Source organism: Leucopleurus acutus, assembly GCF_964270905.1.
Source record: "Leucopleurus acutus genome assembly, chromosome: 2".
NCBI classification, from domain to species: domain Eukaryota; kingdom Metazoa; phylum Chordata; class Mammalia; order Artiodactyla; family Delphinidae; genus Leucopleurus; species Leucopleurus acutus.
The window spans coordinates 26765345-26837433 of record NC_139143.1 but is presented as its reverse complement, the minus strand read 5'-3'; the positions used below and the strand labels follow the sequence as shown (position 1 = coordinate 26837433).

General features: G+C 40.1%; 3 protein-coding genes across 4 annotated transcripts; 2 read left to right on the top strand and 1 right to left on the bottom strand.

The window, feature by feature from the left end:
• Positions 1-26054: 26054 nt before the first annotated feature.
• On the top strand, positions 26055-41924 carry COX20 (cytochrome c oxidase assembly factor COX20). Its single transcript, XM_082833483.1, has 4 exons — positions 26055-26118; positions 31120-31234; positions 31345-31408; positions 31861-41924. Exons 1-4 carry the CDS (start codon positions 26077-26079, stop codon positions 32000-32002), a joined length of 363 nt encoding a protein of 120 aa, XP_082689609.1. The 5' UTR covers positions 26055-26076; the 3' UTR covers positions 32003-41924.
• Positions 41009-50836, bottom strand: HNRNPU (heterogeneous nuclear ribonucleoprotein U). 2 transcript variants are annotated; one of them, XM_082833484.1, is made up of 14 exons: positions 49931-50836; positions 48987-49098; positions 48825-48898; positions 46748-46887; positions 46076-46175; positions 45619-45731; positions 45010-45273; positions 44711-44830; positions 44244-44372; positions 43988-44156; positions 43475-43729; positions 42981-43165; positions 42549-42620; positions 41009-42089 (listed from the first exon to the last, which is right to left on the bottom strand). In XM_082833484.1, exons 1-14 carry the CDS (start codon positions 50619-50621, stop codon positions 42036-42038), a joined length of 2478 nt encoding a protein of 825 aa, XP_082689610.1. In that variant the 5' UTR covers positions 50622-50836; the 3' UTR covers positions 41009-42035. The 2 variants fall into 2 exon arrangements, with proteins under 2 accessions (XP_082689610.1, XP_082689611.1); XM_082833485.1 differs by having other exon boundaries at positions 41011-42089; positions 49988-50836.
• A 3946-nt stretch (positions 50837-54782) lies between these two features.
• Positions 54783-55082, top strand: LOC309973703 (keratin-associated protein 3-3-like; the record flags this gene model as incomplete). Its single annotated transcript, XM_082858083.1, is given in 2 exon segments — positions 54783-54905; positions 54909-55082. Coding segments are annotated over 2 exon segments (297 nt in total).
• Between the last annotated feature and the right edge of the window lie 17007 nt (positions 55083-72089).

The window sequence follows — 72089 nt, the reverse complement described above, 5'->3', positions numbered from 1 at the left end:
AACACAGGCACCAGTCTCCTCCACCAGGAAGCCTACACAACCCACTGAAACAACCTCACCCACTGGGGGCAGATACCAAAAACAACGAGAACTATGAAACTGCAGCCTGCGAAAGGAGACCCCAAACACAGTAAGTTAAGCAAAATCAGAAGACAGAGAAACACACAGCAGATGAAGGAGCAAGATAAAAACCCACCAGACCTAACAAATGAAGAGGAAATAGGCAGTCTACCTGAAAAAGAATTCAGAATAATGATAGTAAAGATGATCCAAAATCTTGGAAATAGAATGGAGAAAATTCAAGAAACATATAACAAGGACTTAATATACCTAAAGAGCAAACAAACAATGATGAACAACACAATAAATGAAATTTTAAATTCTCTAGAAGGAATCAATAGCAGAATAACTGAGGCATTAGAATGGATAAGTGACCTGGAAGATAAAATAGTGGAAATAACTACCGCAGAGCAGAATAAAGAAAAAAGAATGAAAAGAATTGATGACAGTCTCAGAGACCTCTGGGACAACATTAAACACACCACCATTCAAATTATAGGGGTCCCAGAAGAAGAAGAGAAAAAGAAAAGTACTGAGAAAATATTTGAAGAGATTATGGTTGAAAACTTCCCAAATATGGGAAAGGAAATAGTTAATCAAGTCCAGAAAGTGCAGAGAGTCCCATACAGGATAAATCCAAGGAGAAACAAGCAGAAACACATATTACTCAAGCAATCAAAAATTAAACACAAAGAAAAAATATTAAAAGCGGCAAGGGAAAAACAACAAATAACATACAAGGGAATCTCCATAAGGTTAACAGCTGATCTTTCAGCAGAAACTCTGCAAGCCAGAAGGGAGTGGCAGGACATATTTAAAGTGATGAAAGGCAGAAACCTACAACCAAGATTACTCTACCTAGCAAGGATCTCATTCAGATTCGATGGAAATATTAAAACCTTTACAGACAAGCAAAATCTAAGAGAATTCAGCACCACCAAACCAGCTTTACAACAAAAATGAAGGAATTTCTCTAGGCAGGAAACACAAGAGAAGGAAAAGACCTACAATAACAAACCTGAAACAATTAAGAAAATGGTAAAAGGAACATACATATTGATAATTACCTTAAATGTAAATGGATTAAATGCTCACACCAAAAGACACAGACTGGATGAATGGATACAAAAACAAGACCCGTATATATGCTGTCTGCAAGAGACCCACTTCAGACCTAGGGACACATACGGACTGAAAGTGAGGGGATGGAAAAAGATATTCCATGCCAATGAAAATCAAAAGAAAGCTGGAGTAGCAATTCTCATATCAGACAAAATAGACTTTAAAATAAAGACTATTATGACAGACAAAGGACAACACTAGATAATGATCAAGGGATCAATCCAAGAAGAATATATAACAATTGTAAATATTTATGCACCCAACATAGAAGCACCTGAATACATAAGGCAAATGTTAACAGCCATAAAAGGGGAAATCGACAGTAACATAGTCATAGTAGGGGACGTTAACACTCCACTTGCACCAATGGACAGATCATCCAAAATGAAAATAAATAAGGAAACACAAGCTTTAAATGATACATTAAACAAGATGGACTTGATATTTATAGGACAATCCATCCAAAAACAACAGAGTAAACTTTCTTCTCAAGTGCTCATGGAACAGTCTCCAGGATGGAAAAAATCTGTAAAAAATACAAACACATGGAGGTTAAAAAATACACTACTAAATAACCAAGATATCACTGAAGAAATCAAAGAGGAAATCAAAAAATACCAAGTAACAAATCACAATGAAAACACAATGACCCAAAACTTATGGGATGCAGCAAAAGCCATTCTAAGAGGGAAGTTTAGAGCAATACAATCCTACCTCAAGAAATAAGAAACATCTCAAATAAACAACCTAACCTTACACCTAAAGCAATTAGAGAAAGAAGAACAAAAAAAACCCCAAAGTTAGCAGAAGAAAAGAAATCATAAAGATCAGATCAGAAATAAATCAAAAAATGAAGGAAACAGTAGTAAATATCAATAAAACTAAAAGCTGGTTCTTTGAGGTGATAAACAAAATTGATAAACCATTAGCCAGACTCATCAAGAAAAAAAGGGGGAAGACTCAAATCTACAGAATTAGAAATGAAAAAGGAGAAGTAACAACTGACGCAGCAGAAATACAAAGGATCATGAGAGTTTACTACAAGCAACTCTATGCCAATAAAATGGACAACGTGGAAGAAACAGACACATTCTTAGAAAAGCACAAACTTGTGACACTGAACCAGGAAGACATAGAAAATATAAATAGACCAATCACAAGCACTGAAATTGAGACTGTGATTAATAATCTTGCAACAAACAATAGCCCAGGAGCAGACGGCTTCACAGGCGAATTCTATCAAACATTTAGAGAAGAGCTAACACCTATCATTCTCAAACTCCTCCAAAGTATAGCAGAGGGAGGAGCACTCCCAAACTCATTCTATGAGGCCACCATCACCCTGATACCAAAAACAGACAAACATGTCACAAAGAAAGAAAACTACAGGCCTATATCACTGGTGAACATAGATGCAAAAATCCTCAACAAAATACTAGCAAACAGAATCCAACAGCACATTAAAAGGATCATACACCATGATCAAGTGGGGTTTATCCTAGGAATGCAAGAATTCTTCAATATACACAAATCAATCAATGCGATACACCATACTAACAAATTGAAGGAGAAAAACCATATGATCATCTCAATAGATGCAGAAAAGCTTTTGACAATTTCAACACTGATTTATGATAAAAACCCTGCAGAAAGTAGGCATAGAGGGAACTTACCTCAACATAACAAAGGCCATATATGACAAACCCACAGCCAACTTTGTTCTCAATGGTGAAAACCTGAAACCATTTCCACTAAGATGAGGAACAAGACAAGGTTGCCCACTCTCACCACTATTATTCAACATAGTTTTGGAAGTTTTAGCCACAACAATCAGAGAAGAAAAAGTAATAAAAGGAATCCAAATCGTAAAAGAAGTAGTAAAGCTGTCACTGTTTGCAGATGACATGGTACTATACACAAAGAATCCTAAAGATGCTACCAGAAAACTACTAGAGCTAATCAATGAATTTGGTAAAGTTGCAGGATACAAAATTAATGCACAGAAATCTCTTGCATTCCTACACACTAATCATGGAAAATCTGAAAGAGAAATTAAGGAAACACTCCCATTTACCAGTGCAACAAAAAGAATTAAATACCTAGGCATAAACCTATCTAAGTAGACAAAAGACCTGTATGCAGAAAACTATAAGACACTGATGAAAGAAATTAAATATGATACAAACAGATGGAAAGATATACCATGTTCTTGGATTGGAACAATCAACATTGTGAAAATGACTATATCACCCAAAGCTATCTACAGATTCAATGTAATTCCTATCAACCTACCAATGGCATTTTTCACAGAACTAGAACAAAAAATTTCACAATTTGTATGGAAACACAAAAGACCCCAAAGAGCCAAAGCAATCTTGAGAAGGAAAAACGGAGCTGGAGGAATCAGGTTCCTGGACTTCAGACTATACTACAAAGCTACAGTAATCAAAAGAGTATAGTACTGGCACAAAAACAGAATTATAGATCAATGGAACAGGATAGAAAGCCCAGAGATAGACCCACACACATATGGTCACCTTATATTTGATAAAGGAGGCAAGAATATACAATAGAAAAAAGACAGCCTCTTCAATAAGTGGTGCTGGGTGGCTCAGAGGTTGAGAGTCCGCCTGCCAATGCAGGGGACACAGGTTCCTGCCCCAGTCCAGGAAGATCCCACATGCCGCGGAGCAGCTAGACCCGTGAACCATGGCTGCTGAGTCTGTGCGTCCGGAGCCTGTGCTCCACAACGGGAGAGGCCACAACAGTGAGAGGCCCGCATATCACAAAAAAATAAAATAAAATAAAATAAGTGGTGCTGGGAAAACTGGACAGCTCCATGTAAAAGAATGAAATTAGAACAGTTGTTAACACCATACACAAAAATAAACTCAAAATGGGTTAAAGACCTAAATGTAAGGCCAGACACTATCAAACTCTTAGAGGAAAACATAGGCAGGACACTCTATGACATAAATCACAGTAAGATCCTTTTTGACCCACCTCTTAGAGAAATGGAAATAAAACCAAAAATAAACAAATGGGACCTAATGAAACTTACAAGCTTTTGCACAGCAAAGGAAACCATAAACAAGATGAAAAGAAAACCCTCAGAATGGGAGAAAATATTTGCAAATGAAGCAACTGACAAAGATTAATCTCCAAAATTTACAAGCAGCTCATGCAGCTCAATATCAAAAAAACAAACAACCCAATCCAAAAATGGGCAGAAGACCTAAATAGACATTTCTCCAAAGAAGATATACAGATTGCCAACTAACACATGAACGAATGCTCAACATCACAACCATTAGAGAAATGCAAATCAAAACTACAATGAGGTATCACCTCACACCAGTCAGAATAGCCATCATCAGAAAATCTACAAACAATAAATGATGGAGAGGGTGTGGAGAAAAGGGAACCCTCTTACACTGTTGGTGGGAATGTAAATTGATACAGCCACTATGGAGAACAGTATGGAGGTTCCTTAAAAAACTAAAAATAGAACTACCATTTGACCCAGCAATCCCACTACTGGGCAAATACCCTGAGAACACCATAACTGAAAAAGAGTCATGTACCACAATGTTCATTGCAGCTCTATTTACAATAGCCAGGACTTGGAAGCAACCTAAGTGTCCATCAACAGATGAATGGATAAAGAAGATGTGGCATATATATACAATGGAATATTACTCAGCCATAAAAAGAAACAAAATTAATTTATTTGTAGTGAGGTGGATGGACCTAGAGTTTGTCATACAGAGTGAAGTAAGTCAGAAAGAGAAAAACAAATACTGTATGCTAACGCATATATATGGAATCTAAAAAAATAAAAATAAAGAAATGGTTATGAAGAACCTAGGGGCAGGGCAGCAGTAAAGACGCAGATGTACAGAATTGACTTGAGGACACAGGGAGGGGGAAGGGTAAGCTGGGACAAAATGAGAGATTGGCACGGACTTATATACACTACCAAATGTAAAATAGATAGCTAGTGGGAAGCAGCCGCATAGCACAGGGAGATCAGCTCGGTGCTTTGTGACCACCTAGAGGGATAGGGAGGGTGGGAGGGAGACGCAAGAGGGAGGAGATATGGGGATATATGTATATGTATAGCTGATTCACTCTGTTATAAAGCAGAAACTAACACACCATTGTAAAGCAATAATACTCCAATAAAGATGTTTAAAAAAAAAAAAAAAGAAATGAGCTGTACTTCCCCGATGGCAGAGCAAGGGAAAATGTTTCCAGGGACCATATGTGGACTCTGTGATGGGGTGGTGCCTGGAGTTATCTAAGGACTTCATCTAAGAGCACACCGTAGGTGGGACCACCTAGACAGGAGGTCAGAAGGTCACCTAAGAGCACAAGCTAGAGGTGGGGTCAGAAGGGCCCCCCTTGTGCACACCACCTCTCCACACCATGGCCCAGTTACAGCAGAGCCGACCACTGCTCTCTCCCCCATTCCACCCTCTCCTCGATCCAACCCAGAGGGGTCAGAAACTGCTGCTAGTTTTCCAGCCTGGAGTAAGCCCAAGCTCAGAAAGCGGGGGGGGGATCTTTAGAATTTAAATAAATTTCGAGTTTCAATATAACTCAATGGGATTTTAGGCTATTCAAATGACAGATGTAGAAACCAAAAAAGCTATGGGACATTCATAGTTTCGACAGAATGAGTCCACAGAGTAAGGTTAATTCAAATTACCTACTAAGTCCAGTTTTTTCAATAAACCACTTAAAATACTTCTAAATTCTTGGCAATAACTTTTAGAGTGAGGAGGGAAATGGCATGCATGAGACTGAAGAATTAGGGAAGCCAAGTACTAAGGATTTTGGTTCTTTATCCTAAAAACAATTAACAGCTACTGAAAGGTTTTAGGTGGTGGATTACAAGATAGGATTTTGTATGTTGTGGCCACAGTGGGCCAAGTGGTTTAGGATGGGGTGGGTGGGAGCTGGGCTGGAGTGGAAGCAGGAAAACCAGTTAGGAAACTGGTAATCCAGTTGAATGATAATGGTGACTCTGACGGAGACACGGAAGATGGGAAGATATGAGCGGATATTAGACTTCTTCAGATGATCATATCTACAGGGCTTGTTCACGATTAACTTCAGGGTCGGGGTAGGGGGCAGTTGTGGGGAGCAAAGAGATTATTCTTCGGTTTCTGGATTGAGCACCTGGGTGGGTGTGGTGCATTTTAACAAAGAAGAACAAAACAGGGGAGGTTTGGTGGAAAAGGTGATAAGCGTAGTTCTGGCAAGTTGAAGTACCTGTGAGAGATCCCAGGAAAGCTGTCAGGTAGGAGATGGAGAGCAGAGCTTGGAGTTCAGGAAACAGGGCGGGACCACAGGCTCCACCGGAAGTGGGTGGTGAGTGCAGCCTGGGAGGGCTGGACTTGCTGGGCAGGGTGAGAAGGGACAGCAGGGCCAGAGCCCCAGGTAAATGAGAGGATGGTAGAGGAGATAAAGCCAACAAGAAAATTTCAAAGTAGAGGCCAGAAAGCAACCAAGAGGAGTGAAAAAGAATGATGACTTCAAAGTTTAGGGAGAAATAAAACGCAATGTTAGATGTTGTTGAATAGCCAATCAAAATAAAGACTTAAAAACGGCCTTTAAGGGCTTCCCTGGTGGCGCAGTGGTTAAGAATCTGCCTGCTAATGCAGGGGACACGGGTTCGAGCCCTGGTCTGGGAGGATCCCACATGCCGCGGAGCAACTAGGCCCGTGAGCCACAAGTACTGAGCCTGCGCATCTGGAGCCTGTGCTCCGCAACAAGAGAGGCCGCGATAGTGAGAGGCTCGCGCACCGCAATGAAGAGTGGCCCCCGCTCGCCGCAACTAGAGAAAGCCCTCACACAGAAACGAAGACCCAACACAGCAAAAATAAATAAATTAATTAATAAACTCCTACCCCCAACATCTTCTTTAAAAAAAAATGGCCTTTAAGAATTCTTATATTTTTGAAATATATACTGAAATATTTTGGGATAAAGTATACGACACCTGGTATTTCCTTCAATATAATCCCAGGGTGGGTCAAGCGGGTGGGAAGTTGTTAGTTGTGGAAGCTTGGTGTTGAGCACATGGAAGTTCACTGCACTGTTCTTCCTACTTATGCATGTGTTTGAAATTTCCCATAACAAAAAAATTTATTTTCCCATAATAAAAAGTATCTTTTGGATTTATCGTCACGGAGATCAGTAACTTCTGCATAAATAGTTTTCATGAAGGCAGAAGCCAGACCGAATGTATTAAGCACTGGAGGCAGGAAAGAGATAGGGAGTAGACAGGGAAAGATGTGGGTTTGGAAGAGGATTTTTTCTTTTTCAGAGTTGAGAGACTAGAACTTGGTTATATCCTGATATAGCTGAGCCAGGGACAGGGAAAAGTTGTTGAATACAGAAAGAACCTGAGAGGGTAGGAGGAGATGGAATGGAAGATTCTAGATGAAGAAACTGACTTCAACTCTTCCTCTGATACAGAAGAAAAGGAGAGGTGGGCAAGGGTGCAGGAGGCCAGAGGTGAGTGGCAGCAGGCACAGGGCTTGTGTCTTCCTCTCATCTAGACAGTGCGGGCACCTACTGAGCTGGGGAGGGAAGGTGAAGGGCTCAGAGATTTAAAAATGGTAGAGAATGTTTAAGAAGGAGAGAATTCTCTAGGAAAATATTGTAGGGTGGTGTTGAGGGTCCAAATGACAGTGGTGAGCATGAAAACTGCTTTGTGGGTTTGTTTGTTTTTTTCAGCAACACTCTGTAGCCTGGGTCTGAGCTCACAGAAGAAGAATGTCCAGGTTCGTCAGGTTGTCGGAGGTTGGCCAAGGATGCCAATGGAAGAAAAATTGAACACAAGAGTTTAGGACTGTCGTAGATACCTAGCGTTGTAGAACAAATTACCCCAAAATTCAGCAGTTTAAAACCACAAGCATTTCTGGTCTCACACAATAGCACGCCAGCGTAAAACAGTGCCATTTCATAGACTCACCACAATTTCAAATTATTCTACTTGTTTTTGCCCATCTCCCCTCAATAAAAGGAAGCTTCCTGAGCAAGGGGCCAGGCCTGTCTTGTTCATTGCTGTATTCTCTTGGTGTAGAGGAGTACCAGGCACATAGCAGATGATAAAAAAATCTGTGAATAAATGAGTGAGTGAATGAGTGAAACCCACCAGGGAAAATTTTAGTTTCAATTTAGTGACAAATTTTTTTTTTCTTCAGGGAGGGATGGAGTTTCCAAGGGCTAATTTATTAGTTTGCACAGACTTTCAATGGCTCCCTAATTTTATGCTACTATTTTTTACCCTCTTCTTTTCATTTTTCAAATATAATTAGTTTATATATTGCTGCTAGTAAAACAGTTCTCGTTTTGTGCCATTGAAAAATCACCCTCAAATACAAACACAAATACCCTATTCTGAATGCAAAAGATAAGTTCCACAAAGGATTTCTAAAAAGAAAATATCCACTTAAGATCCTCCTTTCAATTCACTTTCAATATAAAATTAGAAATGAGTCTTGGCAACAATGACAACAATAAAAAATTGGTCCCTGAATGAATACAAGCATACTTAATGACTCCAACAAACTTTTTGAAAACCACATATCTTAAGGGAAAATCCCCTTCTGGAATATTAATATTCAAAATGTTAGCCCCAGTGAAAAAAAATAGTAATACCTTACACTTTATTAGCTCCGGGATTTATACCCTTATGCCACCACCCCATCCCCCAGGACTGTCTGAGACAGCAGGTGGTGAGGGCCACCGAGAGGCTGGGGCTGTGTGTGGTTAGGACCAGTATCTTGGGCTCACAGTCCCAGCTCTTCTCTCTCTAGCTGTGTGATCATGAACCAGTCACTGGACCTCTCTGGGCCTCAATTGCCTCCTCTGTGAACTGAGGTGTTACCAGGGTTGTGAAGGTCAAATGAGAAGCCCTTAGAACACCTGAGATGTGTGAGTTAGCTAAGATTGGCTGTTGTCTCTATTTTTACAGATTAGAAAACTGAGTCGGAAATGTTCAGAGATTTGCTTAAGGTTACATAACCAGGAGGCGTCAGAGTTTGACTCATCCCCAGAATTTGCCTCCAAATTGAGTGCTCTTTCTGCCTTACTACAATTATCTCCCATTTTAACAATGAGAGTATACGGCTGTGCTTAGAAAAAGTCAAAACTAAGAATACTAAAATTATAGCATACATACAGTCAGAAACTGACAGTGAGAATAACTGTTTTTACATTCTCGCTGTGTTCCCATCCTGGAGAGGGCAATCACTGAAGCTTTAGAGATTTAACTAAGGTTTTACCAGCAACAAAATACCATCATACTTTTAAATTACAGCTAAATACTCGTTTTTTTAGGGACTGGAGCTTGTTTCTTTTTTTTAACATCACTCCCTCTTACTTGCTTCTGGAACCAGATGCAGCTCTGCAATGTGGTCCCCAAACACAGGTGATTCTCATTCACCATAGTTGTGTTCTATCAAGTTGCCAAGGCTGAGTTAGCAAATTCCTAGGGGAGATACAGGGTTCGGTTCCTGTGAGCCTCCGGTGACAACATTTTTGTCAACCGATCAATACAGAAACTTGTTCTATGCGCCCTTCTGTTTAAAGACACCCCATTTAATAGATATTGTTGATTCATTCACACTGAACTCACGGCCAACTGCACTGTAACTCATGCCTGAACCAAGCTTGTCTAACACACATATTTTTCGCCATAAGGCACGTCACAGTCTTCTTGTGCTTAGGACACTAGACAGCACTGCAGCACTGCACTTGGGGGCCATTTTGAACAGTATAATCACCAACAAAAAGCACAAAAATGCAAAAAAATGATGCAGAAAAAAGCCATTAAAGAGACCACGAGGGGCTTCCCTGGTGGCGCAGTGGTTGAGAGTCCGCCTGCCGATGCAGGGGACACGGGTTCCTGGTCCAGGAAGATCCCACATGCCGCGGAGTGGCTGGGCCTGTGAGCCATGGCCGCTGAGCCTGCGCGTCCGGAGCCTGTACTCTGCAACGGGAGAGGCCACAACAGTGAGAGGCCCGCGTACCGCAAAAAAAAAAAAAAAAGAGACCAAGAGGACTTGCCTGGTAGCACAGTAGTTAAGAATCCACCTGCCGATGCAGGGGACACGGGTTTGATCCTTGGTCTGGGAAGATTCCACATGCCACGGAGCAACTAAGCCCATGCACCACAACTACTGAGCAGCGCTCTAGAGCCCGCCAGCCACAACTACTGAGCCCACGCGTCCTAGAGCCTGTGTGCTGCAACTACTGAGCCCACGTGCCGCAACTACAGAAGCCCTGTAAGCCTAGAGACTGTGCTCCACAACAAGAAGCCACTGCAATAAGAAGCCCGCGCAATGCAACGAAGAGTAGCCCCCGCTCGCCGCAACTAGAGAAAGCCCGCATGCAGCAATGAAGACTCAACGCAGCCCCCCCCAAAAAAGAGACTATGGAAAGGGACGCTTTTTACAGCATTAGAGCTAATACAGGACGGCTGAGTGCAGCCTTGTTCAGCCTCAGCTGGGAACGTGTGCAGTGGCAACTTGGAGTTTCCGCCACTCTGTGTATGGCTATAAACGACTGTAAAAGTGCCCCATGTACTAATTTGGGGGTTACAAATAAATTTTAGCAAGGAGGTGAATTCACAAATACGGAATCTGCAAATAACTATAGGAAAGACAGTACATGCTTGGAGCAGAAGGAGGCCGTGTGAAAGAGCCAGAAGCTCTGAGGCTGCTCTCCTGTTAAGAGGTGAGTGGACATGTGCCCTAGTCGACCTCAGTTCTCTTGCCTGTAATGTGAGAAGCCTGGATTAAAGGGGGGTCTACATTTCCTCCCGGCAATAACACTCAGTGATGCAGGTGATGATCGTCATACAGGCATGGAACATACAACTTTATGTTGACTATAAGATATATGGATTATGGAACCAACTCTGTGACTCTAGGCAAATACTTAACCTCTCTGAACTTCATTTGCTTTATGAAATGAAAATATCTATCTCACAGGGTTGCTGGGGAAAAAAGAAATAGAATAATAAGTAAGATCATAATGTATGCAAAGTACCTAGAACATAGTGAGCACTAAAATGTTAATTCTTCTTTCCCGAAGATGTGTAAAGCCTGCTTATTAATATAAAGTTGTTCAACTGTATGCTGGGAAAAAGGGCTATTTAATAACTTCATAATGCTGAAGAATGATCAACGAGCAATATGTTTTATCAAGAATTTATTGTCTTCTAAACTGGCAATAAAATATGCCAAGATTGTTCCTGAGTTATCGGGCAATTAGTAGCTTAAATGTGGCCACCCAGCCACAGCAAGTGGTCCAAATTCTTTGCCTTACTCATTCAGTGACTCACTCATCCATGATTCCACAAATGTTTATGGACTACCTACTATGTGCCGGGCACTGTACTAGGCCCTGGAGGTAAAGCAGAAAACAAAATAGTTAAGGCCCTTCTTTCCAAGAGCTTATAGTCAAGTATATGTGACAGCAGACAGTAATCCAATATCTCATGAAACATCTGGTGACAGTCAGGGTTAAGAAGAAAAAGTGGGCTAAAGGGATAGAGAGCGGTGGAAGGAGGAGTGCTCCCTGAGAGAGGGTGACCAGAGATGGCCTCTTTAAGGAGCTACCTCTGAGCAAAGACCTGACGGTGGGAGGAGAGAACCAAGAGAAGATTCAGGCAGGGAAGGGAATTCTGGGCCTTGAAATCAAGAGTGAGCTTGTGCGTTGGGTAAAGAACGTGGAGGCCATGGGGCCAGAGTGTGGGCTCAAGAGGGGAGAGCAGTGGATGAGACTAGCACAGTAACAGAGGCCAGCGCATAAAGGCCAAGGAGGCTGTACTAAGGACTTCGGACTCCATTCTGAATACTACAGTGAGCCAGCCGGTGGTGGTTGGGAGTAGGTGAATGACTTTTCTGATTTGTTTTGAAAGAATAACTCTGGGTGTTGTGTGGAGAAAAGACCATATGAGGGTTAAGACAGGAAGCAGAAAGACCAGCCAGGAGGCTGCCCAGTAACCTAGGCTGGAGACAGCTGGGGCCTGAATCAGGGTGGTCAGCTCACATATAATAGAGCTGGTCCTGGATAAACCATGCTCACTACAGCCATGGGGCGTGGATTATATTCACTCACAGCTGGTATGCAAGGGGAGTAGAAACCCTGCACCCAAGTTTAGCTCTAACTGTCCTTAAACAAATTTGAGGGAGGAAAAAAAAAGCACAAGTTCTCAAAACTACCCCTTTTTCCGCTTTCAGATTTCTTCTCCCCAGTTTAATGGAGTTCTTCGCCTCCAACCACTGTGCCCTCACCCTGCAAAACTTTGAAAAGTGCAGGACATATTTGAGACTTACTTCATGAATTTTTAAAATTTGGGTAACTTTATACTGGATGAATTTAAACTGCTTTCTAAATGTGATGTAAAAAATATTTCAAACTTTTAGAAAGCATAAAATACAATTACCTGGGACTTCCCTGGCAGTCCAGTGGTTAAGACTCCATGCATCCACTGCAGGGGGCACGGGTTTGATCCCTGCCGGGGAACTAAGATTCCACATGCCGTGCAGCGCGACCAAAAAAAAGAAAAAACTTACTTGTTTGTCACCCGATGAAGTAATAATAAACTATAAAGTAGAATAGAATCCTCTTAGTTGCATCTCCCCAGTCACATACCCCTCCCTCCCCACAAGAGGAAACCCTTGCCTGAATTTGATATCATCATTTCTAAGTGTAACTTCATGCTTTTACTAAATGTATATGCATCCCTACATAGATACTATTATTTTGCATAATTTTAAGCTTTATGTAAATTGTATCATACTTTATATATTTTTGTGCTACTTACAATTTGTTTAGCAACATCTTTGTAAAAATCATCCATGTTGCTATGTTATTATAGTTCATGTTCACTGATAATGTATATATATAATACACATTTTTTAACATCTTTATTGGAGTATAATTGCTTTACAGTTTTGTGTTAGTTTCTGCTGTATAACAAAGTGAATCAGCTATACGTATACATATATCCCCATATGTCCTCCCTCTTGCGTCTCCCTCCCACCCTCCCTATCCCACCCCTCTAGGTGGTCACAAAGCACCGAGCTGATCTCCCTGTGCTATGCAGCTGCTTCCCACTAGCTATCTATTTTATACTTGGTAGTGTATATATGTCAATGCCACTCTCTCACTTCGTCCCAGCTTACCCTTCCCCCTCCCTGTGTCCTCAAATCCATTCTCTATGTCTGCATCTTTATTCCTGTCCTGCCCCTAAGTTCATCAGAACCTTTTTTTTTTTTTTTTTAGATCCCACATATATGTGCTAGCGTACGGTATTTGTTTTTCTCTTTCTGACTTACTTCACTCTGTATGACAGACTCTAGGTCTATCCACCTCACTACAAATAGTTCAATTTCATTTCTTTTTATGGCTAATATTCCATTGTATATATGGGCCACATCTTCTTTATCCATTCATCTGTTGATGGACACTTAGGTTGCTTCCATGTCCTGGCTATTTTAAATAGAGCTGCAATGAACATTGTGGTAGATGACTCTTTTTGAATTATGGTTTTCTCAGGGTATATGCCCAGTAGTGGGATTGCTGGGTCACATGACTTAACCATAATTAATCTATCCATTCTTCTGTTCAAGAACATTTATGTTTTTCTCAGTATTTTTGCTATTACAGACATACAACTATGAATATTCTCACATATGCCCCCTTTTACGCATGAATCAAAGTTAAATCTAGAGTGATGCTGTTCAAAGTGTGGTTCCAAGATCAGCAGTATCAGCATTTCCTGGGAGCTAGAAACGCAGAGTCTTGGGCACCGCATCAGAACTACTGAATTTGAATCTGCATTTTAACTATACTCGCAGGAAATCTGTATACACAAAACAAGCCTAAGAAGTATTGGTCTAGAAGGAGTGGTACTTCTCAAACTATCCATGATGAATCAGTTCTGTTTTCATTTTTAAATTTTCAATCTGTTGTGATATTTTGTAAAACACAAAAATCGTATGCTTGGATATTTCAGCAATGTGAATGCTACACAGGTTTCTCAAATGGTACTCTCAGTTTCTGTTCTTACCTCCATTCACACCAGTAACAATCATCTTGTGGACTGGCGGGGGTCAGCAAACCTAGGCTCTGGACTTAGAAGTGGAATCACTGAGTCGTCTGGGGATCTCATCCTTAACCTTATCGGATAATCACAAGTTGTCTTCCAAAGTGATTGTATCAATGCACACTCCCACCAGCAGCATATGAGAATGATGGGTGTGAAACAGTATCTGATATTTTAGTTTACATTTCCCTTATTTTGGAAGGCTATTTGACAGTTTGCAATAATGTTTTTCTAATGCATAATCTTCTTGTAGGTTTATCTTCATTACTCTGATTTATAATTATGTCCGATTTATAATTACATTATTGTGTGACTAACCACAACAATAAGGTTCAACCATTGGAGTACGGATATTGCTAAAAATATATGTCCCTTCTGTTGCTTAAAGCAACTATCCCATTCCATTTTACTGGTTTTTCAAATATGCTTAATCCACCTATATTTTAAAATATGCACAATGTTCAGTCTTTTAGGTTGTATGGGAGTACTTAAAAGAGTTAGACTCTAAACAAAGCGTAAGCTTCTTTTTAAAAAATGAGATTCTTGCCTTATTTTACAATAAGATTGAAAATAGTAATATAAAGTAGCACTAAGCAGATACATTATTAAAGTCACGAGCTGTAATTTCCTTATATTACTTACTATAGAAGACACTATTGTATAAAATAAATTAATTATTATTATTTTTTTTTTGGCTGCGCCAGGCGGCGTACAGGATCTCAGTTCCCCAACCAGGGATTGTGAACCCGCGCCCCTACAGTGGATGAGTGGAGTCTCAACCACTGGACCACCAGGGAATTCCCTAAATTGAATAATTTTAGAGAGTTATGCTTTAATTTTTTGATAAGGAAATGAGAAAAGACTCCCAAACTGGTAAAATTCTGCAACATCTTAGAACTCATCCATGGGTTACTTTAGGAAGGACGTGCTTGAAAGCCATGGGCCGATGGCACGCACTCACAGAAAGCCATTCGAATAAGGTTCCATCTTGGAAGCATTTAAGAAGCTCTACCTATTTCTTTGCTGAAACGTAGGTATGCAGAAAACCTCCTCTCTCGTTTGTGGCATCCCTCAATCCCTGTTCCCACCCCGAAGAATCCAGAATAATCAGTTTTAGACATAAATCTCAAAGTGTCACCGAGCTCCTAAAATCTTTCTGTGGCTTTCTATCACACTTTGAACAAGATCCAGCCTCCCAGCTGTGGGCCCAGCACTGTGGTCCTGACCCCGTACCTCTCCAGCTACATTCCCTGCATACCCTGAAACCCACCTCACTTTAGCAACGCCAGCCCTTCAATTCCTCCACAGTGTATTCCCACACGGGGTCCCGGCACCAGGTTTTCCTCTTTCTGCTTTTTTTTCCCCAACCAATTTTCCCAGGCTGGCCCCCTGTTATCTGTACCTTTAGAGTGACCTTCTCTTACCACACAATCAGAAGTCACCATGAGGCACTGTAATTCACAAACACATTTTAATTCTTTGCAAGCCCTAATGTCTTAGTTATACTACCTTGCTTATCATCCATCTCCCCAGACCAGCAAACAAACCCCAGGAACACAAGAAGTTTGTTTGTGCTGCTCAGTACTGTATACTAATTTGCAAGCCACTGCTAGGCTCAAAGCTGGCACTCAGTACGTGGTGTTATATTGATAGGGAACCATTTTTTAAGTTTCTAGGTATACTCAATTACCTGAACGAAAGAGCACTGTATCAGATGAATGTGGAAGAAAAAAGGCAAAGACATGGTTTCTGCCCTCCAGACAATTGGGAGATGACAGATTCAGCGTGAGGAAACTAATAGTTCAAACTAGCAAATAATCTCCAAGTCAGCATTCAGTCAAGAGGTACTCTGGGAGTTGAGACAATAATTTATTGACCATTTAGTTATCACTATGCACTGCTGAACACTTTACATCATTTGATTCTCACAGTAATTATAGACAGGGAATTATTATTTTCCTCATTTTACAGCTTGAGAGATTAGAGAAGTTCAAAAGTCAAAGAGCTGGTAACTCATGGTTACCAGAATGCCCACTCTTTACCACCTCTCAGGAAGAGAAGGGATCACTTCAAGTGAAGGTGGTCTGGGAGGCTTCATGGAAGAGGGTTGGTTGAACTTGCCCTTGAGAGCGTGGCAGGATTGGGACGGTGCAACAGGAGGTGGGAATCTGCCCATTTCAGATAACCGTTTTTGATTACTGGAGGACAGACAGTGCAGAAATGTCTACATATGAAATAGGGTAGTTAAAAGAAGACTCTGCCTCATTTGGTTATACTATGTAAGGGTGAAATCAATCTGAGAGATTTGAATAGAAAAAGTAACCACATTTAAAAACACAAAGCTACATCACACAGGGAGATCAGCTCAGTGTTTTGTGGCCACCTAGAGGGGATAGGGAGGGTGGGAGGGAGACGCAAGAGGGAGGGGATATGGGGATATGTGTATAGATATAGCTGAGTCATTTTGTTATACAGCAGAAACGAACACAACAATGTAAAGCAATTATACTCCAATAAAGATGTTAAGGAATAAATAAATACTAAAAATAAATAAATAATAAAAACACAAAGCTATAGTTGAACCACTTGGGAGCTATGATCCACAAAAACAATGTATTCTTGAAGGTCCCTACTATGGGAATGACTCCAACTCTGAGACCGTGTCCTCGGGGTGTATTAGGTGCTACAGTGCCTTCTTGGAGAAGCTCGACAACACTGCGTCCACTCACTGCTGGAGATGGAAATCAGTTGCCATGTTTGGCAGAAGAATAAATAAAAACCTTTGATTCAGACGGTTTATGGAGTACATTAAGTGTTCTTAGACAAGTTGAACCTCCTACTTTGCCCTAGTTTCAAAAATAACGGAACAAACAAATTAGCAAATCAACACAATAGAACAGAATGAAGTAAAACATCATTATAAGGCCCAGGTCAATGTCTGAGCCCACTGAGACAAATACTCTACTCCGCCTCTTCAGTGAGTTTATGTAGGTAACTTGGTGAAGAACAAACGTCTTCTATCCACCTGTAATACTGCTCATCTTTTTAACTCAGGGCCTTTACTGAATAAGAATAGCCCCATCCATAGGCGCATACAATCTAGACTCAAGTGTTTTAATTAACAAATACCCACAGTGCACACGCGTCTGTTAAAAGGATAGGAATGAGAGAAAGATTTATGGAATTACTCTTTAGCACCTTAATATTTCTAAAATTTTGTTTGTCTCATTTATTTCCTAAGGAAGTCAGCTTATTTGCTCCCATTTGAACCACTTTATCTTTGAAAATTTAATTATATCCAGAAAGGAGGACACTGTACACTGGTTTATCTTATGATCAATTTGAGGAAGGTGTCTGTTTTCATATGCACACATAAACCCAATGTAAATGTATCTTGGCTTAGGTGGGAAAAAATCATTTGTTGAAAAAGGAATTATGTTGAAGCCTTTAAATACTGATGTGTTAGTAAGTTTTTTCTCGTCAGTATTTAATAAATTTATAGGAAATATGAGTAATATCTGTGCACTTTGAGATAACCTCAAATTCATACGGATAGGTATCAGAAAAGATTGTTAAACAATAAACTGGGGGGACTTCCCTGGTAGCACAGTGGTTAAGAATCCACCTGACAATGCAGGGGACATGGGTTCGAGCCCTGGTCCCAGAAGATCCCACATGCTGTGGAGGAACTAAGCCCGCGAGCCACAACTACTAAGCCCAAGTGCCACAATTACTGAAGCCTGCACGCCTATAGCCGTGCTCTGCAGCAAGAGAAGCCACCACAGTGAGAAGCCCACGCACCACAACAAAGAGTAGCCCCCGCTAGCCACAACTAGGGAAAGCCTGCGTGCAGCAACGAAGACCCAACGCAGCCAAAACTAAATAAATTAAATAAATAAATAAAAATAAACTGGGGAGTTATAAAAATATGACTGAGATTTAAAAAAAAAAATAGGAGAAGGGAAGAGAGGGGAGACGGTGATGATGATGGAGAGAGCATAAGTTCTCATACAACCCAGGGCCCCCAGGCACAGGCAGAATTCCTAGCACACAGTAACAAGAATGAACTGAGAACTCTGCTTACTCATTTTCAGAGAGATATTTTAATCTACTTTTACAAATATGAGACCTAAGACTATCCAAGATTTAGTTTTAACATGGATTGAAGAAAATAACTGTTGGAGGTATAATGATTCAGTTCTGTGTTTAGCAATATAGGTTAACATGTGTATACAAAGCATAACTAACTTGAATAAAATTCTATCAATGTTTTTCTTATACTTAAAAAAAAAAAGTCATCTCAAGTGGCTTTAAGAAGCAATTTAATCCCCACTGAAAGGAGTATGAGTTCTTTGAAGAAATGGTTGATTCCAGATCTGGGGCAGGGAATGTACAAGGAATTGCACTGAACATCAAAACGAATGACCTTAATTGACTATAACACACTACATAAATAAATTTTGTAAATCCAGAGATGTGAGGAGCTCTTCTTTATAGACCAACGTCAGCTAATAAATGGAGATGAATTCACAAAAATAAGAAAATCCAGGGACTTCTCGGGTGGCGCAGTGGTTAAGAATCCGCCTGCCAATGCAGGGGACACGGGTTTGGGCCCTGGTCTGGAAAGATCCCACATGCCATGGAGCAACTAGGCCTGTGCGCCACAACTACTGAGCCTGTGCTCTAGAGCCCGTGAGCCACAACTACTGAGCCCGTGTGCCACAACTACTGAAGCCCATGCTCTGCAACACGAGAAGCCACCGCAATGATAAGTCCGCGCACTGCAATGAAGAGTAGCCCCCACTCGCCACAACTAGAGAAGGCCCGCACGCGGCAACGAAGATCCAACGCAGCCATAAATAAATAAATAAATCTATTTTTTAAAAAAGAATTTAAAAAATCAAGGGCATGAAAATGTTCATTAAAAAAAAAAAAGAAAAGAAAATCCACCTTTTGGCAACCTCCGATGTAATCGTGGATTCAAGGCAAGGATCATCAAAAAATGCTAAAACCATTAGGTGAATAGATTTTTGGTAACAGAATATTTGCATGGATTTTTAATTACAGAAAGGGAAGTGTATTTTTACAATGGCGAGTTCTGGCAGTCTCCATCTTAACAGAGGGACCAAAGTTAGCATCACTTATAGTGGGACAATATGTGCCTCCTGATACGATGCAATTTGAAATACAAAACAACAGGGAGCTCCCTGGTGGCCTAGTGGTTAGGATTCCGGGCTTTCACTGCCATGGCCAAAGTTCAATTCCTGGTCAGGGAAATGAGATCCTGCAAGTCATGAGGCCAAAAGAAAAAAAAAAGAAATATACAACAACATCTAGAAGTATTCTTGCAAAGAATGTTTAACCTGAATTTAATCAAGCTTCTAGACTAGCACATGTCATTAAAAATATAATGTGAGCTATATATGTAATAGTAAAATTTTTAGTAGCCACATTTAAAAAGTAAAAACAACACCAAAACCCACAGGTGAAATTAATATAATAATATACTTTAGCCCAACACATCCAAAATATTAGTATGTCAACATGTAATCAATATTTAAAAAATTAACATTTTACATTCTTTTCTGGTACAGAGTCTTCAAAATTCAGTGTGTATTTTTACACTTAAAGCACATTTCAGTTCAGATACTAAATTTTCATTGGAAATACTTGATCTGTATTTAGATTTCATAAAATTTACAGTTGAAGCAGTAGATCTGCATACCCGTTTTTCCAAACCTACTTAAAATTTTTCCACTAATGAAATTGAATGAGCTTTTAAATTTATTTTTTTTAATTAATTAATTTAGTTCTTGGCCATGTGGCATGTGGGATCCCAGTTCCCCGACCAGGGATCAAACCCATGCCCCCTGCATTGGAAGTGCAGAGTCTCAACCACTGGACTGCCAGGGAAGTCCCTGAGCTTTTAAATTTAAATTGAAATTAATTCAAATTAAATTTTAAAATCCAGTTCCTCAGTTGCATTAGCCACATTTCGGGTGCTCAATAACCACATGTGCCTAGTGGCTACCACATTGAACAGTGCAGCCCTAGACTAAACTTCTATTTTATAGAAAACAAAGGGGATAGACAAGTTAAATGACACCGAGACCATCCAGAACGTGGGACAGCCTACAAAATAACTGTCTCAGAATTTCTAAAAAGTCAATGGCATAAAAGAGATAAGATAGGGAGACAGTCCTAGACTAAGAGAGATTAAAGAGACATAATACCAAATGCAGTGTTGGATCCTTCTTTGAAAACAAAAATAAAAACAATGTACAACTGGAGAAGTTTCTTGAAAAATTGGGGAACTTTGAATATGTAGTACATTCTAGATGAATTATGAAATTGTTGCTAATTTTCTTAGGTGTGATAATGGCATTATGATTATATAGGAGATTGCTTTATTTCTAGGAGGAATAATAATTCTAGAAATGCAACTTTAACCAAATATCAAAGCTGTCAAAAAAAAAATGTTTAGGCATGATGATCTCAAAATATTTACCTTCTATGTAAACTTTTTCCAGGAAGCCACTGGAGGATGTACTCCTCTGAAATGAGGGAGTAAGCCAGGAAAGAGGAAGATGAGGAATTGAGGAAGCAGGTGAGTTGGCATAGGCATGAGGTGATGAGAAACCCCAGGATGATGTCTGGGAATCAGTCTTAGACAGCAACCATAACAGACTGGACCAAGAGGAGACAAGCTCCAGGAGAGATGTCTTTAAAAAAAAAAAATGACAGGCAGATCATACAATGTTTTTTACTATATTGTGGAGAGTTTTATGACTCTGTAGGAGAATTTTGAGAGAAAAATCAATGACAGGTACATTCAGTGGTATATTGGTAAACCACCTGTTTGAAAAGGAAAAAAAAAAAAAAGAAAGAAGCACTGATTTGTAGCATTTGTTGACTTCTATGGCATAAATACTTCCACCATAGCCAAATTTAAGTTACCAGGATAAAGTCATTGAACACAGAGTTGGCAAGAGATGTCTACAATTGGCTCTTCAGAGCTAGTAAGGGGGAAAAAAAGAGCATGTAATACTCATTTGTCCCAACAGCCAAATGTCCCATGAGCCAAATGAGTATTATATGCTAAAATTTAGATAATCTCTTATGGAAAAGGAAAAGAAAAGAAAAGGAAGGAAGGAAGAGTCAATAAGAGCTAGCTTTAACAAAATTTAGCAAACAAAGCAATTATTAACTGCAGGAAAAATTTTAAATTTTACAAGAAAAGAAATGAAATCATAGTACTCCACACGGCTCAGCTATGACCATTTACACTGCCATAATAATGTACATGCTGAATGCGTATTTAGCTTCTTAAAATGTGACACAACCATACTGAGAGGATGAGGGGAAGGGAAAGGAGTAGAAAAGAGATAAATTTTCATTATCAATAGATAATGCCTAAAATTGAAAAATTAAGAAATAAGAGAATGAGCATTTTACTTAGAAATATGAAAGTAAACTACCAGAAGAATGGGCCAAAAGAGATAAAAGTCATTGCCTGTGGGGTGCAGAACTTCAGAACTAAGAGAAGTGTGGTAGAAAACAGCTGGTTTTCTTTACAAGTCGTATAGTACCATTAGACTTAAACACATGCTCATGTGCACACCCGCATGGACACAGGACACACACGAATAGGAAAGAAGAGCAGGAAAATTCAGACTTCTGGTTACAGAGGGCTGATTGAACCCAATTTTTTATCACCCTTTCCTCCAACACCTATCGAAATGAGAAAAGGAATATAAAAATAAAAATAAATTGATACTTCTGCTGGAAAGACAGGATAATGTACCAGCAGCAGACCAGGACAGTTAGAAACTTCTGAACGATACAGAGAAGATGCAATCAGACTGATTATTAAACACAATATTCCTGATTAAAAAACAACCCCACACAAGCTTAAGAGAGAACCTCGAAAAGTGGGTTTGCCAGCACAGCCCCACCAAATCCCCAGAACGATACAACCATTTCACCCCTCACCATCCTGCTGCCTACAGATAACTATTAGCTTTCTAGTGTGGGATTACTGACACCAGACACTCTCTCCCAGATGAGACGATGAAAGCAGGCACTCTGGGCCGTGTGCCAGGGGATTTACAGCCACCGTGAGAGAAGAAACTCTTAAAGAAGAGATTTTCTGGCCCCAACTCAACCCACTGTGCTAAACTACCCACTCATTCGGGGCATCTGCATCCAATACCAGACAAACAGGGAGTCTTGCAGCAGACAGCATGGTTGAAAAGCAAAGCACGATAGTAGAAACAAGACTGAACAGGCCATCACTGTCATCCTGGAAAGCCACTCCTTTAGTTCTTGCTATCAAGACCCCTGGGACTGTCCTGAATGTTGTCCTTTTAAAGACCTGACTCTTAAACTCTTTATCAGTTCATTGAGCTTCTCCACGTCTTCCCAATAAATTTCTTTCTTCTTTAAGCTAACTATAGTCAGTTGCTTGCAATGAAACAACTCTTACCATGCAAAAAGACAGCTGAATGGCAATTAATAAACTTAATTTATGTGATTATCATATACTTATATATTTTATATATTTATAATGTATACAATATACTACTATAATGAATAAGCTTAACAATGCTAATATAGAGAATGCATTCTTTTCAAAAGCATATGGAACATGTACAAAATGATCTCTTAGGTAGTACACACACACAAATTAAAAAATTCCCCAAGAGTAGAAATACATGGGCCACAGTGTAAAACAGAACACCTAAAAATTAATACCAAAAGCACATCCAAATTTATTTACTTGAAAAGAAAGAAAAGCTGAAATTATAGAAAATTTAGAAAAGAATGGTGATAGGAATATTACCTGTCAAAAATCTGTGACAACATATGATAAAATGATTCTCAGAGGAAATTTTACAGCCTTAAATACATTTGCTACAAATCAAGAAAGATGGAGAATATGTGAACTTAAGTAGTCGACTCAAAAAGATAGAAAAAAGACAACAAAATAGATACCACATTAATAGAGATAAATGTAAAATATAAAATGAAATAGAAAAAAATAGCCTTGGTCAATAATACCAAAAGTTGGTCTTTTAAGAAATAGGAAAAGAGATAATCAAAATTATTAATGAGAAAGCATATGACAATTATTTTCAAATATATTTTTTATTATGGGAGTCAAGAAGCCCTTAAGGCCTCAGGAAGACACAAGATCAAAAGCCATAAAAGAAAACACTGACATATTGGACTCCATAAAAAAATATAATAAAACAAAATAGAAAGTTGTTTGTAAAATGAAAGACTTCATAAACAAAGTTAATAAGTAAGTAAAGTTTTAGGAAATTTTTAGGAAAAGAATGACTAATAAACATCTGAAAGAATGTTCAGCCATACCAGTAATCAGGAAAGTTTAAAAGCAATCAAGACACCATTTTTCACCCATCAGATACACAAAAATTTTTAAATATGATATTATGCAGTGTTAAAAATGTAAGGAAACAAGCATTCTCATACATTGTTATAATGGGGAATGTAAATTGGCAGTAGTTTTGGAAGGCAATTTAGCAGTATGTATTAAAATTTTTAATGCACATACCCCTTTGAATCAGGCCATTTCCAGAAATCTATCCTACAGAAATACTTGAACCTGTGCACAAAGATATATGCATAAAAATGCTCATTGAAGCATTTCTTGGACTAGTGAAAAAAAATGAAACTTTCTAGGTCAATCAGAAGGAAAATGATTAAAGGATTGCTGAGCAGCCATTAAAATGAATGAGTAAATCTTTAGATAATTACATGAAAAATTTTCCATAACATAGTGTTAAATGGTAAAAAGTAAATTGTTGAATGCAAATTACATACTATAGCCATTTAGATATGTGTGTCATATACAGACACACTCGTATGGGGGCAGGTATGGTATAAAGAGACTTTTACTTTTCAGCCTATATTCCAGGGTTGTTTTAATTAAAAAGAAAAGAAAAAAGAAAACAGTTTGGAAAGAGTCGTATTAAATTGTTAGTTGTGTTTACTTTAAATAGGGGAGAAAAAAGGGGTTAAAGTGAAAAAGATTTTTACTTTTCACTCTATAAAATATGAAAATAAAAAATAATCAAACATGCCATTTTTGTGAAATTAAAAATTTTAATATAAAGAAATAATGTATGAAAATAGTTTTCAAAGACAAATGAAATGGACCCTAAGTTTACCCTAGCAATTTTTCAGTCACAATAAAAAATAAAGTAGGATGGCCCTGGTACTTTCCAGTTCTCCTTCCTTTACAACATGATTAGGAATTACTTCAAGAGAATTCCTCACTCCTTTATGGAATATTACTGCCTTAAATATTACCTTCCAGACCAAGAGTTCAAAGCATAGTTAGAGCAAGATTTCCAGCTAAGAACCCCAAACTGGCAGGATATCGTGGGCGGGGTGACATTTATTCTACTTCCTAATTAATATTAGAGCAGTATCTCCCCCAAAGTCACTTATTTTTTAAAAAAAAAATCACACGTAGGTCGTAAATTGTGTGTTTTACTGGGTCTGTAGAAAGGTATTAAATGATCATGAAAGCATAAGGAATAAGAAAACACCTCACTGACAGCTGATAGCAAACAATCACCGCGAACCTTATCCAGCCCTTACTGTGTGCGCAGCAGCATGACTCTGCACAATGACACACTCTAAAGCTTGAACATTTTCCCAGGAATATACTTTGAAATATAAAGGTACATAAACAAAGGAGGCATAATTATGGCTTTGACAGGGACATTTTCCTTACGGTGCATAGAAAAAAAAGACGGGAAAAGGAATTGTATTGACTTAGAGGGCTGAGAAAGCCGTCAAGCCCTATCTCACACCAGACGACTGCTGTCTCCAACACGCAGATTTCACGCTAAGTCGCAGTCGTAGGGTGCAGTATACGTGGAACACTACCTAACATTCAAAAACGCGTGTCGCAGGCCTTTTGCTACTTCACCCCGCCTGCACGGCGGGCACAAACGTCCTAACGCGTCTTCACTGACAAGGTCCTCCCTCCATTTTGTCCCCAGTCTCCTTCAGGCAAACCGAGTGGCGCTATTTTCAAGCCCCTCCCTGACGAAACCAAAGCAGGGAGTAAGCGGTGTGAGCGCTGGACCACACTTTCGCTCGGGGCGAAACGGTGGCTGGCGCTGGGTGGAGCTGACGGGGTCGCCCAGGACTCGTCCCGGGCGGGAAGACAAAGGACACGAAGGGGACGCGGGCCGCAAGCCAGTACGGGCCGACTTCCGGGCCGTGGGCTTGCGGGGGTGGGGGCTCCCGTTCCCAGGACAAAGCGGCGGCGGCGCGCACGCCCCCTCCGCGCGGCCCCGGCCGCCCCGCCGCGCGCGCCCAGCGCCTACGCACGGGAGCGAGCGCACGCGCGCGGACGACAGAAATGGCGGTTGGGGCGAGAGGAGGGGCGGGGGCGGGAAAAGGCGCAGCCTCGAAGTGCCAAGAGTCCGGGTGCGCGGTTGCTTCACGAGTCCTTCTCCTCTTGCCCTGGTCCAGGCCCTCGGGCTGCGGAGAGCCCCGATAGAGAAGACGTGATCCGTTCAACTGAACAAAGGAAATGGCGGCCACACCAAAAGCAGCCTCCTCAGCCAGTGCTGCCGCCGCGCAGACTGGGAAACGTTCCCTAAAATGGCGGACAGCGCGAACGCAGGCGCGGGCCGGGCTGGCCAGGGCGGGGCGGGGCGTCCGCTCACGGCGGCCAGCGGCGGCGACGGGGCGGGGTGGAGGCGCCGACTGTCCCCATGGCGGCTGCGCCGGAGGCCGGAGAGCCCGGAAAGGGGAAGGTAATCCGGGATGCGGCGGGGTGCGGCGGGGCGCGCGGAGCACGGGCGGCGCCTAAGGATGCGGCCTCTAGAGCTGGGAGGCCGGGAGCACGTGTCATTAGCTTCTCTGCAATCGAACAGCTCCCCTCCTCCCACCCCCCGACATTTTTATCTTAATTGCCACGATTTAAGTGACCCAAACTGGGAGGATGAGGGGGCCGGTACCGATAGCTTACTGCAGGTCACAAGACTGATCCCTTTGGAAAGAAAGTTTTGTTGACGGGGCCTCGTATTGTAATTTACCAGCAAAGAGAGGGATTAAAAGCTGAGGACAGGTGCCTTGTCTTTAAGGCTGTATGCTTCACAACACTTAACAGGAATCGGTAAATGCTGGGGAATGAGAACTTGGTTATATTCGACTGAATTTATATCCAGAGCAAGAGTGTGATGAAAAGATTGAGATTTTTTCCCCCGTTAACCTTGTTTTCACTCGACCACGTGGAGTATGCAGTATCATATGTAACCAATAGCTTCGCTGGCTGGCATTCAGGTCTTCCTGCTCTGCCTTTCTCGCTTCACCTTCCACAGTCGTCCTGTGGGCTACCCTGTAAAATGCATAATTCCACCTCTCTGCTTAAAACCAGTCGTAGCTGCCCATTGATTTCAGGATAAATCCTAATTTCTCGGCCTGTGATAACAAAGCTCATCACCTAACTAACCCGTGTGACTCTTCTCATGCTTTCCTCTCCGGGTGTATTAAACAGGGTTATCTCTGGTCTCCCCTGAAGGGCTTCCCGACTCCTAGAGACTGAGGTGCTTCTGCTCCTATCTCCCGGACACCTTGTACATTGCTGGATCATTACAACATTATACTGGAAGTTAATTTGTGTCTTAAGAGCAGGGAACCCGATTTTTATATCCTCAATGCAGAGTAACAAGTGTTTAAAAAACGCAATGGAAAAAGAAACAATTTTAAATAGTAAGCCATAGAGAGATTAACGTTGGCTCAATTAGATTCACAAATATTTAAGACCCACACTGTGTGCCACACTGCACCTATAGTTTTAGGCTATTGTCTACTCAGCTTGAAAATTTTGATCACTTATTCAGTGTTCTTGCTTCTCTGGGGAATTTTCCATCTAAATTTGGCCTAGATCATCAAATGGTTATGAATAAATGTTGGGTAAATTGTTTCCATATTTGTTTTCAAAAAAATTTTTGTCAATTTATACACTGTTGGCGCCTTTTCTGTTTTTAACGTCTCACATACTATTTGGAATATGCTTACTTTAACAAAATGTACCCTTGTTTGAAACTTGCATATTTCAAGGGGCACCATAACTACAAACACAAAATTGTAGACTGTTTTGTGAGAACACTGGGATCTTGAATGGTGCTTTCATCCTTTTTGTATCTGGTTGTTCACCTTTGATAGAGACAACTGCTGTCATTTTAGGGTCATGAGGGTGGTTTAACCCATTGAGAATCCAGAAAAGAAATACATGAAAAATTTTTTGATTAATAGTGTATTTGAAGCCAAAGAAAATGTTTCAAAAACAAATGATTATCTGTGCCACATGTGCTGAGATGTAAAGTATGATGAATTTTGCAAAACGACTGTCTTTTAGAAAACCTCAGTGGTGCTGTTTCCGTCGAGTACAGTTGGTAAATGTCTGGTTGACGCAAGTAAAAGGGAGCGTAGGTTTGTAAGTGAAGAAGCACACACAGGTAACTTGAGTTTTGCAGTGACAGGGAACAGAAAAATGGGATGGTGGCTTGGGGGGGGGAAGGGTGTCAAGAGAGGGGGATTTATTTTGTATGTTTCTAGACTGGAGATTATTAAAAGGAGGAAAAACAAGTAATGCAAATGAAAGATGGGATAACCACAGAAGCAGAGTCTTTTGAGAGTGGATAAAGTAATCAACTGCAAAGTGAGGACTAGTTTTAAATAGGAGTAGGGCCAGTTCCTCCTTTGAAACAAAAGGAAAGGCAGAATATGAGCACTGATGCAGATAAATTTAACAGTGGGAAATGAAGTAGCTCTGATTTGATGTGATCTGTTTCCTATAAATTATTAAACTGGCATTCTGGCTTAGAAATTTTTTGAGCTTCCCTTAATTCCATCAAGGTGTGTTGGTAAGGCTGCCTTTCTAAATCTAAGCTTAAAAACATTAGCTTACCAAAAAAAAAAGTCTATAATTTTAGTTTACGTTTAAAGGCTTTGTTAATAGCAGGTGAACCTTAAATTTGCAGGCAACTAGGGAATAAAAGAGGAATGTTAAATGCCTTGAACATTACAAACATAACTTCAAAGTAACTTCAGGCTTAGACCCTTTATTTCCATTTCTGAGAATCAAAGTTCAGTGTACTCTCTAAGCTCAAGACTTCATTACAGTATTCCATACTTGCTTTTAAGTCATCAGCAGTCTAAACTCCAACTTTACCAGGAGGCTGAAAATTCCCTACTAGTGTAGGGGAAAAAGTCTTTGTACATCCTTACCCAGTTTTGATACAAACTGCATGCAGATCTACAGTTATGTACACAGTTCTATTACTCTCTATATGTGAACCTTAGTGTTTACTAAAAAATCAAAGGGTTAAATGCTGCAGCGGGAATGACAGGCTTTCAGGGTCAGACTGACTTCCACTTCTACTCTGCCATCACTTATTAGCCTTCTACTTAAACCCTGAGCCTGTTGCAGAGAAAATGTCACAAAGAGGTTGTGAGAATTAAAAACAAGGGATATAAAGGGCCGGGCACTAATAGGTCCTTGGCACCTCTAAATTATGAGATTAATTCGACAAGCATTGGCTTCTCAACCTTGGCGCTGACATTGACCAAGGCAGTTTTGTATGTGATCCATGCATTGCAGGACCTTTAGCAGTAGCATCCTTGGCCTCTAACCCATTGTTGGTTTTAGAAGGTACTCCTTAAAAAGGATATGTTTATCTTTCAAAATAAACTGGATTATTCCATTATCTGCAATTTCAAAATTTTACTTTTCTAATATCTCTAAAAGCAGTGTTTCTCCCAGTCTGGGGGGTGGGCGGTTTCCTAAACATCAATGCCCGGGGCCTATTGAGTCAGAATCTGAGGGTGGGATTTGAAAATCTCTAAAAAGCTCAGAAAGCTACCTACCTAGCTGATTTAAACAAATAGCACCATTTCAGATGTTCAGCAAGTTTATTTTACACACTTGGCAAAGAACTGGGGCTGATAATTTTATCCAAATGCCCCCCCCCCGCAAAGTTTGCAAATTCTGGTGTATCCTGGGGTCACACTAGGGCTCCATTTTGGAACGGAATCCAAATGAAAAAGCCCAGAAGCCTTGAAAGAAGTGCTGTCTTTGGCAGAGATGTGCAGTGTTTGGCATGCTGCGGCCAACACTTTATAGTTCCTTTCTTTCTCTTTGCTTAAATGTGAAAGCCATCTTAACATTCTACCCCGTGGTAGAAGCTGCTGGTCTCACTGCTACTAAGATCTGACATTAAACACCACCACCTCATCTCAGTCTATTTAGCATCCTTCCCCCAGGGCAATGGCCTAGCTGCAGAACAGATCACACCCTCCTTCCCCTCGGGGCCATAAATTCCACCTGGCTCTTGACCTGAGGGTGAGAAACAATCATCTTTTGCTAAATTAAATGAAAAGCCTAGAAGCAGAATTAAATCCCAACCTCTTTGTACATGAAGATTTGTACTAAAGAGCCTTTTAACATCATGAAGTAAACATGTTGGGGGGGAGGGAACAGGCAGAGGCAAAAAAAAAAAAAAAAAAAGGAACATAATGATCCAAGAGTATAACTTTTGCTTTATTAGGAACTGAGTCACATTGTCTTTCCTGCAGAAGCCTGAGCCAAGGCAAACACAATACCTTCATGTTTCAACCTTTAATCTGACTTGCCCTTTACTGTCTTGTTCCCATTTCTTCCACTCTTTTTCCCTTACAGTATATTACCATCTAGGTATATCTCATCCCAAAGAATGGACAAGTGGCTTCCTTTTTAAAAGCTACATTAACTGAAAACAGTAACTTACGTTTTCTTTCTTTTTTTTCTATGAATAGGAGAATGCTGTAGCAAAACATAAGCGTGCCTTATAAAAAAAATTCTGGCCTGCCCTCCCAAAACCCCTAAGTACAGAGTGAGTGACAAGACATTCAAGTTGGAAAATGTTATGCTTAAAGTGGCAGTATTTTTTAATGAGGGAGAACAAATCCATAAATCCAATGAAGACTATATAAAGAATTTTAAAACCATTCATTTTAGCACTTGAAGGAACTTAAATTATCACCTAGCTGAACCCCTTCATTACAGATTGCAGGCCAGATAAAAAAAATATGTCCTACAGGTTACAGAAGTTAGTGGCAGAGCTGAGAATAAAATCCAATCCTGTAGATTTCCAGCTTTTTTCATCACACCTAGGTATGGTTACCAGGTACTATCAACAAAAGAAATACAATCAACGGCAACTTCATATCACAGGCAAGTCATATCACAGGCAAGAAACAGACGAGATTTGTCTCAACACAAAATATTTATTCTTACAGACACAACTGATGTGTTGTTACTAGTTAACACAGAAAATCTGCAGTCCTCCTTAAAGGAATTTAAAACAGCAGTATACTAATATTATAAGCAACATGGTTAGGAAAATTTCACTTTTCCCATCTATGCATCTCAGGTTATTAGAAGGAAATTATGCTGCTTTTAAATTTCAATGATAGCCAAATCCCCCAAATGATTTCATACAGATGTTTAAAGAGCTCATAAAATAATGTATGCCCTTACCTTATCTCCAAACCAGTTGATTAACAAATTATAGCATAACCATGGTACCATAATCTATTTAGGTTTAATTTACCCTACCTGCTTAGGACTTTCTGGTCAAATTCTCAGGGTTTCCATTTTAGATTCATATTATATACCAAAGCAGGATGATTAAAGATGGTTTTCGTCTTTGCCAAACCACCCTAAAATAAAATATTCTCTTGTCCAACCTAAGTTTTTTTATTTTTCGTAGCCCTTTAAGCTCCTAGGAATTTTAGATGTTGAAAACATCCCCTGTGCTCGGGATTCGACACTGTATGGCTCATTAGGATCTGTTGTGGCTGGCCTCGGACACTTTTTGTTAACTAGTGAGTATCTGCTTTTCTCTATGCATAAAAAACATGTTTCTCTGAAGTTTTTTTCCTAGAGGAAGTATTATAACATGCAGTGTATTAGTGTTTATGCTTCCTTTTGACAGGTAGAATTAGAAGATCATGTGACGTTGGAATAGGAGGATTTATCTTGGTGACTTTAGGATGCTGGTATGTGTGCTAAGTATTCAAGAAGATCCACGATTCTAATAGGTTTATCTAGTTCCAAAGGACATGCTCTCCTCAGAGCAATCTCCCACTAAGATTCCCCACCCTGACGGAAATTTATCTTATAAAATGATATTGCCGGACTGCCTTTAATCTTTTAAATATGTATATATACACACACATCTTGTGTCATTTGTCAAATGAACAGATGAATGCATGGCATTAGGCACTGCATTAATGCCATGTCAGGGTTTATACTTCATTTAGGAAGGCCTCAACCTTTTATCTTATCCTAATGCTCATTTCAATCCCTACCTATGGCATAACATCTGAAAATGCTACCTTAAGAATGTGTTCACAACCACTGACAGTCATCTGTAAGCATTTAAAAATTTTGATTACAAATTAGTTTCTACAGGTATGTTATATCAATTTATTCATGTTCTCCTTACTAGGTTCCATTGTAGGTATAATTATGCAAAGCTAAGAATCCAGGAAAGACGTGCCAGAGAAGGAATTAAAAACAAGATTTTATATGAAAGTACCCACCTTGATCCTGAAAGAAAACAAACCAACAGCAGCAGCAGCAGCAATTGAGCAGTCTTGAGCACAGAAAACCCAGATACAACTCACTTCGGTGTGAACAAAGCCGAGATCAACTATAGAAAGCATTTTATATACCACAAGGCTTTCAACCAAGTAAATAAAGTATGTGTAAGTTGTTGTCATTTTACATGTGTATGTACAAACTTATTCTGCCCCTGTATCTACTGTCAGTATAGCACATAGTGGACTCATACTTAAAATAAACCTCGTGTTTATCATGCTTAGAAAAGTGTTTCCTTATGGTAAGCAGTGAGTACATCTGACGTTTCAAGAAATAAAATCTCAGTTCAATGTTAAAACTTGCCTTAAAAACAAAACTCACAACTGTATTACTGCACCCTGTTAAAAATGAGGGGATACTTTCTGATTTCTAAAGCCAGTGATGTTATATCAGACTTAAAACTAATGGGTCGTCACTCTGCAATTTTTATTTTAAAAATGTACCCATTGCTTGACCCTATTCTTCCACTTCAACAGGTGAGTCATCTCTCAGAAAGGAAAAGTGGTTTTTAGCTGCTCTAAATATTTTTGGGATGTATGCAGGGTTTTTATTTTTAAGTAGAACTTAAATATGTACATGGCACACATAAAAGTATTTTCAGAAGCTTGTTTGGTGCAAAGGAAAATACTGCAGAATTACATGTTGTTCCATTAACGTAAAGACATTTATAATTCAACTGGCTGCCATTTAAAAAAAGCACCCAACACCCAACTAAGTCCACAGCATTTATTCATTCATTCATCATTTTTGGTTTAATAAATATCAACATTACTTAAAACACAGGCTTAGAGACCTTTCTGGTTAAGGAATGATAAGTATGAAAGAAGACACCAGTGGATAGGATTATGGCATTATTACTGGTCCTACTGATTATCACGGGTGAGCTAAACAGATCAAGGAAGAGATGTTTTGAAACTTTATTTTGTTCTGAATCCGTTTTCAGGATAGGTAGGGGCCTGCTCCAGTTCACTTCATAAGAGCGGTAGCATTTTCCCCCCCATGCTCACCTTCTTATGGCTGTCATTATGAGGGTTAGGGTACACAGGCTATATGGTTTACCAAATGCCCTATCATGAGTGACACTGTCAAACATATATGTTCTAAGAGATTTTTATTGATCCTAATCATCTGGCAGCCACCAAAGGAAAGACTTGGACATTAACAAGGGAAGGTAATTAGAAAAGAGAAAGAAGTTTTTGCAAGATCATCTGCCTGCCGTTACTGACACAAATCAGAGCTAGGTGCAGTCTGTATTATTCAAATTGATTAAGCTTAAACAATTATGTTAAAAATTCCATGTGACAGTCACTCATGTTTTAAAAGGCATGAGTTGGGGTGGGGTGGAGGAATTGATGAGTACTAATCAAATTTGATATTTAACAAGCTGTGCAGGTCACTTACGTTCTCAGCTTCAGTTTGATAACATGTAACATATGAAGTCAGGCAAATGGATTATGTAAGTCAAGTCCCTTCCAGCTCTAGCACACTATGATTACATCTTACCCTGAGTAAGAGAAAAATCTCTCAGCTGGTAAAAATTTCCAAGGCCTTCAATAATAACAAGGTTAGTTCATTTTCACAGCAGAATGACTGCATATATTGGAGACCTGGATAAAAACAGAAGTTTAAATATAATTACTTATTTGGATTACTTTTCAAATATCATTTCATAAACTTAAATCATTAGCACTTTTTCTTCTTTACCTATTAAAATGATACAAAATGCATTAATGAATTATTGGACCATTCAACATGCTCTAGGCCCTTAAAACATTGCTACCAGACCTCCAAGGCCTCCAAGTTGATCTTGACACTTCCACTTCTGGTCCCTCCAGTCCAATCTTCTTCCACTCTGCCATCCAACTTCAGGTTCAAACTGCGAAGTTTTGCCAGTCCCACCTCCAGTGTACCTCTGGCCACCATGAACTGAACTCATACCTCTGCTCAAATTTTTTCACTTCACTTATAGTGCCTTTCTCCTACCTCCTTCTCTATAACCTTCCACTCTCTTGCTAACTTTTAGAATTAGGATCATCACCACCTTTTAGGCTCTCACACTACTTTGTTTCATGTTCCACTAACAGTAGTTGGCACTTCCATTGGTCACTGACTTGTGCTACAAGAACCCTATCTTTACATTCCCAACCAAGTTGTCTGGTATAAAGCAGTCAACACATGTTAGTTTAATTACTAAATGTTCACTAGTCCCTCTCACCCAAAAGCTTACACTTTCCAAACTTAAGCTGAAAGAGTAACCTACCTTCCGAGCCCACTTGAAGCCTCCAGCTGCACTGCTTCCTTCATTATTCCATTAAATCCGAAATTTCACACTAGGTGATATAGCGGTAGGTACCAGCTAAATAGCTGATTAAAATAGAATTGTGGCAATTAGTAAGTTTAAAACTTTGCAGCTTATCATACCTACTTTAGTTAACTACCTCTAAGTGCTTTATGCAGTTCCCCCCCTTCCCTCACCCCTCCCTCTTTGTTCTTCCTTGACTACTTGCTTTATATCTCAGTAAAAGAACCTCAGGGAATTTAAAATTAACTAGCTTTTCTCTGGACGTGTGATTTCTATTGACCAAGTTTGCCAACAAGAAATCTGACTATCCCTAATACCATTATTTAATTTGCAAGCATCTCTTCAGTCTACGTACCTCTACTCCATCGCTGGTTTCCCTTTGCTTCGATTTTATAATGCGAGGAGGTCTATATAATAAATTCAGGATTCCTGTTTATGCACTTTTCAGCAAAAAGCTAGGGATCAAATAGGGTTTGAATCCTTCTATTCCTAGGTAAAAATCTGTGGTGGATGGGGATTAAGACACCCCTTTAAAAGTGATGTTAACGTAAACTACTTTGGGAAAGCAGAATACCTTAATGAGGAAAGTAGAAAAATTACTGATTGCTTTAACTGTGGTTTTTAATAGTACTCTAGAATAAAATATCTTTGGGAAGCATCTTAAAATATGGTCCATTGGTCATCAAATCAGGTCAGTAATAATATATAATATCCTCTACCACCCAAATACTGGTATCTTACATGTTGTTTTTGTGCATTAAGTTCCATATTTAAATTTTCTTTTAAGACAAGCTTTAGGGACAAAAAAGCTTAGTTTTTTAATAAAGTATTACATTTTAAAGTTCATAATGTGAGCACTACTGATCAGTGTTGCAAACATTTGAGTCTTTTCAACCACTCTTTATTTTCTAGAGATTAAAAGATGACTTTTTCCAAGTATTTTTATCTTGAGAAAGCTACCAGTGACTATAAGTACTAAATTAAAAGTTTCTATTGTTCACTAAATGTTCACATGGACTTAACAGGCAGCTATCTTTTCTACTCTTTTCTAGGAATAACTTTTACCAAGTTCTGTAAGTTGTAAAACACCTATTATATATGGCCTACCCTTAGGGGATTCAAATTTGCATATACTGGTTTCTTAAAGGGTTAAGTTTTCATAAAAATGTCTTCCCCCTTAGACCACAAGGACTAGTCACGTGAAATGAAACGTGTTCTACTATCTAAATTCTAAGTTTGCTTTAAAAACATCTTTCTAGTTTGTTTTCTCTCAAATGAACAGAAATGGCTTTGAGTTTTTACCTTTTACTCTAAGTTGTCTGCTCTCCAAGTCTTTAGAGATTGCTTTTATTTGACAGAGTAGAACTGTATTTCACTGAGGAAACCCTGGTAGTTATATTTTCAGTCAGTACAGCAGCCAAGTCCTCTCACTTCACCAAAATACATTATTCTCAAGTATGTAGTGGGAAAAACTAATTTCTTCTAAGCTTCTTATTAAGTCTTTAAATAATTTCAGGGCAACAAGAAAGTACATGCTCTGGACTAACATAATCAAAGTCCTTGTCTTAAATTTCACTTCTTGATCTTTTTGTACTTTGATGTAAATTTACGTCACTTCATTATCCAAAAAGATCATTTTCCAAGTTATTATAAGCTAACAAAAAGTATTTGTGCATTTAATACAGATACAGAAAGATTTTGGGAACCCAAGGACATAGGTATCCTAGCTATCTTTGTATTAGAATATTGTAAGGAAGTATTTCAACTCTACAAGTAGGGAGGATATTGAAACAATGTCTTACATAACATTAAATAGAAGGAATTTGAACCATTAGAATAAGGATTTAACCTTAAAGGGACTTGGCTCTATTTGCATGTACTGCCTTTAACCTATGCAAGAGGACCACCAATTGCTAACATACCACCAAATACCTCACATTTCAGGTATGCAAAGGAGATACTAGAGAACCTTTCTTTCCTGTTACAAACAAATCTATGCACTTAGTTACTGATTTCTCCCTTTCTCCTGCCTTTTTAAAATAAGAGGAGTTCTAATTAAGGTGATCCTGGAAGCCCAGTATAACACGTGTTAAATGTACAAGCAGCAATTAATTTGGAATACCTATTGGAATCACTGGAACACATTTACTTGGACCCTTTTACTCTTCCACACAGCACATTCACATGGACAGACTAAGGAAAAGGAGATGAAATTTAAATCAGCACATTATTTTTTATTTTTTCAAAAAAAAAAAGTAAGTTGGAACCTTTTGTTGTTCTTGACCGTGACTCTCCCATCTCCCTTAACTACAGACAACTGAAAGGATACCTTATTAACAACTACTTATTACAAAGTTATGTCATTACTAAGTTATCCTTAGTACAAAGTTATCCTGTCATTCAAGTAAGCTTCAACTGTTCTTCTGAGGTATTAACTTTATCTCACTTTCTCTGCATCTCTTTTTTCGTTCTCATGAAAGCCACGCAAGTTAAATGTCTACAGTGGCCATCTCAAAGTTCATTGCTTTTGCTTTTTAAAAAAAAAAAACAATTTTGGCTGATACTAATTTGTGGCAGTGCTTCTCAAGTGCTTGGCAAGTATAAAATATCTTACTAGGCAAAACTAATTTTACTTCTTGTAAGATCACAGAATGGAGTATTAGAGGATTGGCAGAAAAGAACATGCCACAACAGTTCAGTGTTTACAGGTTTTAAACACTATGCTAGCTTTCCAGGCCTGTAGTCCCTTCATAACATCCAGTTGTGCAGATACCCAAGCCGGGCATGCTCAGGAATAACTGCTGTGCCATTGGTGTAGCGCTGTGACTTTAACTGAAATATTTGAACAACTGAACAAATTAACTCAACAAATTAACTTTCCATAAGACATTTCTCCATTTGCCTGGACTGGTATTCCCACATCACTTTCAACTATAATAGTTTCTCATACCCACAGATCCAGTTTTGTTTAAAAGCAAAACCCCTGTTCCTTGTCAAGATGCAAGTATATGTTGATTCCTGGCATGAAAAGGAAAAAAAAAATTGTAATACTCCTAGGTGATAAAATGATTACACATTAAACACACGATTAAGTTCTTGTCCCAATAACTCACCTAACCAAACGTATTACGGATGTCCTGGCCTATCAGTTATCTGCAACATTTACTCCCCTAATACTGGATCTACAATCACCAGTGAAAGCACCAACTGTCTACATAATGCCAACAAGTTGTACTTATTCAGCTTCCCAGGTGGACAGCACATTCCCAACCTAACTGCACAATTTACAGGTGTTAACATTTTTTTGAGTAATTCTGGTTAACATTATGAGTAATATTCCCACCTATTTCCAGTCTACCATTCCTCATGGACTAATTCCTTGGGCAAACTAATTGAACATATCCTATCACCCTATATCTTTAGTCAATCGGCTAAGATGTGAAAGTATATATGCCTACTTATCTTTGTTAGCCATTTCCCTCCTACCTAAAGCTATTATTTTCTGAGATCCAGCTATCTGCATGGTTGAAATTTACTAAATGTGACCACCAAATAAAATGGCATACCTAATCAGCAAAATATATAAAAATTATGTGTTAAGGTAGGTTATTTCCTGTTCAAATTCACAAGTTTATAGTTTAAGATTAACGTTAAGGTACTTGGGGATGCTGGGTTTTGATTTTTTTCCTACCTCAACACTAGGGGACACATACTACATCCATCAGTACTGTAGGTCATTTCCAAATTCTTAAGGATTTACTTTTCAAACATCAAGATTAGTATGGATTAATAAAACAAATGTCACTTCAACAGGAGTTAGGTGGACAATGTAATTTTACTATGTCTTGTAAACATGTACCTGTAGTACTAAGTTAAGAACTAGGGATTAGAGCAGCCTAAATAAAACTCAAGCACTGAACTGGCTACATCTATTACCTGCATGTTTTAGCACAGAAGTTGTGCAATGACAAGGCCAAAAAAAGTCACATCTGAAAATTACCCAAGATAAAGGCTCTCCACATCACAAGGATATTGCAGTTTTACCTATTTTTTAGTTAAGGCAATTAATGATTTGAAGAAACCATGGTTTAACCTAATAAGTCCAAATTGCTGTTTAGAGATGAGGCAGTTGGTAAGTTTCTAATTCAAAGCACTAATTTAACAGTCCCTTAAAACTCACGCATAAGCAAGAGTTCCAATACATAAACTAAGCATTGCAACTTATTGCCAGGCCATTGCCATTAACATACACCCTTACTTTCATTAACTATTACTAAAATGTTAAAACCTAAACCCATTTTTATAAAGTCCAGAGCCCCAGAAATATGAACAATGACCAAGTTTAGATTCAAAACATTTCAATGTGTAAGAAGGAAATTATGGAAACTAATGATTTTAAGATGTGTTTTATGTCTAATACCAGCAACTACGACTTGGACTGAAGATACAAGTTTATGCCTTCCTTAGTAAGTTTATTCTGGTTTAGGCTTTTAAAGCACATCAGAAATACCCTTACAGATCTTTACATGTGAAAGATGCCTATACCATTGCCTTATAAGCTATCAAAATGTTTCCTCATTTGTGCAATGGGATGGGTTATAAAAACAATCCTAGGATAAAAGCCAATTTATATTAAGTAAAAGTTCATAGAAAAATGTCAATTTCCACAACTGAGGCGAATACAAAACAGTCTGTCCATGAAAGTAAACTCCACAGGAGGTGAAAAAGAACTACTACCAAGTTACCTTTCCTCGAAAACAGTATTTTTTCAAGGAAAACTGTCTTTAAGAAGCTTTAAAATCTTGTGAGTGTTCAAGACATCTAGTTCCATATTTATTTTCAGACAGGATCCTAGGCAAATGACAGCTTATCGTTTCCTAGATTTAATATGGCTTCTTGTCACTTCAATGTCAAACTGATTTGACTCATACTTCATTTTTTAAGATTTCATCTTGCTGTCTGGGTGTCAGGGCCAGAAGCTGGTCTCAGCCTTCTAGGTCTGAGCCAGAGCCAGCCACCAAAGGCTAGATAGGAGTAACAAGGCGTAAACTACCAGCAACAAAGAAAACTTTTTACAGTTCCAGTTACTTTATGATTTCTAACTTAAAGCACTTTCTGTTCTTTCCTGATTAATGTCTTAGTAACCAATCTAATCCAATTCTTGCTTCAGGATGATAGCTATTAAGTAACTATATGCAAAAGTTTCTAGTGAAAGCACCCCTTAAACCAAGAGCAATCTCACAGGTGAGTTTTCTCAGGGTATAACTGGGACATCTGTTCAGATAATTTTTGTTTATTCAGTGTTTTGCTTGCCATTGAGGGGAGGTAGGCAAGGGAAGGGGTGAACAATAAACCAAGTTTCTCATTTACAGATCTCGTTCTGCCAAACTTGGCATCAACTTTTTTTGCTATATGGTGCACTCCCTCTTCTTAATTTCTTAAATACTCTCTAGGATTATGTCACTTCATACAAATGCAGGTGTTACTATTAATTCTGACCTTGAAACTGCTTCTTAAAACTTAACATTTTCCTGAGCATTTTTATCTATCCCATCTCTCTTCCCAAAATTTTCTGTGCTGCACAGGCATGACAGCCTACCAAATGTCACTTGGCCATCACTCTCCCACTGCGATGATTAGAATATGAATTCTTTAATAAGCAATTTTAAGCTAGAAGGTATATCCAAGATTTTTCAATAGCACCTAAACATTTAGGACACAAACACTGATTAGCAACAAACCTTACTCCCCCCACCCCCACCCCCCCGCCCCGGCATAAGTCTATACAACCCCAGTAATACTGATGTATACTGAAAAGCAGACTCATGCAAATGGTTGCTTGCATTAAGTTAATTGCTAGAAAGACAAAAGCCCCTGAGGCACTATCTTGTACTGTTAAGTATTCCTATGGTTAACTGTAGGGTTATAGGCCAAATAATTCTCAACTGAACCTACACCATCATCTGAAACTCAACTCCAGCTCATCCTTTAGCAAGAAAATTCCTAGGAGTATAAATAGTTAAAAATCTGATTTTAAATGGCTAAAACAAAAATCTAAGCAGTCAAATATAAACAAACCTATACTTACCAGAAGCAACCTAAAACACCAATGAAACACTAAACTGATGTCAAGTTTTAGTTCTACAGTTTGACTCCTGATTCCTCACCTCACATGAGTGAGGGTCCTTTAGAAGATTAAGTGTTCTGTGCAAACCCAATAAAATTACAATTAGGGGATCTAATGTTATCACATAACTACAGTTAAGTTAGCAGTGTTGTGTAGTAGTGACTGGCTTGCATGATGGCTTCTAAAAGCATCTGTTCCCAGAGTTTCATGTATTATACAGATGTATATATAATTATCAGTTGAGGACAGCCATTAGCATTTTGTAAAGATGATAAACTGAGTGTTAACTTCTCCCAGCCAGTACCTTTTCCCCTCGTTAAATGTTAAAAGTCATCTGGGCGGGGAGGGGAAGGGAAGCATTCAACTTTACTTCATAATTTAAAAAGTCAATTGTCAGTACACATTTAAGTTTTTAAAACCTAAATGTTCCAAGTACAGAGAATAAGCTGTCCAGAAAGCACACACTTAAATTTTCTCCTCTTGGGAGTTTCATAAAGGGATTTTGAACCTTGATGGCGAGAATCCCAAAACGAGAGTAAAATGAATTCTTTTTATTGCAAACAAACGTCTAAATTAATTTCTCCACCCACTTTCTTTAGAAAGAAAAAGAAATCAGCAGGCTAAGGAGATACCCATTCAAGAACTGACATGATTAAAAATTAAGATATAAATGGGTGACTCACAATTTCATTAGCTTACAAAGATGGTGGAGTTAACTACTACAAGCACACTAGTTATACAGTATTTTGTGGGAGAAGGGCATACAGACATAGCTAACTTCATATAGATCCCATTAGACAACTGGATTTACAACAAGTTTTTTTAATAAGAAATGGGCAAAGCCAGCTTTCTTTTCAGAATCAAAATGCAGAACAAATGGAAAAATTATGGTATTTAACCTTCACAAGTTTGAGCCTCCACAAATAATGCAACCAAGTTTTACATTTTTAACAGCCCTTCTACATACACTCCATCTTCTCTATCTTAGTTCCAAATTTTATCTTCATTCCCAAATATGCCAATTGCATTGTTACTTAAAAAGAAAGAGCCTTCCCAGTTACTGTCAAAAACTACTATTTAGCTTACCCCTCCACTACTCAGCAAACTACAGAGAGGATGGAGTGTAATACGAGCAGTACAGAGTCTTATGCAATTCATGAGGACCACTTAGTCCTTACATGAATCTGGTTGCTAACATTTCTATTATATTGTGACAATAACTCCCGACTGTTATCTCTGAGAAATGGGGGGAGTAAATTCTTAATAAAAGACACCAGGTACAAAGCAACATTTTACTTTTGTTGTGATAAAAAAAAAAGTCACATTTTACAGATAAAATGTAGAACCCTGAAATACTGACACATTCTCTTATCGTGCACAATGCTGAGGTTCTCTTACGATTCACTTTAAAACTGCAATTAAAAATGTACAAAAAAGAAAAGAAAAAAAAAAATCAACCCACAAAGCTTCTAAAAAAGGAACCCGCAGGCACTTCCTCTTGTGGAATGTTTAAAAAGTTAGCCTACTAAAGAAAACAGTCGACTTCTTGTGAAGGTTTTGGAGAAATATGTATCAGTTCGTTTTATTTGGGTATTCAATAATATCCTTGGTGATAATGCTGACTCCATGGCTTCTGACCCCAGAATTGCTGTAAGAGAAAATTTTTTTTTTAAAGAAAAAACATCAATAAGCCACTCAAACTGCTTTTAGGAAATGACAATCTAATTCAGAGTAATTGCTGGAGACAAATTTATACCTGTCATACCTCTGATTTATCAAGCCAGATTTAGTTGGTATTAATATCCCATTATCAATACACATTACAAAAGGAAACGCATTATGACTTGGTTAGTTTATACAATTAAAGCTAGCAGTAAAAAGAACCATATGTATTAAATACTATTTTATTTAAAATATTAAGTTACAGCAAACTCCAACCTATTTTGTCTTCAAAAGACATTATGGCTACAACTGCAACACAATTCACACCTTGCCCTGTAACACTTATAAACACTTCAATCCCTGGACAAGATCTTTTTTCAAGGTTGACTCTTACGAATTCAAAATACAATTAAATGTACAAAAAAGCACATAAGGAATTACTTACACCCTGCTGCCACTGGTTGTAGCCCTGAGATTGATTTTTGTAGCCACGATTGTTTCCTCGTCCTCTGAAGTTCTACAAAAAAGAAAAGAACCTTTAAAAAGAGCACAAGTTGTTAGGTTTGTATATGGGGCAGGGGGAGAAGAGGAGACACAGCCACAGAAATAGGTAAGATTGCCAGTCAGCCATTAACCTCTGAGCACTCTCTGCTGTGTTTGCTCTCAGGTGATTAACTTATTCGCTATGAGACATCACCTGACTTGTTGCTAGTTAATGCACCTGAAAAATCAATATAAATGAAATTGACTCATTTTACCATCACTATGCGTACATGCTGTGTTCCTAACTCTTTCTGAGGCTGCACAACATATGCCTTTAACTTTCCAGACTAAACTATATAGAGAAACAGTGTATACAGGAATCTTAAATCATTACCTGGTTGTAGTTCCCTCTGTTAGGCATTCCACCTCTGTTGTAATTCCCTCTGTTTGAATAACCGCCTCGGCTGGGAAAAACAGGGCCACGAGGATATGGATAGCCAATTCCACCACTTCCGCCACCGCCACCACCTCTCTGTGGCATATTGCCCCTCCTATTATATCCACCACGATTCCCAGGAGCTAAAACAAGAGACGTTTCATTTAACAGTGTGTTGTTACCTTCTTTACACACGACTTAGGGTTCTTCTGGACCATTCCTTTATTTTATGAAAAAAATGTTTTAATTTAACCATTCAACATAACCTAGGTGTGTTTACCATCAAATCGCATGAAGTATTTTACTATGGTTACTAAGACAGCTAGGACATGAGGATCAAAAACTTCCTATGTTAAATTCAGCAGAAAAACATACAGACCCAAACTAGAAGATTACAGATTACCACTTGTTTCAACATTGAACCAAATAAATAATACTCAAAATTAACTTGCCTCCTCCTCTGAAATTTCCACCACGCATATTGAATCCACCGCGCCCTCTATGGCCACCACCTCTGTTAAACTGGTTCTTGCCACTCTTATTTTTATTGCTCTTCTTTGAGCCTGTGTTCTGTTTCTTTTCCGGTGGAAGAGCTTTTTTGCTTTCTTCCTTATATTGCTCCAAAAGTTTTTGGGCTTCCTCCTTCTGAAGTTCAACATACGTTATTTCATCAAAGCACTCAGCTACTTCTGGCAGAGTAAAGTTTCCTACAAAACATTAAATCGTATTAACCTACAAATCCACTACATACACATTCACAATCCTAGAGCCTACAACTCTCAAGCAGCTTAATTCCTGCAAAGCATACAATATCTATTCATGTTTTAATTACATTTTCTTAAACAAGTGAAGTACGCTCATTTACAGAGTTAACTCCTGAAACAGTATTACTGACACAAAATTTAAGTTCACAGATATAAATCACAGAAAGATATTTAACATAACAGCAGAAATAAATTTCATGCCTTTCATTTTGAGGACTGCATGTTCCGGTAGGTCTTTTCCCTCTACTTCTGCTTTCTTCTGTGTTCTTTGCTTATAGTCTTCATCTTTTGGGCAAACTACAACAGCTTTTCGTTGGAAGCCTGCAAACAGGCACATTTTTCTCCTCTGGGCAGCAGCAGACACATTTGTCTTTAAAAAAAAAAAAAAAGTTTATAACCCCAAACATTAATTCTATAATTATCAGTTACTTTTTTCAATCTCAAAGCTGCAGCTCACCTGATCCAAAATGAAATTTCTCTTCTTACGGGCAGCAATCTCAATAAACTTTCCAAGACACTGTGGAGCTCTCTGCAACAGCGTGTTTAGTTTCCCAGTATCTGCCATTTGCTTCTTAAAACCTGCCACCTATTTTTAAAAGTTAAAGTTTCAAAATTTAAATATTGCCTTTTCTCATTGCTACAGAAAAGGATATTTTATACTGTAACAACACCCAGTGGCTTCAATTCATTTTTAGCTACTGGATAATCCGAGTCCAAAACCTTCTATAGAAAAGAGAAGGAAGCCTAAGCTAGCCATTGGAAGGCAGTTTACCTTACAGGTAAAGAGCCTGCTTAAATAACCAGTTTAACCGCCCGAACTCCTATCTCTAAGATACTAACACAAAATGAATAAAGACAAACAAAACCGTTACCCCGAATACCTTCTAGTCTTAAAAATGCTGAAATCATGCCCAATCTACTTACCATCATTTTATCCATTATGGTGTTTGTTCCAAGAATGTTGTATTTACCAGGATTTTCTGCTGCATGTTTAGTAACCCAGGTAGTTTTTCCAGCTCCTGGCAAGCCAATCATCATAACCACCTACAATGGAAAGAATTCTTTAAATATTTTTTTTAAATGCACAAAAGCTCAGTTTACATATCTGAACTTTAACATGTATGGCAGTTAGTAAATTAAACAGAGCAACCATCCAACTCTTCTAAATGTCATTTTTGCCAAGCAAAAGCAACCTTCAAAATTCTTTTTTTAAAGTGACTTACTTCACAATCTTTCTTCTCTTCAGGCCCCTTTGGTCCTCTAACTCGATCCTCCAAGGGGACATTCTGGATAAAAGTATAGTCTTCAGGTATTGGAAAATATGGCTTTTCCTTCTGACCAAAATTAAACTCAACCGCACAGTTGTGGCACAGAACATGCGGGAAGAGTGGTCGTCCAGCAAGAACTTCCTTACTGATTTTGAAGGCAATGCCAAGATCTTGTCCATTCTTTGCATAGGAGAGTTCTACTTCATCACTTTCAAAGTTCTGTTAATTGGAGAAAAAAATTAATGGGTTTTAATCTACTTCTTATAATACTTCTTTTAAAAAAAACTTCAAAATTCAAGTTAGGAGTGAAGCTTTATCCTGTAGAAAACATATTTAGGTTATATGTTAAAGAGCTTTGGTAACATTTCGTTATATACAACTAGAACACCTATATCCACAAGCAGAAATTAATATTGCCCTAAAAGACTAGATTTTCGGATCAACTTCACATTAAGTAGTTTTCAGTCAAAATGAATTAGTATTGAAAACTGACAACGATATAATGTTAAAATACTCTTATCTATTAACTTGCTATTTATATGTAGAAGTTTAGCTACGACTTACAACAAAACATGTAATCACATCATTTTCATCAAATTTCTCTCCATAATCTTCAGTCTCACAGCTGCATGTTTTTATTCCTTTTAGAGAATACCCATAAGAAAATTCTTCTTCACCTAAGAAAATAATTAACTTTCATGAAATCAGTTTTTCAAAAGTCCAATGACCCACGTACTTTTAACATTCCAGATGTAGGGTTTATACTAGATATAAAGTTAATGAGAGCTAGGTGGTTATATAACTAGCTGACAAATTGCATACCATGGATAATATTCTATTTCAACCATCAGTCATAAACCAAGTAACCACAAAGAAAGAAAAGCTAAAATTTAGCCAGTGTCCATGTTATTATTATTCATCTCTAAAAACAGGCAAAAAGTTTAGAAAGCCTTCTAGTCTAATTACTGAAATCAAACCCTGAACACTCATGAGTACATAGATACTCAAATGGAAACTTTACCAAGCAACATTCCACTTGTGGTTAGTGACCAGCCAATCCGAACTTCGTGTATGTCAATATCTTTTGTATATAAATGCCTTACTGGGATCTTCTCTGTAACCTGGAAGTCAAATCATAAATGATTAAACTGTAAACAAAGGAAAATAAACCACTGAACCAACGCTGGTTTATTTCATTCGGGCAATGGGCTAATTTTTCTCCAGCTACAAAGTACAGAAAGATACCAACTCTACTCTTCCCCCTAACATTCACAAGAACTTCAACAACTGATGTAAGGGCTTTTAACTTGAAACGGAAAATGGTTAAGTACTTGGTTAATTCACGTTTAAAAGAAAACGTTGAAATTACATATTCTCAATACTCAAAACCAACTGAAGTATTCATTTAACATGCTTTTTCTCTGGAACAGAAACAGGAGCCTAACCAAATTTATTTTCAAACCCATGGTGGGCCTTTCAAGTGCCTGATAAAAAATGAACACCCTAAATAAAAATTAGGCTGGCTCTATATGGCAACTTCTAATATAACAAACATCCTAAACTGTTACAAATCATAGATTCCAAGTCCCACAAAAACTTGAAAAATTACAAGTTCCAATGACATCTAAGTGTCAGGGAAAAACTCACAAAGGTTCTTAAGGAAAAAAAGACATCATCACAAAATTGCATTTACCTTCATCTCAAAACAGACTTTGCCTTTTGACACACCATAGGATGCCCTTCCTCCAGCCCAAAGAAAAGCAAAACTCTCCATAGTAAGGGAAGAAGCACTGAGGCGATCTCTTGATATTTTAAAATGTAGATCACAATTATCTGCAATTATATCAAATACCATATTATTTCTTTTGATATCCAATACAAATGTATCTGCTATGTAGACAAAACTTTATTAAATTTTCTCATATTTCTTAATGTTGCATACATTTTTACAGATCATGCTGTTGTTCGAATTTTCAGTTCAAGCCCCGCTCCCACCAAGTCAATTCTTGCCAAATTATGAACTAGAGCATACACTACCTGTGCAACTAACAAATATCGAGGTTTAGTATGTGTATTTTAAGTATATAAAATAATCAAGACAATGTGACATTAATACATACCTGCTCTGCTCTTTACCTTGATTTAGAGGCAAGCAGTAGAGGATAGCAGGAAATCAAAGTGAAGCATGCCAGACCAGGTAGAATTTACCAGTGCCACAATAAAACTGAAGGGAGGCCATGATCACGTATTTTAAAATACGAGTATGAGCTGTTGATCCTGCACTTTACAGGGGCTCTAGATCTTAAATTGTTTGCTAAAACTTGTTAAGGCAGTTTCAATCTGCAAAATACAAACCTGGTCATCTAATGCTGTTACTACTACAGCATTTTAGGTCCCCTTTCCCCAGACTTGCCTGATAATCAATAACAATGGGGGATTACACACTTTGGAATAATCCAAATCCAAAACGTCTTTAACCTAGCTACCTTTGGGTCACTGGCTCATTAGCATGCACCTTCTGAGTTCTCAGTCAAGGGAGCACTGAAGTTGGAAAGCTACTGGTGATATGAAATTAAATCTACAGTTTGGAATTCTCCTTAAATTAGCTTTGTTCTTTTATTCCCGATCATCACTAACAGAATTTTCAATTCAACCAATTGTGTTTGAACCCAATAATGCACTTAAATTGATATCCCTAGGTGAGGAGCTAAAAGCCTTTTATAATAGTATTACCTTGCCAAATCATTGCTTCAATATCTCACCACTATTTAAGCAACTGAATTTAACGTAAAACATTCAACTACTCTTCCATGGGCAAGTCTTTAAAAAAAAAAAAAAACAACTCCACTATCTCAACTATGCGGTAAAGCGTATGCAATAAGAAATCAAGACTTATATTTACACTGCCTTACACATCTAAATGAAAACCATATGTATTCCAAAACATGAGACTCTAAGCTTCAACTCCTCAATCTACAGGACAAGTTGACACCTTACCTCTAAGCAATTATTTCTACCCTTTGTTCTATCACAGAAAGAATTGTACTTTCTGATCACTACACCAAACAAATGATTTTTTTTTTGTATTAGAAAAATTAGGAATCTGACAGCCAAGGCCCATTTAGAGGTTTGCAATACTTCCTCATACTCAATTGCAACCCAACTGGGTAAAGTAGCAGTATTTACAGCGCTGCCATTGATACCATTCGCTGCTGAAGAAAGCTAGTGGCCCAGTGATAGCCCACTGCTGCTGCCCCAGGTCTTTGGAAGAAATCAACTTAGCTTAAAGCAGCAGCTACTGAACTGGAATTGAGAACAAAAGAGCAGTTATTGAAAAAGTATTATTACAATCTTTTAGAATAGGGAATATAATGGCGTGCTAATGGAAAAGCCATTAATATTTAACTAAGCCCAAAGAGCTCACTTAACATAATCCCACAAAAAAAATGACATTTATCGTAGAAGCCTATATAGACAAGTTATTAGTCTTACAAGTTTCCATTAGCTAGACAGTCAAATATTGGCATTAATTTCACATTCCTACAAATGAGAACTTTTAAGCCATACCAAAAAACATCAAATTGTTAGAGCCTGTAAAATTATCAATACAACTACTGTACTAAATATTAAGTGACCAGAATCTGAATATAAGCCATCATCTTCCTACTTTTAAAACAGCTGTTTACACGTGTTAAGTTTTCTAATATTTTGTAACCAAAAACCACAGTTGACAACTGGGGGAGGAACGGGGGAGAAACAGCTTCACTTACAAGTATCAAGACAAACAACTGTGTCGTCGAAGTGCTCATCTTCTTCTTCAACAGGTGGCTGAGGAGATTTGGCTCTGAAAGACAGAATTGTCTCCTGATACAGCTTTCCCCACCAAAGCACAATGAACAGGTGACAAGCAACACTACGTTAACATCCTCTACCTGCTATACTTGTTCTCTTCAATGTACTCAAAATAGCCACGGCCATGATCTTCTCGAGGTCTTTTAACACCTCTCTTTTTATCTCCGCCTTTCTGTTCTGTTTTGCCGTCTCCTACAACACACGACACCCCTTTATAAGAGACCACGCCGCAACAAAACAAACAAAAAAACCTATTCTGTTTTGACGCCCCAAAAAAGCTCGACTTTCCCCGTTCATTTTTTTAAGTGTTTTCTATCGACGACTCAAATGAGAATTCAAAGAAAAACCCGCTTGGAACTGGACTAGAATTAGTGACGCAGTCTAAGGACATTGCTAATTTCGCCAACCTACTCGAATATTCGAAAATGCTAATGAAAACTCAGCGCGGCCCAGGCCCGAAGCCCACGTGTATCCCAGAGAGAGTTCAGGAAGGGGGGAGGGGCCGAAGCGCCCCGCCCGCACTCCCCTCCCCCACCCGGGCCCGCGCTCCCCGCGGCCGCATTGTACTGCTCGCCGCTGGACCCACCCGGCCCCGCCCGCCGGAAGTGACGTCACGCCGAGCCCGGCGCGCCTTGCACAATACCGCGGCCCGGAGCCGCCACAGCGCGCCGCCGGGGCCCCGGGCCTCCCCTCCCCCCGAGACATGTGCCCGCACTGCGCGCACGCAGCACGGCGGCGCCACCGCGGCTCCTCCCCCTCCAGCGGCAGCTGCAGTCTCCCCCCCCCCCCACCCCGGCTCTCCAGCCACATAATGGAGGCGCTGCCACCGCCGTCACACACCGAGCAGAGGCCTCACGTCTAATCCGGGATTCCCCCCACCCCCTCGCAGGGGCCCCCGCCCCCCCCGGGGGCTCCCTCCCGCGGCGGGGCTCCCTCCTCCCCCAGCGGGGCTCCGGCAGGCCTGGGCACGGTCCCCACCCCGCGCGGGCCTCCCGCCGCGCGCAACCAACCACGCAGCACTCACCCGCCGCCGGAGCCCCGGGGCGACCGCCGCCTCCGCCGCCTTCCGCCTTCTTCTTACCTCCCGCCTGCTGCTGGCCCTGCCTCGCCCCGGGCGGCGCCACCGTCACCGCGAACAGCGACGTGGGGCCGCTGCTCTTCCCCGCGGCCTCCTTGGCGGCCCCGCGCTGCTGCTGGGGCTGTTGCTGCGGCGCCGCCGGCGGTTGAGGCTGCTGCTCCCCGTGCCCATTCTCGTCGCCCGCGGCTTCCTCCTCGTCTCCGAGCTCATCCTCCCCTTCCTGGAAGCCCTGGTCGTCGCCGTTCTCGTCCTCCGAGGCGGCTTCCTCCTCCTCCATCGGGCCCGAGTCGGCCGCCCCCGCGGCGCCGTTCTCCTCCCCGAGCTCCATCTGGTCGCCATCCAGGGCGGCTATCCCTTCCTCCTCCTCCTCCTCTTCCTCCTCGTCGTCATCGCCGCCTGCCGCGGCCTCCTGCTCGAGGCCTGCTCCCGAGCGCCCGGCGGAATCCCCGCCCAGGTCTAGGCTGCCGTTCCCGGGCTCCATGGCGGGGCGGCCCCCGGCCTCCTCGTCGTCCAGCGCGGCCTGGAGACGCTCCATGAGCTCGGCCTTGAGGCCCTTGTCGGACAGGCGCCGCTTCTTGAGCTCCTCCTTCAGCTCCGACACCTTCAGCTTTTTCACATTAACAGGCGAGGAACTCATGGTGAGGCCCCGATTCACCGCTAGGCGCTGGCTCAAACTCGGCTCCGCTCACTCGGCCACTGGCGGCGGCTGAGGCTGCTCCTCGGCCCAGGCGGCGGCTGCGGCTGCGGCTGGAGCTGGGTTGCTGCTGCAGAGCGGATCCGCCTGGTGTCGAACGGCGCCAATTCCTTTCACCGAGTTCGCGAGGGAGACGCGGAGACTCGCCTGGCGCGAGCGAGCACGCAACGTCCTCTCGCAGGGGCGGCGCCGCGCACGTAATATAGCCGCCCCGCCCCTGCGCCGGCTGAGCGCCCGCGCTCGCCCCGCCCCTCCCACGCCTGTTCCCCCCGCTCCCACCCGAGCCGCGGGCCGGGAGCGCGGCGACGCGCACTGCGCTTGCAACTGGCGCCGACCTAATGGAGGAGGAGGAGGAAACTTCCTTCAGTTAAACCGACCCACTGCAACATTTATTGGCCTTTCCAGCTCTTTGGTGGCAGTACTCGTTTGCTATTTGCCTTCCAGCCCGGAGGCTGCTTCTACCCAAATGCTTTCGGTCCTCAACTTGGCATTTTCAACTCGAATCCGCCACCTTTTCTTCCATTTTAGATTTGTCTTATCTATTGCTCCAGCTATTTGTTTAGAACGCCCTAAAATTTTATTTCAATTTTGATTTGTACAACGCAAGTTGGCAATTACCCTACGCAGGGGATTTTCTTCTGTTTAATATTTGGTTTAATTTTCCTAAGTCCTGCCTTGCGAATTGAATTTTAAACTCGGGAAGGGCCTTCCTTTTGTCTCTCCCATGACCCCTGATGCAGGGTTTGGGAGATAAAAATGCTTGCTTTTGGAATATGCATACTGCAAAGCATATACTTTACAGGCCTTGTCATGGCACTCCTAGCCGAAGAAGTCTTGTAAGCCTCAGAATTGCAATTCTGTGTTTTCTTTACCTACCAGAAAGACGGATCACCTTTTAAGATTTATTCTGTCCAGTTTAGGACCTGGTCATCCAGTTATGAATTCCCCGTAGTTAACAATGAGGATGAGACCCAGCCTGGTCACACACTTTGATTCTATTACTTTTCCTATAGGAATACTTCAGGCCAAATTATGCTGAAACCCTCATAAAAGCTCATGAAAAATAAAGGGCTGTGATTTTGTAAAAAGAAAACTATCACTCTCGAAAGAAATGTTATTTTGGTGTGTCTTAGAAGTTTAATTTTTGTCTTACTAAGTAAGAGGTGTGTTATGTTCTTCAAGTTTTAGGTAGGAGTGCCAGAACTTAAATATGTGATAGAGGTGAACGTCTTAAACCCCAGAGAATCTGCACAGTGGTTTGCCAATGTTCCAGTCTAGTCTATCTCTGACTAAGGAGGTCAGCTATACCCACTGTTTGGTGCTTTAGCTGTCACAATAATGCTGCCCCAATTTTAATTAGAACTTTGGAAAAATAAGCATGTGAACTTTCTCCCATAGGCTAGTATGATTTAACTGATTAATAAATTTTATTTTTAAAGTTCTTTTCAACAGCTTTTAAAAATCATGTATTTTACCATGCAGTCATATATAAAGATGAAAGTTTAACATTTGTGAAATGATTTGAGTTGAAATTAATGAATTATGTATGGTACTAGTAATTCTCAGTTCAAGTTAATGAAGGTGGAAGGGATAGCACCCAAAATAGGAACTTCCGAATGGTGCCAAAAACTCATTTTAGCCCTTGGTTGTAATGTCCTTGGAGCTTATAAACAGGTGACAAACTGGAATTTGAGCTTTTCAAATTCTTTGCCCTTGTTCAAAATAGGAAGAGAACTACAGGGGGCTTAAATGTTCACAAGCTGGATAATTAGTCCCCTAATGAATCAGAGTTAAATATAGTTATTATGATGGTCATTTAAGTTTATGTGCCCTTAGATATGATTTACAATTTTAAGTATTAGTGATATGAAAACAATTTCTATTTAACTGGAAAAAGCCTATGAAAAATGTATATCTAAATACCGATTTATAACAATTGTTCTTAAATCAGTTGTAATAATAAACATGAAATATAACTTTAGATGGGCATGAGAAAATTCCATGGCTTTGCCTCCAAGACCTTTGTAACCTGGAGATCATCTTCAGTCTGCTCATTTTATGGCCCAGGAAGCTGAGGTCCTCCCCCCACCCCAGGGTTCTTTCATTACACTGGGCCTTCTTAGACAACATTTAACTGAGAAACAGTTTTTGTAAATACTCAAACAGCCATCATCTTAACTGTTTGGCCTTTTTACAAACAGGTGAAATCTACCATTTAACATTTTATTTTACCACTTGAAAGTACAAATAGTGACTTCATTTTAATAATTGTTTTTTCTTCTTATACTTTTAGTGCTGTTATGATAGTCCTGTTCTACGGAGACCAGTAAAAGTACAGATCACTCTCTCTAAATTGCTGAGGAACCTATAAGGAACTTGAAATCCCCCCTTTTTGAAATCCTGGAGACTACCAAGAATACAGAGTGGAAAAGGGGGAAAATTAATTCTCAATAGCAAAAAATGATTAGTGAATTACCCATGGGTAATAGACCTATGACAGGGCATTAGAGAGTTAGGGTGCTCAGAATATATAGCTCACATTTTGAGGTTGAAGCAAAGGCACATACCTGAATCTGTAGTTTGTCACAATAATTCACTCAGCAAATATTTTTTAGCACCTCTAAGACAAGCGCTAGGAATACAGCAGTGAACTATGTAATTATGCCTTCATTCTCGTAGAGTTAGCCAATAAATAAAATAGAGACGGTAACAAGTACTGCAGGGCAATGTAAAACAGGAGAGGGGCAGGGTGTGCTGCAGTCATGGGATATTTTCAGTTATAAATGGGGTGGTCAGGGAAGCCTAAGAAGTAAGGTAACATTTGAGGTGGAGGGAACAAAAAGTAGGCCTGAGGTGAAAGATAGGCAGGGAGATTGGGCAGGTTAGGGAGAGGAGGGGAGATACAGATTGCCAGCAGCCTTGCCAGTGTTTTTTTAAGGACTTTGGCTTTTGCCTCCAGTGAGAAGGAAGAAACTGAAGGGTTGTTAGCAGTGAAGTGACATGAACTGACAAGAATGCTAAATTCAATGGACTCAAGATGGTATTCCATCGGTTCATTATTTTCCATTATTTTCCCACCAAGAGGGAATTCCCTGGCGGTCACAATCAATCCCAATTTAATAAAGGAAGCATGAAACACGCTGAGATACATTATCCCATCTTCTTACGAAAATATGAGAAGTCACGAGTACCTCCAAATTATTAAGTATTAAAAGTACACTTTCATATAGACTAACAGGAAAGCACAATCAGAAGGGAGGATGTTTCAAATTCTGGTTAAAAGTACAAGGTTAAAAATCAGACAGACCTGGGTTGCAGTCCCAGCTAGACCACATAGTGGCTGTGTGATCTTGTGCAATCTATTTATCTCTCTATACCTGAGAGTACTCATGTCTAAAATGATACCTGCCTCATGAGGTTGTTGGGAAAATTCAGCGAGATAATGTAAACTCTGAGTACAGGGCTGGAAGCACAGTAAGAGCTCAGTATATATTAGTCTTCATTAGCTATGTCGAGCAATTTAATGAACTTAAGAAAATCTAGAGTTGGATTGTTAAATCTTATTTAGGAAATTATAACAATATATACTTTGTAAATTGTCAATGAATTGTTCATGGTGAGATGTCAGTCTGGGAAAAAGTGAAATGAAGTCTGGATAGGAGAGTGCAGGCTTCACTGCTAGGCCTGGCACTGTCACTGTAACCAGCTGTGTGACCTTTGGCAAATTGCACCATCTCTGGATGTTCGTTTTCTCATCTATAAATGAAGCAGAGCAGACTAGAAGATTTGTAGAGCCTCTCCAGGGAGAACCTTCTATGAGTTTCCTCTTTGCTGACTCCAGACTGTCAATGGAGGAGCACTGTTGAACTTTGAAATATTGGCTATTCATATTCAGGTTTTTACTTGTTAGATTCAAAACTTTGCATTAGAGTCTCTAAGCATTTTATAATTAAGTAGTAGACATGAAATTTGAACTAGTGTATTACAGTTTTTGAATTTTAAATGGTACAAAATACTCCCATTTACTTTAGACTTGGATACCACAGCAGGCTAAAAGGTTTAAAGTAAATGGTTTCTCCGAAAGCAAACCAGAGTCCCAATGCCATGGCTTGCTGTGCTTCCCGTTACTGCCGCAGTGTCCACACCGGCCCTGCCACCACCACCTGCTCATCTGAAAAATGCTGCCGATGTGGAGTCTGCCTGCCCAGCATCTGCCCACACACGGTTTAGTTACCGGAGCCAACCTGCTATGACAGCTGTCCCCCACCGTGCTGCATTCCTCGGCCCTGTGTGCCCGCCTGCTTCGTGCTCAACTCATCCCAGCCTACCCTAGGCCTGGAGACCCTCAGCCTCACAACCTTCACTCAGCCCTGCTGTGAGCTCTGCATCCCAAGCTGCCGCTGACCGATGACTGCCTCGCTCAGTGCCTGGAGATAACACTGAAGCTATCTATTCAGCCTTCACTTGCCTCAGTAGTTTATCAGACATTGAGGCAGACCAGATGGCCTAGATATGCACAACCTACCTTTCATCTTAATGGAAAGAAAATCAAGAAATTTTAATGGTTATTTGGCTAACCATTTGGGCAGGTGAATGTCATCTATTATCAAAAGTATTGATATCTATAAGACCTCAGACTGTTTGTTTGTTTGTTTTTTCTGTCTGCACAGCTTGTGGGATTTTAGTTTCCCGACCAGGGATAGAACCCAGGCCCTCAGCAGTGAGAGGGTAAAGTCATGACCACTGGACCTCCAGGGAATTCCCCAGACCGTATTTTGTTGGTCATGTTGCTTCCTAGATCCCATTCCTTATATTGAGTATTTTCATAGAGGAAAAATAATCTCTTGATGGGTTTTCCAATAACCTTTATTTCTGTGGCAATAAATAAAGTAAATGGTTACTGTTTGAATCATCTCATCTTTGATGTTATGAATCTCTGTCTTCACATAAATTATATAGCTTCTGTAGAATAAGATGTGCCCTTTAGAAAGCTGCAGGAAAACTAGAATAATGTAGTTAATAGTAAGATATCAGGGCTTTTCTGATAACTAAAATATTTACCAGGTTAAGACTAATTAACACTTACCAAAACTTATACCGAGGCAGGTTGAGCAATGAGGAGTTTATAGAAAGTGCACACTGTCACACGCTACTGGTGACTGGCCAGTATCACAGTACCTAATAAGAAAAGGTGAAGAAAATATTTAGACCATCCTGAGCCTAACAGCCAAGAATGAGATGAAAGACTAAAGGGATTATTATCTCATAAACTCTCACCTTCTACTTGCGACATAATTATCTGTCTCGAAGTTAGTCTAAGTTCCTTGAGGGCAAGGAGAGGAACTTGACTTTTCCAGCACCTGCGCCGTGTCTTCCATCAACACCAAGAGGGAATTCCCTGGCGGTCTGGTAGTTAGGACTCCACGCTCTCACTGCCAAGGGCCCGGGTTCAATCCCTGGTCAGGGAACTAAGATCCCACAAGCCTGCAAGCTGTGCAGTGCAGCCAAAAAACAAACAAACAAACAATCCCAAAACATTCACCGAGAGCCTGGCACTGCACTGGGGAACAAGATGGGGGCTCCAAAATGAAAATATCCTCTAAAAATGTGTGAACTATACTGCAACCCTGACTTGAACTAAAGGATTTTTGATTGTAAGAGAGAGTTATCAAAAAATCAAGCAGAGGCTGTAATAATAAAGTTTATTCAGCAGAGTCTTCTTGGCATAACACCAGCAAAATAACTAAATAAATAACAAGTAAATTTCTTTGCAAGCTCGGCTTTCCACTTGGCTATTATTATTGTGGACACCATCAGTGAACACCACCAAGGTTCGTCAGTGATCCTAAACTAAACTCTTAGAACTACTGAACAGATTTTTTATGGCCCATAGATTTAATTACATGTCCAAGTCCTCCCCTCTACATTTATAGTGTACTGTACAATTGCTTCCATCTAGTGAAGCAGGATTGTGTTAAAAACGGATTTTATACTCATGTTTAGAGAAGCCAGGCCCAAGGCTGTGTAGTCTATTTCTCTATTTTAATGCTCCATCTTTCCTTATCCATTTCCTTGTTAGATAGTAACAACACAAAGGTAGGGACTTCATATTCTCCATAACTCCAGCGATATTGCCAAGCACCAGATGCTCAACAAATATTTTTTTACTTTATTTAGAAGGTGATATTAGACTATTAAGAAAGTCTTCCAACTCCAGATATAAGTACCATGCAAAAGTATCATCCAGAATCCATCAGTTGACTATGATCTGGAAAAGCACATAGAGATGACACATAGGAGATTATTTACCAGCGTTAACCAATACAGTTGCCACAGGTAGCTATTTAAATTAAAATTAGTTAAAATTAAATAAAATGAAAAATTCAATCCCTCAGTCACATAACCACATTCCAAATGTTTCATAGCCATTGGTCTCATACTGGACAATGCAGAATAGAATGTTTCCATCATCACAGAAAGTTCTCTGGGACACTGCTGTTATAGACTGCTTTGAAAGTACAACTTACACCAAGGGACCAGCCCTGGTCTCTATGTGGCTCAACAGCCAGACTATATGGAAAGGAGCTTGCAGTTTGGACATAAATACAAGCTATAACCAGGATGCTATGGGACACTGGTACAGCTACATGGGGATCCAGCCATGTTGACCATTCGCTGAGCCACTGTCTATAGGGTTCCCATGGTATAGGTCTGTACACATGCTTGCCCACCCACAAACATTCACACATGCGAAAACAAAACAAAACCTCACATACACCTTCAAGAAGTCAGTTGTATGACATTTGCAAGTAAGCAGTAATTAGCTAAGATTATCTTATATCATATTCATTATTCTATATACAAAGCTGCCTATCATTTGCAGACCTCTGCCAGATGATAATTAAATAAGTCTTCCATTAAAAGCTGTCAAGATGGGACTTCCCTGGTGGTCCAGTGGTAAAGAATCCTCCTTACAATGCAGGGGGCGCAGGTTCGATCCCTGGTCAGGGAACTAGGATCCCATATGCCGCAGAGCAACTAAGCCCAGGCGCCACAACTACTGAGCTTGCGCACCTCAGCTAAAGAGCCCGAGTGCTGCAGACTACAGAGCCCATGCGCTCTGGAAGCCATGCACCACAACTACAGAGCCCATGGACCCTGGATAATGAGTGCCACAACTAGAGAAGAGCCCGTGGGCCTCAACGAAGATCCCACGTGCTGCAACTAAGACCCTATGCAGCCAAAAATAAATAAAATAAATAAATAAATGATAAATAAATCTTTTTTTTAAAAAAAAGCTGTCAAGAAAATAAGTCCTGGGTATGTAATATATAGCATGGTGACTATAGTTAATAATACTGTATTATATATTTGAAAGTTGCTAGGAGAGTAGATCTTAAAAGTTCTCATGACAAGAAAAACGTTTTTTTTTAACTATGCATGGTGATGGATGTTAGCTAGACCTATTGTGGTGATAATTTTGCATACAAATATCAAATATATAAACTAATATCGAATCATTATCATTATGCTGTACATCTGAAACTAAGATAATGCTATATGTCAGTTATATCTCAATATTTTAAAAAGCTGTCAGGTGTTTAGGGGAAAAAATCAAACTAAAAGCACCTTCTGCACTGTCTTAATTGCCTAGATACTATGTGTATACTCTGTGTCTATATAACCTTTCCTTTTCACTGCTTTCACCTTGGTCCACCCAAGCACACTTTATTTTTTTTAATTTATTTAATGCATTTATTTATTTTTGGCTGCACTGGGTCTTTGTTGCTGTGCATGGGCTTCCTCTAGTTGTGGCGAGGGGGGGCTACTCTTTGTTGCGGTGCACGGGCTTCTCATTGCAGCGCCTTCTCTTGCTGCAGAACACGGGCTATAGGCGCGCAAGCTTCAGGAGTTGTGGCACGTGGGCTCAGTAGTTGTGTCTCACGGGCTCAGTAGTTGTAGTTCACGGGCTTAGTTGCTCCGCAGGATGTGGGATCTTCCTGGACTAGGGCTCGAACCTGTGGCCCTTGCATTGGCAGGCAGATTCTTAACTACTGTGCCACCAGGGAAGCCCCCAAGCACACTTTAGTTGGGCTATCTTTTAAGTCTGCTGTATTTTGTCCTGATTCATTTATTTGTGATAGCAACTGCCAGTTATTGAGTGCCTGCTATGTACCAGCCACTGTGCTAGGCATTTTATACAAAATATCTCTAATCCTCATAATAATCTCATAAAGTGGGAATTATTAGTCTCAATTTACAGATATGGAAACTGAGAAACAGAGGGATTAAGGAACTTGTCAAGTTTAGTAAGTGGTAAAGCTGAGATATCAATTCAGGGCTGCCTGACTTCCATGCCCAGACTCTTTCCTACACCAGCGATAGAGTTTCAAAGTCAGAACTGACATGTTCTAATTCCAGCAAGATTTCATAGTGTATAGTATAGGAGAAAGAGACAGCCAACCGTTATATTACAAGAGTAGTATATTATGAGAGTGCTACGATAGTGGTGTGTATTCAGTTTGGGAAATGGGTTAGGGGGCTTCTTGTGGGAAAAGGCACTTGAAAAGGTTGGCTCTTCAAAATTGAGGAGGTTGAGAGAGAAGGAAGGACATTCCAGGCAGTAGGAACAGCCTCTGCAAATGCACAGAGGTGAGAATCATTGCTATAGCTAGAATTCAGTATGGCTGGAGTAAAAGTTTGGGGGAAGCGGGCATGAGCAAGCGTAGGGGTAAAGGTAGGGAAGGGTTATAGGGAACAAAGAGGCAGATTGAAAAGAACCCAGCCAAGCTAGAAGTTGTAGCTTCATCCACTGATAAAGAGGTGGGGAATGAGGGCACTAAAAAATTTTAATATGAGAAGTGGCATGATCGGGTCCAAATTTTAGAAAGATCATGTAAGGCAGAAGAGTATGGAAAACTCACATGCCTACAGGTTCTAGGCAGGATATATAAATGAATGAAGAGATCCAGGTGTAAGAAAAACTGCAGTCATGATGAGACACGTAAGTGTCACTTGGTCTCAGGTCAGGGGCACCTTGGGAGTGATGAAGATTTCAGAGAACTAGAGCGAAGGACCCTATTTAAAGGGTCCCTATGACTCTATGACCATGTGGGAACAGGACTCAGGATTGCCAGGTTTCCCATTTTTAAAGGACATGGGAAATCTTCATTTTTCTATGACATCCCCTGAATTTTGGAGCTGGTCGACACTATGCAGGCCAAAAAAACTACGTCTTCGTCCATCTGTTTGTAAGCCCTGGCTAGAGAGTCTTGAAGCGAGCGTGGGCGAGAAGACCAGGTAGGAGGTTATTTCAAGTGAGAAGGGATGAAGGTCACTCTGACAAGGTCAAATGGGTTTGTATAGTCTTGAGAAGGGTAAAGGATCTGTGAAGAAAGATCACTTAAGATTCTGAGGGTTTTTTTAAATGACAGTGATGTTTATTTGGACTCTGACATGACCATGCAGTCTTGGTAAATATTGGGTTAATTTTCTAAACGGTGCTGACATGAGAATGGAGATGGAATATTTTGTGGGAGGGGGCACAATCTTTACTAAGGGGGAGAAGTTGTGCAATGCCTAGCTTTGGGGGCTTTTGGGACAAGTATACATAAAGCATTCAACCTCTAACCCGTTCCTTTCATCCCACTCACCCCAAAAATGGTCACAAACAGATTAAGAGACACATGAATTAAGTCATAGAACCAAAGAAAACCTTAGCAACATGTCAGGCCTGGAAACTTGTTCCAATTCCCTCTACTTATTTATACCACTGAAACAGGGTTAAACTGAATATCCAGGAGAGTTCTGACAGGATCACAACAGGAAATTTGTAATCCAAGGGGAGGTGATGTGTGGGAGGAAAGCTGGCAGCCTTGATAGGTAGAGCTTAACTGTCAAGAGGTGGCCCAGTTACAGGACCACGTGGACAGACAGAGACAGAGACAGAAAATGTATGTATGAGAGTCTTTACAACTTTTCGTTTCTTAGCAAAAAGTAATAATGCTGTATTTCCTACGGGTCATCTCCCTGAGTCACTGCCTTAGCTGCATCATCGCATCATTTCTTAATTACTTATCATATATTACACATATAAATATTATATCATTATCTCATCCTCACAGTGATAATGAGATTGTATAAGGCTAGGACTTGCTTATTCTAATCTGTTTAAGATTCAGTATAGGTGTCACCTCCTCCAAGAAGACCTTCCTGATTGCCAGCACCAACCCCCCTCACCTTTTACTGTATTAGGTATGCCTCCCTGGAGCTTCCAAAATCTCCAGTGCTATTCTTGCCCCATGGTTTTATGATGATCTGTTTCTGTGTCTGTCTCCTACTGACTGACCTTCTCAAGGGGACACTGCTGTATGTCTAGTTCATTTTATGTTCTTAGATTAGCCTGAGAGGTAAGCATTCAGGACACATGACATGTGGAATAAATGAGCCTTTGTAGATAGGCATAGCTCAGCAAATGGCTATATCCCTCACAAGCCAGGTACCTTAGGCAAAGTTGCTTCCTTCCTTCAACTTCAGTCTCTTAACCTATAAAATGATAATGTCCTTACAGTTGGCCAGTAGACACATGAAAAGATGCCCAACATCACTAATCGTTAGAGAAATGCAAATCAAAACCACAATGAGGTATCACCTCACACCAGTCAGAATGGCCATCATTAAAAAGTCTACAAATAACAAATGCTCGAGAGGGTGTGGAGAAAAGGGAACGCTTCTACACTGTTGCTGGGAATATAAATTGGTACAGCCACCATGGAAAACAGTATGGAAGTTCCTCAGAAAACTAAAAATAGAATTACCATATGATCCAACAATCCCACTCCTGGAAGTATACCTAGACAAAACTATAATTCAAAAAGATACATGCACCCCTATGTTCATAGCAGCACTATTCACAATAGCCAAAACATGGAAACAACCTAAATGTCCATCGATGGAGGAATGGATAAAGAAGATGTGGTACATTTATATTACACAATGGAATACTACTCAGCCATAAAAAGAATGAAATAATGCCATTTGCAGCAACATGGATGGAACTAGAGACTATCATATTAAGTGAAGTAAGTCAGAAAGAGAAAGACAAATACCATATGATATCACTTATATGTGGAATCTAAAATATGGCACCAATGAACCTATCTACAAAACAGAAACAGACTCACAGACATGGAGAACAGACTTGTGATTGCCAAGGGTTGGTGGGGGAGGGAGGGAGTGGACTGGGAGTTTGGGGTTGGTAGATGCAAACTATTACATTTAGAATGGATAAACAACAAGGTCCTACTGTATAGCACAGGGAACTATATTCAATATCCTGTGATAAATCATAATGGAAAAGAATATAAAAAAGAATATATGTATGTGTATAACTGAGTCACTTTGCTGTATAGCAGAAATTAACACATTGTAAATCAACTATACTTCAATTAAAAATAAAATAAAATGATCATGTTCTATCTACCCCTGAGAGGTGAAAGTCACGTACGTGAAAATACTAAACTATAAAATGTCAATGTATGGTATACATGTAATTATTACTTACTTATGATACATAGACTTTTGGGGAAAAAAGAAGGGGGAAGTTTTTATCTACCTATCTCAATCTGAAATTGAGTGGTAATAACATAGTGTTTCTTGAGTCTTTACGATTTAAGTTTGATAGCTCTAGGAATAAGATCATGGTATTGGCTGGGTTAATAAGCTACCCCTCTTCTGATTGGGTGTTGAGACCACGCTCAGTTCATCTTTCTCCTGGAGTAAAGTCATATTTAAACAAATAGTCCAGAGAGATTCTTGACTCTTGAATGCTTATCTGTGCACAAAGTTCACAAGCACCATTCTTGCTAAAGGAAAAAGATAACCAGGTGCCTTATTCACCTTACTTCTGCGGAAGCATTGTTATTATTGTAAAAAATTAAAATATTAAAACTGATAAGGCACTAAAAAAAAGAGTGCAGTGCTTTCAAATGTGAACACAAAGTCACTGACTGCCCATCCAGTGGTGACGAATTAGCTTGCCATCCACCTGGGATGGATATTGAGGCACTGTCGGCTAAGAGCAGCAGAATCTAACGGTGCAGAATGGAGTTTCACCTCAGAGGTGCTTACCTTATCCATGTTTTCCCCTCCAGAAACTGAAATTCTGAACCTGGCCTTTATTACTTAAATAGTAGAGCAGGCCAGCAGTCCTACAACAGATGAGTTTGAAGCAACTTCACTCTCAAATTACGATGGATAATTTTGCCTAGGCAAGCTAATTAAGCACTTTGTAAACAGAATCTTAATTTACATTTGTCCAGGAGGAACTGAGGGAATTGACACAAATCCCCAAGTTGAGAGACGGCGGCCAGTTATGTTTTAGGCTCACACTTTGTGGGTATCTGAAAAGTGATACGATTTTTTTCCCAACCTAGGGGAGGTTTGTTGGGGTGCAAAATGAAACTAATTTCTAGTTTTATCTTTCATCAGACCTTGAGTCAGGTTATATCGTTTACTTAAATGTGAATTCCCAGAACAGGAACTTTCAAACACAAGTACAGAAAGATTCTACAATGTAAAAACTAGTAGTTTTTCTATCACAGGTGTTCAAAGTTAGCAGTACTTGCCATCAACATGATAATACAGAGCTGCAGGGAGTGAATCATTCATTTACAATTCACAAGGATGGTGAATCTTTTTAAGGCTCGGCTTAAAGCACTTGAGCAGCTTACCGCTGCCCTGGAGATAGAGCGGGGAACCCTCCCGGCCCCTACAGCAGGTGGCTCCTGCTGCCTCTGCAGTCTTACCTTGGGTTTCTCCGTACTTCATGAGCCCGGCGGGACCCATCTGTTCCCAGGGCCAGCCTCGGTGTCCTTCCCTGTGCTGGGAAAACTCTTGGTCTGGCTAACCCCACTCAAGTTTCAGGTCTCAACGTAATCCCGATGCCCTGACCAAGTTCTATCCTCCAGGCTGAGCTTTATCCTCCATGGCGGTCGCACCTCCCTTGTCCTAACCCTTGTTTGTAATACAGACCTACCTCAAAGGAGCGCTGCCAATGCAAAAGGTCCGCTGAGTGGGGAGCGATGTTAGCCCCCCACCTGTTGTTACTGTCCTGCTAGTCTCCTTCCCTTGATTGTATCTGCGGGAGTGCAGAACACGTCTGTCCTGTTCATTCTGTAACACACACCTCCCACAATGAGGAGAATCGGGCTGAATTATAGGTGCTCGATAAATATTTTTTGAATGAAGGAATACATAAAAATCTATTGAATGGGGGGATGGGGAGTTATCATTTAACGGGTACAGGGTTTACGTTTGAGATGAAAAATTTCTGGAGATGGATGGGGGTGATGGTTGTACAACACTGTGAATTGTGTTTAATGTCACTGAACACCTAAAAATGGTCAACTGGTAAATTTTATGTTATGCATATTCAACCACAATAAAACATTTTGTTGAATGAATGCATCAGTAGTTAAGTATTTTGAAGCAGGTCCTATCCATCTCTAATATTTCAATTCGATAAATATTCATAGAGTGCCTGCTACAGGTAATATAAAGGTGCACTCTTGGACTTATTTAATAGTTTGTGAAATACACTCAAAATTCAAACAGCCACGCTTTGTATGTAAAACATGTTTTCACTAGATAAACTGGTCATATTTATCTTTGTATTCCAAGCAGCTAGCAGCACTTAATATGTGCTCAATTAATGTCTCCTAATTCAAAAATAGGACATTGACAGTAACATAGTGTTTGTTTAGGGTTTTCCCTGTGACCAAATGCTTCCACCAACAGAATCTCATATTATCATAGAGGCTCCTTCACTCTTACCCTTTCTTCTCTTTTCGCTTTCCTTCACAGCCTTCATGTTAACAGCCATCCCTTCCTGACTTTTTGTTGCCGGAATCAACACAGCTTTCGCAGTTTCTTTATCCTTGTTTTACCAACTGTTTTCAACTGTTCATCTCTAGCTCTCATTCCCACATGTCCAAACAAATTTTGCTATTTTATACCTTCAACAAAGTCCAAGTCCTGGGAAAGAGTTACACTTGACTCTGGGGTAGAAGACACATTACTGGGATAAGGACAGCTTACCAGAAGGTAGATTGGGCTCTGTACCCTAGAATCCTGAGAACCCCCTACCCACTAAAAAATCTTTTGAGCATCCTTGAGAGTTAATATTACATATTTCACTTCAAAAAGGAATCACACATTGTTTGTACATAATCTGAAGTTTGCATGATGGTCATGTTTTCTGGTTTCCTCCATAGTTTTCCACTGAATGTCAGTCTTTTTATAATGTAAGGAAGTAGATGAGAAGATACTGTATAATGAAAGGAAACATTATAAAGAAAAGGGAACATCGAAAGTATGAGGTTAATCAGAGTAATAAATAATAATCTGGTTTTCAAGGTCTAACGTCAGTGTTACCACCAGGAGCAAAGTCTTGCATAGACCCTGGCTTTCGATAACAAACAAAAGGGAGAGAAATAGAGAGATGACAATAGTTAGATTAGAAGCTAGAGATCTCATTTGACTTCCACCTACCTGATTCCTTTGACACGTGGGCAAAGTTTCCATCCTAATATTCCTAATAGATGCAATATAGCAGAGTGGTTCAGGGCACAGAATTGAGCCAGGCTGCTAGAGGTCGAATCCTTTTCCATTTCTTACTAGCTTTATGCGGGGAAGCAAATTTCTTAACCTTTCCATGCCTGTTTCCTCATCTTTTTTTTTTTTTTGGCTTCACAGCTTGCAGGATCTCTCCCTGACCAGGGATTGAACCTGGGCCACAGGAGTGAAAGCCCAGAATCCTAACCACTAAGCTACCAGGGAGCTCCCAGTTTCCTCATCTATGAAATGAGAATAATAAGAGACACTTATAAAGTTGTCTTTCTTTCTTTCTTTGGCTGTGCCATGCGGCATATGGGGATCTTAGTTCCCTGACCAGGGATCAAACCCGTGAACCCTGCAATGGAAGCGTGGAGCCCTAACCACTGGATCTCCAGGGAATTCCCTCATAGAGGTTTTTTTTTTTTTTTAATAAATTTACTTTATTTATTTATTTTTGGCTGCAACGGGTCTTCGTTGCTGTGTGTGGGCTTTCTCTAGTTGTGGTGAGTGGGGGCTACTCTTCCTTGAGGTGCACGGACTTCTCGTTGCGGTGGCTTCTCGTCGCGGAGCACGGGCTCTAGCACGCAGGCTCAGTAGTTGTGGCTTGCGGTCTCTAGAGCACAGGCTCAGTAGTTGTGACGCACGGGCTTAGTTGCTCCGCAGCATGTGGGATCTTCCCGGACCGGGGCACGAACCCGTGTCCCCTGCATCGGCAGGTGGACTCTCAACCACTGCGCCACCAGGAAAGCCCCCTCATAGAGGTTTTATGAGCATTAGATAAAGAAGTATTTGCAAAGCACTTAAAACAATGGTAGGCTTGTATTAAGTATTATATCAATGTTTGATAAACAAATAAAATCACAAATATAGTTAATTCACACCTTAGCACCTTATAGCTTGCAAAACAATTTTCATGTATATCATCTCATCAAATTCTCACATTCTGAGATAGTTATTATTACCTCCTTTTTATGGATGGGGAAATAAGTTTCCCTAAGTGTTTTTTTTGTTTGTTTTTTTCTTTAACTTAAAGGCTTTGACACAAAGTTGATCAAAAAGAAAAATGAGGAACTTCCCTGGTGGTCCAGTGACTAAGAATCTGCCTTCCAGTGCAGGGGACATGGGTTTGAGCCCTGGTCGGGGAACTGGGACCCCACATGTCGCGGGGCAACTAAGCCCATGGCTCTAGAGCCTGTGCACCACAGCTAAAGACCTGACACAGCCAAATAAATAAAATTTAAAAAAAAGAAATATGAGCATTTCATATCTTTTATTTCTTACCCTTTCTCCAAGGGAAAGGATCAGCTCTCTTCTTCCCTAATTCCACAGCAAAGGGAATGGTGGTTAATAACTTATTATTTGATTGCTATGACAAAAAATAGAATAGTTATCATCAAAATAAAATATAGTTTGTATTCATGATATATGGCGTATTGCATGTCTAAGAACATTATCTATTGGTAAGCCCTTTGTTGCTTAAGGGAACTATATTAATTTTGTGCATATTAGTCTTAATGATGTGTATTACACTTAGGCTCCTAGGTACAGTTCAGGCTAGCAGCCTGTAGAGAGAAGGTCGCTGTACTTTGGATTGAGAGAACCTTCCTCTTCTTTTCCCAGTACACACCCATACCTGGTGTTATGTAAGAAGTTTATTTTCTGCTGTGCAGTTATTAGAATTTCCTTTTTTTTTTAATTTTTAAATTTTTTGGCCACACAGTGCAGGGCTTGCAGGATCTGAGTTCCCCAACCAGGGATTGAACCCTGGCCCTGGCAGTGAAAGCACTGAGTCCTAACCACTGGACCGCCAGAGAATTCCCAACATCAACTATTTTAAATAGGATACTATGCATGGGCAAAGTTCTCAGGGTAGCAGGATGAAGAAGGGCAAGATTGCCTTCCTTCTCACACCCTGGGTGGCCCTAGACACAGCAGAATGGTGTTAAATATACAGACTTAGGAGCTAGGAACTGACCTGTCTGATTTTAAATCCCAGCAATACCATTTTCTAGCTGTGTGACTTTAGGCAAGACACTCAATCTCTCACCATTTCCTCATTCACAGCATGGAGATAATGGAAGGATCTAGTGTATCGATAGTTGGAAAGGTTACACAAGTTAATGAATGTTAAGACTTAGAATAGGCACACTCATGGCAAACATTCAATAAATGTTAGCTGTTAACATTATGTTCTGTTTTGCTTAACACTCTCATCATCTTCTTGTCTAAGGCAATGGCTTTCACTTTTGCCCACGACCCTCAGAAAGAAATACATTTTAAAGCAAGAGAGTAGCATTGACGTATATACACCACCAAATGTAAAATGGATGGCTAGTGGGAAGCTGCGGCATAGCACAGGGAGATCAGCTTGGTGCTTTGTGACCACCTAGAGGGGTGGGATAAGGAAGGCAGGAGGGAGGCTCAAGAGGGAGGGGATATGGAGATATATGTATACATATAGCTGATTCATTTTGTTGTACAGAAGAAACTAACACAACATTGTAAAGCATTTTTACTCCAGTAAAGATGTGGGGAAAAAAAGAAAAAAAGAAAGAAATACATTTTATATCACAATCCAGTATACTCACACATAAAAAACTAAACTGAAGTTTCACAAAACACTAATACTCTTAGTATACATTGTATTCTATTAATTTCTATTCCCCTTTAAAGAAAAAATACTGGTAGTAGCCTATGAAATTAATTTCACAGCCCACTAATGGGTCCGTTTGAAAAGTTCTGCTCTTTGATACCTATAATAGGCAGAATAACGTCTCCCTCACATGTCTACAACCTAATCCTGGGAACCTGTGAATATGTTCCTTTAGGTGGCAAAGGGAGCTCTGCCAGTGTGATTAAGGTTACAGACTTTGAAATGGGAAGATTGGACTCTCCAGGTGGGCCCTGTCTAATTTCATGAGTCCTTAAAAAGTGGAGAATCTTGGGCTTCCCTGGTGGCACAGTGGTTGAGAGTCCGCCTGCCGATACAGGGGACACGTGTTCGTGCCCCGGTCCGGGAAGATCCCACATGCCGCGGAGCGGCTAGGCCTGTGAGCCATGTCCGCTGAGCCTGAGTGTCCGGAGCCTGTGCTCCACAGCGGGAGAGGCCACAGCAGTGAGAGGCCCACGTACTGAAATAAAAAATAAAAAAAAAAAGTGGAGAATCTTTCCTAAGTGGAGAATCTTTCCTGACTATGGTCAGAGAGAGATGTGACGATGGAAGGGTCAGCTATGCAAAGAGAGAAGTACTCAGTGTGCCATTGCTGGATTTGAACACAGAAAAAGGTGGCCGTGAGCCTAGGGATGCAGGCATCCTGGAAACTGGGAAAGGCAAAGAAATAGATTCTTCCTTAGAGCCTCCAGAAACGAATACGGCCCTATTACACCTTGTTTTGAGCCAAATGAGACCCATGTCAGGCTTCTGACCTCCAGAACGGTAAGACAATAAATTTGTGTTGTTTAAGACACTAGATTTGTGATAATTTTTTAGAGCAATCATGGGAAATAAAACACTACCTAATCCAGAAAACTTGACTTCACCTTTCACAACTCTCTCCTCCTAGCCCCACTCATTTCAACAAATCACCTATTCCTTCTGCTTTTACCTTTGAATATCTCTGGAATAATCCATCTGCTTTCCCAATTTTCATGGCCATTGCCCTCATTCAAGACCTATTCATCTCTCTCTGGGGCTGTAAAACCTCCTAACCGTTTTCCCTACTTCTGGGCCCTAGCCTGTCTCACAATCCCCTCCTTCTGGCTTTCACAGTTAACTTTCTTTTCTTTTTTTTTTTGGCTGCGCTACATGGCTTGTGGCATCTCAGTTCCCCGACCAGGGATTGAACCCGGGCCATGGCAGTGAAAGCCTGGAATCCTAACCTCTAGGCCACCAGGGAACCCCTCATAGCTAACTTTCTAAACTACCGATATGATTACCTCTTTGCACTTTTGATGCCTCATCATGTCTACAAAATAAAATCTGAGGTCTTTAGAGTGATATTCAAAGCTCTTCAGATGACAGATCTAAAAGGACACATTTCCCTATTGCAATTTTCCCTACTCTGGTTCCTCAGAATATCATATTTATAAAGTTATTTTCCGTCTCATTTTATTATAGCTGGTTGTTTAACTTTTTTTCTTTTTGTCTTAAAAAAATTCCTTCTTGGGAAACAAAGAAGGGAAAAGCAAGAGCCCTCCCAGTCAGCCAGCTCCTACTGCATCCCAGCTAAGACCTCGGAGTTTGTCATTTATATTATGGCTCTCTAACCACAATATGTTTTATTTTTTTAATTAGGGCATTAGTGGTACAGGGAACTGTCTTTGCTTGGGAAAAATAAACAAATTCACTAAGCAGTACAGTCTTTATTTGCATCTTTTATTTTAACAAATCTCCTTAAAAATTTGTATCCATCTATGCATTAGAAAGGTCCTGCTGGACCTAACGTTAAAATGTGAACAATAAAGAAATGCATGACATTGCCCGCTCCTGCCTCTGGGGCAAGAGTGTGAAGAACTTCCTTTCAGTCCCATGGGTAAGAAGGAAGCCATTTCTCCAATGGAAACAAAATTCTTCTGTCTTGACCCTGCCCCTAAGGTTTCTCTGCTACTGTGCTTTTTCCAACACAACCCTGTGGTTTAGCCAACAAAGTCAGATCAAGTACAGGGTTAAGTTTCACCACAGCCAGAGAGAATTTCAGATTACAAACTACGCACCGTAGTAGAATGGTGTATTCATCTGCTAGGGCTGCCATAACAAATACCACAGACTGGGTGGCTAAGACAACAGAAATTTGTCTTCTCAGAGTTCTGGAGGGTAGCAGTCCAAGATCAGAACAGGTTTCGTCTGAGGCTTCTCTCCTCATCTTGCAGACGGCTGTCTTCTCCCTGTGTCCTCACATGTACACCCTGGTGTCTATCTGTGTGTCTGAACTCCCTCCTCTCATAAGGACACCAGTGAGATTTGATTAGGGCCCATCCTAATGGACTTATTTTAACCTAATCACCTCTTTAATGTCCCTGTCTCCAAATACAGTCACATTAGGATTAGGATTAGGATTAGGAGGTTAGGATTCCAACATATGGATTTGGTGGAGGTGTACACAGTTCAGCTCATAGCAAACAGCATGGGTATTATTTTCTGACACTCAGCCTTGCCTCGAGTTCTAACAAATTCCCTCTAGGTGCACCTCAAAGCCTCTGTTATGGCTCTTCTGTTTGCGTAGTACATCTCCATTTTCTAGTCTCAAGGCTGGGCTCTATGCCACAGCCCTGACTGGTCTCTTGAGGAATCACGTCTTTTCGTGTGGCGCCTCACACGCCTACCCGTGTTCTTTGGTTATAACTGCTTCACATGTCACAGCTACCGCATCATCAACTCAGCTTGCCTAGCACTGCCCTGGAACCCTGTTTTCTCTCCCTTCTTTCTGTCATTTTGACCTGGATTCTTTTGAAGTCTATCCTAAACCCCTTTATTTGCAATGGACTTTCTGAGATTTGTGTTCCACACTTTCCTGCCTTTTTTCTCTATGCCTTTGTTTTCTTTAAAGCAGCTTTTAGAATTACTCAGTTCTCTGCCATGCAGTCACTTAAATCCCACTCACCTTCACACAGCTTGAATCCAGATTCCCAGAAACATTTTCTTTCTAATCAGAAACTCATAAAGATCATTTTCAATGAAGCAAGCAGCACTGACTTGCATTAAACATTTCAAGAATATAATTTGGGAACCCTTCCTCTCTTTCCTCCTGCTTCAACTTACAGCTCATGTTGCTTTATTTTGTCTTGCATGTGGCACTCTTGCTTCATAGACCAGGTTCAAGATTGAGCAGTATACTTGGCTACCCAGGCATGTTGTCCTAGCCCTTGGCTGTGGTCTGGGAGTAGCAGTAGCTCCTCAGAAGGAGTGACTCTGGGGCAGAGCAGTGCGACATCCTGGCAATGGGAACAGATTTGGGACATCACAGGCCCAAGATCAATGTACTCTCTTGGGAAATTTGTGGTTTGTGCAGGTAGATGTTTAGAGGATGGACAAGGGTTGCATTACTAATCTAGGCAGAGCTTTATTTATTATTATTTTTTAAATATTTATTTATTTTCTTTCTTTCTTTCTTTGTTTTTTTTTTTTTTTTTTGGCTGCGTCGGGTCTTAGTTGTGGCATGCGGGATCTTCATTGAGGCATGCGGGAATCTTTCACTGCGGCGCGGACTTCTCTCTAGCTGTGGCGTGCGGATTTTCTCTCTCTAGTTGAGGTGCATGGGCGCAGTAGTTGTGGCGCGTGGGCTTAGTTGCACCGCGGCATGTGGGATCTTAGTTCCCCCGGCAGGGATCTAACCTGCGTCCCCTGCATTGGAAGGCGGATTCTTTGCCACTGGACCACCAGGGAAGTCACAGCAGAGCCTTATTTAAAAGACTTTTGTTTTTGTTTTGTGTTTTAGCCTGGCAAGTGTGTGTGTGTGCGTGTGTGTGTGTGTGTGTGTGTGTGTGTGTGTGCGTGTGTTTTAAGTGGGCACTGAAAAGTTCCAGCCTAAGGCAGAATCACCCTAAAGGACACTAAGGGTAACTCCAATTCCAGGGTCTATCCCCTGAAAAACTAAATTCAATTTTCAGGTGCCTGAAGCATCATATTAAGCATCATCAGTGTCTGCTTTGATCTTGCTTAGTTGAGATCTGATAAATTGCGTTCAAAGTCATACTAATATTCAGGTAAGGCTAAAATTGCTGAGGTTGGAGAGCCAGTGCACTTGTTAACTATTGTAATTGAGGTAGACTGTGATCATTAATATAAATGACAGTGAC

Excerpts from the sequence above, each read along its gene's own strand:
- COX20 (XM_082833483.1), top strand. The coding sequence starts at position 26,077 with ATGGCGGCTGCGCCGGAGGCCGGAGAGCCCGGAAAGGGGAAG. Across the intron at positions 31,235-31,344 it reads CGGACACTTTTTGTTAACTA|GTAGAATTAGAAGATCATGT; the intron begins GTGAGTATCTGC and ends TCCTTTTGACAG. Across the intron at positions 31,409-31,860 it reads TTGGTGACTTTAGGATGCTG|GTTCCATTGTAGGTATAATT; the intron begins GTATGTGTGCTA and ends TCTCCTTACTAG.
- HNRNPU (XM_082833484.1), bottom strand. The coding sequence starts at position 50,621 with ATGAGTTCCTCGCCTGTTAATGTGAAAAAGCTGAAGGTGTCGGAGCTG. Across the intron at positions 46,176-46,747 it reads AAGTCTGTTTTGAGATGAAG|GTTACAGAGAAGATCCCAGT; the intron begins GTAAATGCAATT and ends TTTGACTTCCAG. Across the intron at positions 44,157-44,243 it reads GAAATTTCATTTTGGATCAG|ACAAATGTGTCTGCTGCTGC; the intron begins GTGAGCTGCAGC and ends TTTTTTTTAAAG.